This window comes from Symsagittifera roscoffensis, chromosome 7 (assembly GCF_963678635.1).
Source record: "Symsagittifera roscoffensis chromosome 7, txSymRosc1.1, whole genome shotgun sequence".
NCBI classification, from domain to species: domain Eukaryota; kingdom Metazoa; phylum Xenacoelomorpha; order Acoela; family Convolutidae; genus Symsagittifera; species Symsagittifera roscoffensis.
This window is the reverse complement of record NC_087068.1, coordinates 18,494,044-18,566,132: the sequence shown is the minus strand read 5'-3', so window position 1 is coordinate 18,566,132 and position 72,089 is coordinate 18,494,044. Positions and strand designations below refer to the sequence as shown.

The following is a 72,089-nucleotide window of genomic DNA, read 5'->3' as shown; positions in this document are numbered from 1 at the left end:
CAGACACTTGCAATCCGCAACAGATGCTCTGCAATCCGCTACAGATCCTCTGCAATCCGCTACAGACTCTCTGCAATCAGCAATAGATGCTCTGCAATCCGCTACAGACCCTCTGCGATCCGCTACAGACACTCTGCAACCCGCAACAGATGCTCTGCAATCCACTACAGACCCTATGAAATCCACTACAGACACTCTGCAATCCGCAACAGACGAACTGAAATCCGCAACAGACCCTCTGCGATCCGCAACAGACGCGGACTGTGGCACACAGACTGTACACTTGTTTCCCTCGCAGATTTCTAGCACCTCGAGAACTTCTTCTCGTTGTAGCACAGCTCTTCGTGTAGCACGGTCCCTTGTGAGGCACCAAAATATGCTCGCTCAATCTCCGTAAATTGGTAAAAAACTATGAAGTCGAATGCTTGAATTATAAAGAGTATTTATCGGCAAAACTCTCGGCAACTCAGTAATTCATCATGTTTTTGGTCAAGCACAATATCATATATTTTCAATACTCTGCTTGTTTCGGTACAAATCAGCGCAAGCTAGCCACAAAACCGGTCGGTAATGTCCTTGAGACAAATTGCTCTTTTTGGCGGTCAGCCTGAATCAAGGCTGAACCGAATTAGAACCAAAAAACAGTAAAATATGGTCAAATGGGGCTATAGCCCCTCGGTTCTACATGTTTTAAGGTCTGCGTATGGGGGGACTCGAACCCGGTTTACCGACGTGAAAGACTTGTCCTTTGGCCGCACGGCCATGTGTCCTCATTTTATATGCATTTATACTCTTGTTTTATAAGCATCTATACTCTACATTTGCGTTGCAACATAACGCAAGTTCGATCATTTTTAAAAAAATTCAAAACGATTTGTCGTCTCCATTTTCCCATTTCCCAGTTTTAAAAACTATTCAAATAAAGATTGATGAGCTGATGCCCCCCCCCCTACTCCCACTAGATACGGAAAAACTATCATTTTTTTTACCAAATGAAGTTTTCCTGTTTGTCACGTGTCTTGTATTCTTAAAAAACAAGACACGTGACAAAACTTGAAATTCTTCTTTTTTGGAAAAATTGAATTTATAAAAAAAAGTTTTTTTTTGTTTTTCAGAATAGAAATGGATTATCTCGAACAAATTAAAAGAAATATTTTTTCTGTAGAGAAAATACGTCATGTCTGACCAAGTATAGTCATGCCTGACCAGGTATAGTCATGTCTGACCAGGTACAGTCATGTATGACCAGGTATAGTCTGCAAACGGCAATGTTTGCAGATGTGATCAGATGTGAAACAGATATGTTCAGAACTGGAAAACAGCTAATGTCAGAAAATTGTATGATCAGACGTGAAATTGTGAGAAAAGTTCGGTACGGGAAATGTTTTAAACATCTAATTTTATGGTAATTATAATCAATTATACTTGTCCTATATTCCATATAAAAATCACTTACAAACAATAACTTAAGCCTAGAATTGTATGCGGGTTGGTTTTCCCCATTCTTGTACCAGTTGTTTTTTTTTGCGATTGGCTCTCTTTTTTGGCGATTTTGACGTTTTGACGCTGATATTCGATCTGAATTCGCTGAAATTGTTCCAGTTGGACTTGGTTGAAACCGACTTTTGTTTTTTAATAGCTCGTCGTTTGGTTCTATATGGCAGATTTGCGCTATTGGAGCGTCTGGATTGTCAATGTCTATATGGCTTGAACAGTTTTTTGACATTTGGCGGTATTTTTTTCTAAAATTCAACAAAGTCCATGTGTGTTGATGCTGGACATAACAACTGAAAGCATGATCGCTTTAAAGTCGAGGTTGCTTCGCTGTTATCTGAACTTGTTGAGGACAGCTCAAAAAATTTTTAGAAAATTGTGTTGCTCAATTTTACAATGAATGGAAAAATTTTTTTGGTTTTTTTCGTGTTTCAGAAAATTTCAATGTATTTTCTAAATTTATTTTTAAAGTTTTTGGCTAATTTTGAGAAACATTTTGAATTCCGTTCCTTTATATCTGATATTCAATCTTTTGGCAATAGATTTAGATGAAACTTTCACATTCCTTGAGGACTTCCCGTCATCTTGTTAGATAATTCGTCAACCGTTCGCCTTCTAGCCCTTGGTTTTTTGTACCAGGCCACGATCGGGTAAAAATTATCAGCTGCCAACTGCATTGAAACTATCTGTATACATTTTTTTCCATCCTGCATTGGGCCCGTCAGTTCCAATTCGACTTCAGTGTTTTGGTTCCACAATTGATTGTAGCTCAAATGTCTTGTTTTTCAGTGAATGGTTTGATTGGCAAAAGTTTTGAGCGTAATGTAGCTCTGGATGTATGAATATGAATTGCTCTATTTTTTCTGTGGGTTGGTCAAGTTCTCAAAATGTCTTTTGTTATATGGACTATATTGATGACATCAACGCTAGTTTGTCTCGCAATAAATATTCAAACGAGTGATTATTTTGCCTCATTATGACATTGTGACATTCTTTGAAACATCATTGTCAATTTTTTGACCACTCCAGAGTTTTAACATTTGTGGCTTCTGCATGAATCAATGAGTTGTTATTGGATCCGTTTTGAAATTGTGCGACTGCGCCATGTCATGTGACAAGGTTCCGCGCATCTTGAGAAATTAAAGTTTCCTACAAACACAGTGCCAATTTAAAACATCCGAACAAAGCGAATAAAACTTAAAAAGCGTTTTTCTGAAATTGGATGGTTTTTAGACGAAAAATGATGATGACCAACTTTGCGTAAATTATACATAAAATTCAGTCGCAAAAGTTTACCCCATCTACCTCTTAATCGAACCCTTTCGTGACATGCACCTACCTACAACCGGATTCTCTCATGAAAAGCACTAACCTTCAATCCGCCCGCGTCGAAACTGTCATATTACAATTTCATGAAAAGGGGCTGAATGAGCCCAATTCTTAGTGCAATTGGTCCCAGAACCCCTTTTGATGTGCACCTAGCTCAGGGCTGGACCCTCTTGTGAAAAGCGCCAACCTCTAACACGTACCCTCTCGTGACATGAACGCACCAAATTTTAACGCAGACCTTCTTGTGACATGCTCCTGCTTACAGTGCGGGCCCTCTCGTGACATGCGGCTTACTCTGATCCAGACCCTCTCGTGACCTGTATCCACCTCTAGCCTGGACCGTCTTGAGACTTGCACTTAACTCTAACCCAGACCCTCTCGTGACATATGTTCTGAATTGAAATCAGAAACATAATTCTTAAACTTTTACCATATGTTCTGACTTGAAATCAGAAACATAATTCTTAAACTTTTACCACATGTTCTGACTTGAAATTATGTGTTTGCTCGGTTGATAAAATATCACCAAAAGCAAACATTACAGCATGTGTTGTTTCTTTCTGATTGGTTTAACCAACAGATGGAATGCTGAAAATATCAAAATCTATGGTATATAAGCCAAGCGAAAATATACCAAATATCACTTCATCACTTTCTCAAATCCCACCACTACTCTCATACTGAGACCCCCAACCATCCTAATAACCAAAATCTCAAATCTCTATCTCGATAACTATCACGCCATAGCCCAATGTTTCTTGATATAAAATTGATGTGTGTCCTCTATATTTGAAATAATATACCTATTTACGAGTGAAAGAAACTTTGTCTGTTGAATAAGAATAGGAAAGTCTTAGCAACATTCAGAAAGACCCCTTGTTCTAACTAGCTGCGATTTGGTCGATCGCATAAGTTAAGTCAAGTTAGTTTGGAATAATTGGTGCGACCAGTGAGGCACACAAGTTTCAAAAATTCACTCAATTTTCAAAATCTCAAAAAACTGAGATTATCAAAATTTCAAAAAGTTGAAAATTTCAAAAGTTGAAATTATCAAAATTTCAAAAAGTTGAAAATTTTACAAGTTGAAATTATCAAAATTTCAAGTTGAAATTATCAAAATTTCAAGTTGAAATTATCAAAATTTCAAAAAGTTGAAATTATCAAAATTTCAAAAGGTTGAAAATTTCAAAAGTTGAAATTATCAAAAATTCAAAAATTGAAATTATCAAAATTTCAAAAAAGTTGAAAAGTTCAAAAATTGAAATTATCAAAATTTCAAAAAATTGAAAATTTCAAAAGTTGAAATTATCAAATTTCAAAAGTTGAAATTATCAAATTTCAAAATTTCAAATCTTTAAATTGGATATCTTAACTTGAAAAAAGTAAGATGGCCGATCACCCAATCACCCATCCTAACTTGTCTTTTGTATCATTCTCAGGAAATGATTCAGACTTAAACGCAAAAGCCTTTTGGACTTCAGTTGAGAATAAAATTGTATTCTCACTAGGGCAACGACCCACAGACGCTGGCGCTCAGCCTAACTATGATCACAGACAAAAAAGTTTGTTTGGATCTTTATTAACAGAAACAGCTCTTGAGTGGTATACTGATGAAGTAACTAATACTACTACTTGGGCTGAACTAAAAAATCTTTTTCTTAAAAGGTTCACTGATGGTAGAGATCGTTTCAAGCATCGAATTGATGCTGAAAATGCCACTCGACAAGAGGGCGAATTAATAAAAAATTACTTCCATAGGATTAAAACATCAGTCGACAAGGGTTGGCCCGAAAGCATTGATACTACTGTTCATGCTGATGCCGATGCACAGACATTGGAAAAAAATATACAAAAGAGACAAAGAACTCAAAAGTATATAGACTTCTCAATTAAAGGTCTAAAACCCTTAGCTCTAAAGCAGAAAGCTCATGAATATATGATAGAAAACCCCAACGCAGGATGGGAAACGTTTACCAATCATATAATTACAAAAGATTTAACTTTTATCGTCGCCACTGATCCTGCAAACAAAACCTCGACAGATAAAATGACATCATTAGAAACGCAAATAAAAGAGTTAACCAAATTGATTAAAAATCAAGAGGTTAGTGCCATAAACGAACAACTTTCCTTTCGTCGCCGAGATCCGGATGTAAAAGGCAGACCAAATAATACACGCTTCTGTGATTATTGTAGGATGAACGGTCATTCTATCTCTAGATGCTCTAAGAAACAAGTCCAGGACGAAGTAAACAAACTTCGCAAAGAACTAACAATAAAAATGATAGAAAAGTGTCATTTGAGACCGACTATAAACGTAACCGAAATTTCTCAAATCAAAAAAACTACAATCAAAACGACCAGTCAAGAAACAATAACTTTACAAATCAAAGCGGTCAATCAGGAAATTATGGAAATACTCCAAATTTCCAGAATCAAAGTAACTATGGTATTCGTTATCATAATAACTATAGCAAAAACGGTTATCCAAGAAATAATCAACAGCCATCGTACAATCCCAATCCCAGGCGAAACGAGTCGTATGACGAAAAATACCCAAAACAAAATACTTTCAGAGAAAATGAACAAGCTGCAAAACAGCATTATGACCAAGAGAATAGGCAATCCAGCAGTGATCCTAGAGGTCGACAATATAATCAAAACGGATATAACCGAACAAATAGTCGTGATTCTGATAGATCAAGATCACCAGGATTCAGAATGAATCAAAATCAAGTTGAAAATACCCATTGGGTAGAAGAAGAAACTAACTACTGTAACGCACTGACAGATATGTTTCCTTTAAACTATTAAAGTCTCCGAAGCCAAGTGAAGATAGCAATCCAAAAGCAAGGATCTATCTCAATCTATATCATTTCGCCACCGGAGACACAAATAAAAATAGTGGACTGGAAATTGAATTTATGGTCGATCCAGGATCAACTTGTAGTATCATAAATGAACCAACTTATCGAGAATTAAACAAAATTGGACAAAAACTTACTCTTTTCAAATCCCAAAGTAAAGCCAAAACTTACAACGGATCTGAAATCCGTATGCTTGGCCATACATCAATCGTTTCATGCTTTGATACCGACGGAAAGTATCCAACAAACCACAAAGTCTGGATAACAGAAGAACGCACTGTTAATCTATTAGGAATCGACTTCTGTCATTTGTTCCTTAAAGCCCTTTATTTTGATATCCCAGCTGTTGAACTAAAATCCGAAGATGGTGTCATCTCATATGGCTTACTAAACAATGATAAGGAATATCCGAATGTTTCTAAAATAGAAACAATCCGACTTGAAGATCCCCTATATATCTCACACCGCTCCTCGCATCTGTATAAACATACAGCTGAAACATATTTTAAAAAAGGAACTACATTTCTTCCTCACAAAGACACGTGTAAAACTGGTTTAATTTTCATGAATACCATTTGTGTTCAAACTGAATACAAACTCCCGATTTTGATTGAAAATCAACAAGACCACCCAGTAACCATAAATAAAGGCGTACTCGGATATGCAGTAACAGATATACAAGGAGAAGAAAAAGTATATGCAATCCAAGATTGCGATGAATTTACAGCAACTATTCTAAACGAAAGTTCAGAATTTGACAGTTGTTTCATGTTGAACACAATTGTAATCACCACACAAGAATGTACAAGCCGAGTTTATGATTCTTGTATAAAATACATCGATTTCCAACAACAATCCATATTCGAATCAAACATGCCAATTGCCCAATGCATTTCTGCTGATAGAGCCATGACCCAAGGCTTCGCCGAAATGGTCTGTCGACGATATACAAAAATGAGAGATTTTTGTAGCTATAATAATAGCAGCGTGAACGAAATCATCGTTTATCGAGATTCCAGTTCCGGACAGATAATTTACAATCTGATCACCAAGGAAAGATATTTCCAAAAACCTACCTATCAAAGCATTCACTATGCACTAGATGAAATGAAACATCATGCGATTGCTAATAATATTCGTTGTATTGCAATGCCAAAAATTGCTTGTGGTCTAGACAAAATGGATTGGAAAGAAGTTTCTAAAATCATCGTCGACGTGTTCAGATTCTCTGGAATCACAATTTATGTCTATGTACCTGGTTGGGAACTCAATAGCATGCCTGCGCTAGAAGTATTCGATACAGAAAGTGTATCAGAAATATTTGAACAAATCGGTTCTGATATAGTTCAGGCCTGTAACAGCGAAGGCAAACTAGCCACCGATTTCTCGGCTGATGCAAAGAATCTTTGCAGACCACTCGTTCGAGACCAGTTCCCAAAATGTAGGAACAAAGAACAAAATGATCAACTGATCAAATTTATTGTAAGCGAAACATTTAAATCAGACGAACATTATACATCCAACCAGCAAAAAATTGATAGCACTATTCAATTCCTTTCCGAGTTTGATTTCACACAAAGTGATCTATCGGACGATGAGTTTGTCGATCTACTCCAAATCATCATACAAGACATTGATGTATATTCTCATCATAAGTACGATATTGGAAAAACGAAACACAAGTTCCATATACCCCTTAAAAAAGATGCCACATTCAAAAAGCAACGACCAAGCAAAATACCCATCCATTTACGAGACAAACTCGACAAGTTAATGGACGAGCTAATACAAGCTGGTATAATACGCGAGTTAAACGAAAATGATGACATGAACTCCTGGTTCGTAAATCCTGTTATAATACTTCCTAAAAAGGACTACGTAAAACTAGTATTAGATGCTCGGTACCTGAACTCAATAACCGATACTAGTAATTGTAGCTGGCCACTTGAACCTTTACAGGTGTTGATGACTCGGATAAATGGCTCGTATTTTACAAGCAGTGATTTATCATGCGCTTATCACCAAGTACCTCTCACTGAAGAAGCTCAAAAACTTACTAGTTTTATTGTCGGAGGACGACAATATACTTACCAAGTCGGTTTTTATGGTTTAAAACCACTTCCAAACTTCTTTAGTAAACTAATGAGATACGCTTTCGGTCCGCTTATAAAAACAAAAAAGGCAATAACATATATTGACGATACCCTTCTACAGAGTAAAAATAAAAACGAAATGTTTGATACTATCAGAGAATACCACTCTTTGCTTCGTAAAGCAAACCTTAAAGCAGCTCCCGATAAAACATTTTTTTTCCTACGAAAAGTGAAGTTCCTTGGTCACGTAGTATCGGAAGAAGGTCTTTCTCCTATAGCTTCTCGCATAGATGATATAAAAAACCTAAAATCACCCGAATCTAAAACTGAAGTACTGGGTGTTCTCGGAGTAATGGGATTCTATAGTACTTACATAATTAACTTTCATGTAGATGCGAAATGTCTATACGAGCTTGCAAACACCGAAAACAAATTTCAATGGCTACCATGTCATGAAGCCGTTTTTCAGAAATTGAAAGACAGATTTTGCCATGATATTGCTAATGCAATCCCAAACACAGATTACCCATTTCACATTCACGCAGACTCTTCAAATGTAGGAACTGGATGTATTTTAATCCAAGCCTTTCCAGACGGAAAGAAAATTGTATCCGCAAACTCCAGGGTTTTTGATAAAGCCGAACAAAAAATGTCACCACAGCATCGTGAACTGTGTGGTATTATATCTGCTCTTCAAACATATGAATTCTATATTATAGGTTCACCATTCCCCATATATCTGTATTGTGACCATCGACCAATTTTATTGTTATGGTCCAGAAAAGGACAACTTTCACACCGATTTTTTAAATATCAGGTTGTGCTGACTAAGTTTCATAATCTAAAAATTATCTACACACCAGGCACAAACTTAGCTTTCCCTGACCTTTTAAGCCGAAATGTTCCAATCGCTGATATTAAAAAATATCAAATTGAACATAAAACAATTCCAAATGAAATAAAATTTGTTCTAGACACCGGAGAACAAATAAATTATTCAGTGCTTCACAAAGAAGACAAAAATACAACACACAACGATTGCTATCCAATCATTGCTCAATTGCATGGTGGGAAAAGGAAACTTATAGATATAAGTGAAAAAGGTGACTTCAGCATTGAAGAAGCACCAGATTACTATGAAGAATCTTGCAACGCAATCCAGAACATAACAGATTTCTTTAAATTTGGCAAACAAATCAACCAAATAAAAAAATTGTCAACTCAAAATATTTACGAAGAAATACCTGAAGAACTTTTCGCTCTGGATGACGATCTTGACAACCAAGAGTGGATAGAACTTTGCGAGGGCAATGTCGAACAAAGTCTAATTGACGAGTTTGAACAGGCAAAACAAGATTTTGAAAATAGAACTAAAATATCAAAGCTAATTGAACCAATTAGCTTGCACTCAGAAAAAGGAAAAAATGATTCACTAGATTTAATCATTAAATTGACAGATTTCGCAAAAACTGCTGCTCTTGACGTAGAAACAATTGTCCAAGAACAATTAAAAGATCAAGTAATTGAAACTGTCAAAAAATGGGTAAAAAGAGGTACAAAACCAGAAACCAAACCTCATCGACATCAAGATAAAGCTATAAGAGCTTATCTTCGACAGTTTGATCTCCTGTTCATTGAAAATCAAAATGAATTATTGTGTATTCATGAATATAACGATGATTGCTCACAAACCCTAAAAATATGTTTGCCCCTATCATTATTTCTCAACAGTTTCAAGCTAGCCCATAGTCATCCATTAAGTGGTCATCACGGAGAATCAAAAACATTAGAAAGTATTAAAAGATACTTTTATTGGCCCGGACTTTATAAATGGGTAAAAATGCTTCTTCACGATTGTCTTGATTGTCAAAAAAACAAGCCAAAAAGAAAAGATTTAAATGAAGCTCCTTTACAGCAATGGGGTCAACTAGAAACAACACCAATGAAAACAATTCACATTGACCACAAAGGTCCACTCAGACCAATGAGTAACGGCAAAAACTATTGTTTAGTTGTTGTAGACGCATTTTCTCGATATATACAAGTATATCCTTGCAAACACGCCGATTCAAAGGAAACAATCAATCTCCTTGAAAAATATATCACATCATTTGGCATTCCACAACAAATCATTCATGATAATGGAAGTGCTTTTATAAGCAATGATTTCGTTCATTGGTCATTTGAATTAGGTATTACACTTAGACCAAGAACTACATACGCACCATGGACAAACGGCAAAGTTGAGGTCCAAAATAAACATTTAACTCAATATTTCAGGCATTTTATAAATGATGCTGGTTCTGATTGGTCAGAACTGACAGACAAATTTGCTTTTGCTCACAACACCGTCGTCAATTCAAGTACTGGTTATACGCCATACGAAATCGTATTTGGCATTAAACCACAAATTCCAATAAGCCTAAAACTAGGATTATTTCGTGATAATGATAAACGATGCATATCAGAATATTGCACCGGCCTTTCACCTCATGTTCATAGTGAAGAAAGAGTAAAAAATGAGAAAATCGATAAATTACTCCAAAACCGAATATCCTCAGAAATTTTAAAAAGGGAGAATCTTTTTAAAACAATTTACAGCAATACTTATATACATTGCCGCCGCGTCACTAATCAAGCGCATTATTTTCGAAATCAACATAAGCTAGGTAAGCCAATCAAAATTGGCAGTAAAGTATTACTGGAAAATAGATCTAAACCGCTTTTAAGGTCCCAAAAGCTGCTACATTTAAGATCTGGCCCATATACTGTAGTTGAACAAGTAACAGATGTCAACTATAAAATAGAAAACGACACAACCTCAGAGAAAAAAATAGTACACCGTAATCATATTGTTGAATACTTCCCAAAAGAAAACATAATGCCAAAACTGGTTACTGAATATTCAACCGATCCAATGTCCGATGGTTTTTATAATCATCTAACAAATCGACAAATAGACAATTTTAATCAGCCAAAAAAGACTGAATTCGCGAATTATTCCTATTGGCCAGTGATATCTAATGGATATCAACATATGACAAACCACGATTCTACAATTAGGGAATCTGAACAAAATAAGTCGCCAAAACAAAGTTCTGATTCCGGACAGGAAACTATGAACTTAAGGACTTTATTCGAATCAACATCATTCAATCCAGATATACAGCCTATTACTAGTTCTACGCCATACCCAAAACGTATATTAAATGAACTAAGTGAACTCGAAGGCCCAAGTAGCTCGCAAAGCCACCGGAACATTAGAACACAGTTTAATGTTTCACCACCCCAAAATTTTTATCAGCTTTCTAATAATTCAGCAGGATTTTCAAATTATGCTCAATCCCCAAATAATTCAGAAAACTACTACGAAAATAGCCTCTATACGCCTATTCCTGCAGTCAGCTCAGAAAGGCCAAAAAGAACTAAACGTCCCACACAAAAATTCGGAAATCCAATTCCATCTAGTCTCATATCCAGATTTGGAAAAAAGTAAAGACAAATGGATATAAGAAAAATAAATTTATTTTTCTTTAAATTTCGCCCCAAGGCAACTTTGACTCAAAATTATTCGCTATTTCATGTATAATTTTATTAGCACACAATAATTCTAGAGTCCCTTTTTCGCTACTTTGTCTTGACTGCTTGCTTTTGGCTACTATCTGTAATACCGGCTCGGGTTGCCACCACGCCATTGTAATCCTTTTTAGCATATCGAGCTTTTCTCGTCCGTTCTCCATGAACATGCTTCTATAGAACTAAAACAACAATAAAAACATTAGTTTCTAAACGAAACAAAAACATTTATGTCAAAATATAACTGTATTATTGAAATTGTAATCAAATACTCAAAAGTATACTCACATCCTCACCAAGGAGCAGACCGATCAACTCTATTGAATCGCTGGACAATTGGTCAATTTCCTCCCAACAATTGGACATGATATCAGCATTCCTATCCAAATTGAACTTTATTATTTGGGCTGACCACCATTCGGCTTCCCGCAAAAGCGGAACGTCGAACAAATAATTGCCGTTAGTGAATAGTAGGTACTCTACTCTTGAAATAAGGAGATCTGAATTATACATAAATTCAAATATTTTTTTTCTCCCCTCCTTTCTCTCATTACTTATATCCCAAAGCGGAATACTTTTCAAAGGCTCTAATTTTTCTGGATACTTGAGCCAGTTATCAGCATCATCTTTTGTAGCCATATTTTCAATCAGTTAGTAGTCAATAAATTCAAGACGAAAGATTCTGCTAAAGTACTAATTTCTGACCAAATGGTGAGAACATATGGTTATTTGCAAACTCAAAACATATGGTTGAAGCAAACATGCTTATCACTACCGTCCTAACTTGCAAACCAACCCCCTCCCAACGGCCGTAGACACGTGCCAGTAAAAACAAATACGGCACAGTATAGTATGTCAATTATAACTGAACAGCCGGCTTTGCTAAAACCTGTCTTAAACAAACAAATTTTATCAGAATCTGATCTATATAAACCAGCAAAAATAAGCCCAGAATCATTCTTTCAAAAACTTCTCAACCTCCAAAACCTTCCTCTGATACTTCTCAGCAATTGCAAAAATCAATAAATTTCAAAAATAATGTCTAAAATCACCGATCTCGAAGAAGGCGAAATAATGGACCTTAATCAATCAACGGACCAAATAATCGATGATTTGCTGAGAGTAAGTATAATTTCTATTTTCCGCCGCCGCCAAAAATTGAAATTTTTATGGTTAGCTATATACGCTCTTTTAATATTTCCCCAACAAATCTGCGCTTTTAATCCAGAGGACAATCTCTACGCTAATACAGCAAAAGATCTAAAAATTGCGCATTTTGATTGTCAACTAATGACATCGAATAAAATGTTCTCACTTAATAAAGTAGCTCCCTGCAAAATACAACCTGAAAATATCGAAACTACAACAGCCGAGGTTACTCTTTACCAACGGCATTATAGTACAAAAATTAACGCGACAATGTGTCGTATAAAACACCAATCTATCGGATGGTTTTGTGATTCTTTCGATTCAAGCGGAATAGACGCTCGCCAAAATATAATCACAACTGATATACACATTTCCCCTGATACTTGTAAACACGCCGCCGAACGGGGATATGTTAACTTAGGATACTCAAAAAATATTCCTTTTCGCTTCGACGAAAAAATCGTCACAAATACAAATAGAGGCAAAGTTGATGGCGAATACCACAACGAATGCAGCGATCGTTCTTGGATCCATTTGGATACTTTCGAATCATACATGCAAAATATTTCCTTAACTGTCAATCTAAAAGATGGCACCGTTAATAACTGGCAAAACATTCCATTACCTTGTCCTGTATATGAAAACGGATGTGAAACAACATCACTCGACCCTTTTGCATATACTTGGAACGAGCCCGAAAACTGCATTTTTTCGGTTCTCAATAAATTCGAAGCAAAAATGATTCGAAATGAAGAAAATTATTATATTGTAAAAGACTCTTTTACTAAAATATCCAACCACCATACTCGAGGTAGAGACACTCAACAATTTATGCTAAAAATACTAAATAAACCACAATCTTTATGTGGACACCCAAAAATAGTCTACCCGACCCAATACGAATCATTGTTCATAGCATACCAAAACGGTTTTAATATGGATACTGGTTTACAAATAAACCCGAGTGCTAATACAGGAATTATTCATTCGGAACCAAATTTGACTTACGTAAAATACGCAAAAGATGAAAATTATCCCTTTGCACCGGGACAAATAGACTACGAAGCTCATCTAGGAACAAAACTAGATTACATTCTTTTTCGAAGCTTTTACATGCTTCGAACTGCCGAATTGGCACTTTTAACGAATCAATGTGAGTTAGAACGCTCCATGATTCTCAATACTTTAATGCTCTCTATCGAAAGCCCGCGTTTAGCCGGCTACATTTTGACCCGAAATAGGTCTATGTTTTTAGAGACCAATGGCAATGTTGCCTGGCTCTATCACTGCCCAAAATTTTATTCTCCATTACAATTAATGGATGCATGCTATAATCGGATACCAATTATGTATCGCGAAAAAATTCATTTCGTCGACCCGATCACTCGACAAACTTTTAAATCGGCAGATCAACAAGACTGCTCCGATAAACATTTAAATCTTTATCAACTAGATGTTGATAACGATAATTCTTGGATCGAACTCACACCCTCTATTACTAGAGTAAAAGGTCCAGATCTGTTTAAGCCGAAAGAAATTAAACGGCAAGTAAAACACTCTCTTGCATCTAGTCATGATGCTTCTATTTACACTTATGCACAAATGCAAAAATTTTGGAGCATGATTACTGATCACTCTGAAATGAAGGGAATTTTACAAAAAGTATCCCAAACTTTTCTTAATGCAAGAAAACACTTCTATCCGGACTCGAGTAGTCAATACGGATCTACACAAAACATATACTTAGATTATCTTATCTCACCTGATTTTTGGAAGAACGAGTACACTCGTGTTTTTAGTACAATACAGTACTATTTAGAAAGATGCGGAATAATATTCGCCTCTTTCCTTTTCGTCAAGTTTATACTCGACGCTCTTGTATTTGTAATAAAAGTATTACACATACACAAACTAACCGGCCGAACTCTTCATTTCGGAAAAATTATGTTAGCCGCCTCTTATAATATACTTTTCACTTCTATAGTGACTTCAATATTCGCTCAAAATGAGAACGATCAAAATATTGAGCTTGATCATAGGCCTCAGGCACCTCAACAAGAGGATTCTGAAAACGAAAATCAGGATAAAATTTATCCTAGACTCCAACTAGTTGATTACAATAATCGACCCGCTGTACCGGTCTAATTTATTCTATGTTTTAGGATATGCCCACTGATCTTCTTCAAACTCCACTCGAAGAAGACTTACTCGATTTCGAAAACCTTCTGTCTCTAAATGACCCTATGGAAATGCCATCCAAAATAATCAACCCGATTAATCAACCAAAATTGAATACCAATTTTAAAATTCCAAAAGTGAAAAATTCTAATTGCATTCAAAAGAGAAAAGCAATTGTCCGACCTTTCAAAATTCTCCCCTCTTCTTCAACTAGGAAAAAACTAGAATCTGAAACTGTAATAGTTCACCAATCCGCAAACTCTCTAGAACTTGAATCAAAAATTGCGATTCAAGTCAAAAAGGAACAAAACCTCAGCCCTAGGAAACCACCAAATTTTGACACCAGTCTAAATTATGCGCTCTCTCCCTTTATTAACCGATTTAAGATAGACACCTATCACCCTTACCAAACGGTAACGGTGCATACCGTCTGGTTAATGCACAACTCCCCCATCAACATATTTGTGTTCCTACAGCCTTTATAACTGCCCAAATGCAGACTCCGATCCTTGACTCCTACACGGATCAAGTGCAAAAGAATTACATAAACGACTTAAATCGCATCAATCAAATGCAGAAAACCATAACAGTGCTCCGGGAAAAAAATAAGGACCTCAGCAATAAGTATCTGAGCCTAAAAACCCAGGTGGAAGGAAACTATTAGTTTCAAAACTATCTATTAACCTCCGTTCTTTTTATTTTTTAACTCCAACTGTGAATTGGCCGCCGCCACTTTACAAAGTATGTATGCTTTTACAATTATAGTCCAGTATTGCTGATAAGTATATTCGCTAAACCAAATTTGAAAAATTGTATTTGATGTTATATTTCTCAAAAGTATCCAGCTGTGATTTGGCCGCCGCCACTGCTCTACTCAACATGCACATACACTACAAGCAGCCATTCTTCAACCGACTACAAGCAGCCATCCATCAACCGACTACACTACAAGCCGCCACTTTACGAACAAACTATCAAAATCAGAATAAAAACTTTACGTAAACTTTATTAAAACTTTTTTGATGTTTTGTAAATTATATTATGCTTTTAAATTTTTTGTCAACGGGTATCACCGTTTAACAATCACCCTATAAGATGGTTGGATGTTCTGAATTGAAATCAGAAACATAATTCTTAAACTTTTACCATATGTTCTGACTTGAAATCAGAAACATAATTCTTAAACTTTTACCACATGTTCTGACTTGAAATTATGTGTTTGCTCGGTTGATAAAATATCACCAAAAGCAAACATTACAGCATGTGTTGTTTCTTTCTGATTGGTTTAACCAACAGATGGAATGCTGAAAATATAAAAAAATCTATGGTATATAAGCCAAGCGAAAATATACCAAGTATCACTTCATCACTTTCTCAAATCCCACCACTACTCTCATACTGAGACCCCCAACCATCCTAATAACCAAAATCTCAAATCTCTATCTCGATAACTATCACGCCATAGCCCAATGTCTCTTGATATAAAATTGATGTGTGTCCTCTATATTTGAAATAATATACCTATTTACGAGTGAAACAAACTTTGTCTGTTGAATAAGAATAGGAAAGTCTTAGCAACATTCAGAAAGACCCCTTGTTCTAACTAGCTGCGATTTGGTCGATCGCATAAGTTAAGTCAAGTTAGTTTGGAATACATACGCCTAACTCTGACCCAGACCCTCTCGTGACCTGCATCTATCTCGAAACAGACTATTTCGTGAAATGCATTTACCATCAACCCGCCCGGGTCGAAACTCTCATTTTACAATTTCATTACATGCACCTACCTCTAATCCGGAACTTCTCGCGACAAGCGCCTATCTACAACTTGACCCTCTCGTGCAATGCTTTTTCCTTCAACCCGCCCGAGTCGAAGCCCTCATTTTACAATTTCTTGATAAGTGGCCGAATGAGCCCAATTTTTAGTACGATTGGTCCCAGAACATATTTTGTCTTGCACCTAGCTCTGAGTCGGTTCCTCTCGTGAATTGCGCCTACCTCTAACCCGGACCTCCTTGTGAAATGCCCTTGCCTACATCCCGGGCCCTCTCATTACCTGCTCCCAACTCTGAACCAGACCCTGTCGTGACCTGCATCTACCTTGAATCGGACAATTACGTGACAAGCACCTACCTCTTATCCGGACCCTCTAGGGACATGCGCCTACCTACAACGGAACCCTCATGAAATCCATTTACTTTCACTCCACCCGCGTCGAAACTCTCATATTACAATTTTATGAACAGGGGCTGAATGAGCCCAACTCTTAGAATGATTGGTCCCAGAACCTCTTCTGTCATGCACCTAGCTCTGAGTTGGTTCCTCTCGTGAATTGCACCTAACTCTGACCCAGGCCCTCTCGTGACATGTGTCTACCTCGAACCGGACTTTTTTTGACATGCACCTACCTCTAACCCCGAACCTCTCGTTACAAGCGCCTATCTACAACCTGTCCCCCTCGTGCATTGCTTTTACCTTCAACCCGCCCGCGTCGAAACTCTCATTTTACAATTTCTTGATCAGTGGCTGAATGAGCCCAATTATTAGTACGATTGGTCCAAGAACATCTTTTGTCTTGCACCTAGCTTTGAGTCGGTTCCTCTCGTGAATTGCACCTAACTCTGACCCAGGCCCTCTCGTGACATGTGTCTACCTCGAACCGGACTTTTTTTTGACATGCACCCACCTCTAATCCGGAACCTCTCGTGACAAGCGCCTATCTACAACCTGTCACCCTCGTGCATTGCTTTTACCTTCAACCCGCCCGCGTCGAAACTCTCATTTTACAATTTCTTGATAAGTGGCTGAATGAGCCCAATTCTTAGTACGATCGGTCCCAGAACATCTTTTGTCTTGCACCTAGCTCTGAGTCGGTTCCTCTCGTGAATTGCGCCTACCTCTAGCCCGGACCCTTTGGTGACATGAATGCACCAACCCTTACGCGCACCTCCTTGTGAAATGCGCCTGCCAACATCCTGAGCCCTCTCATTACCTGCACCCAACTCTGAACCAGACCCTCTCGTGACATGTATCCACCGCTGACCTGGACCGTCTCGGGAATGAACCTAACTCTGACCCAGTCCTGTGGTGACCTGTATGTACCTCGAATCGGACAATTACGTGAGAAGCGCCTACCTACCATTTACCTTCACTCCACTCGCGGCGAAACTCTCAAATTACAATTTCATGAAAAGGAGCTGAATGAGCCCAATTCTTAGTACGATTAAACCCAGAACCTCTTTTGTCATGCACCTAGCTCTGAGCCGGCCCATCTCGTGAAATGCACCTAATCTGACCCAGGCCCTCTCGTGACACGTGTCTACCAACCTGGACCGTATTAGGACATGTACCTACCTCTAAACCAAACCCTCTCATGACATGCTCCTAACTCTGATCCCGAACCTCTCGTGACCTGCATCTGCCTCGAAACTGACTTTTTCGTGACAAGCAGCTACCTCCAATCCGGACCCTCTCGTGACATGCACTAACTCTGACCTAGAGCCTCATGTGAATTGCATTCACCTCTGATTCGGACCCTTTTGTGACACGCACCCAATATTAATCCGGACTCTCTCGTGACATGCACCATCATACAACCGGACCCTCTCATTAAATATATTTACCTTCAACCAGCCCATGTCGAAACTCTCATATAAAAGTTTCATGAAAAGGGACTGAATGCGCACAATTACTAGTACGATTCGTCCCACAACCTCTAATGTCATGCATCTAGCTCTGAACCAGACCTTCTCATGACAAGCACCTAACTCTGACCCAGGGCCTCTCCAGATTTGCATCTACCTCTAACCTGGACCGTCTTGCGACATGCACTTACCTCTAACCCAGACCCTCTCGCGACATGCATTTAATTTTGACCCAGTTCCTCTCAAGACCTGGATCTACCTCGAATCGGAATTTTTCGTGACATACACATACCTCTAATCCGGACACTCTCGTGACATGCGCAAACCTACAACCGGACCCTCTCATGAAATGCATTCAACCCGCTCGCGAAAGTTTCATGAAAAGGCGCTGAATGCGCCCAATTGCTAGTACGATTCGTCCCACCACCTCTAATGTCATGCATCTAGCTCTGAACCGGTCCTTCTCGTGACAAACACTTACTTCTGACCCAGGGCCTCTCCAGATTTGCATCTACCTCTAACCTGGACCGTCTTGTGACATGCACTTACCTCTAACCCGGAGCCTCTTGTGTCATGCGCCTAACTCTGATCCAGAACCTCTCGTGATCTGCATCTGCCTCGAACATGAATTTTTCGTGACATGCACGTACTTCTTATCCGCACCCTCTTGTGACATGCGCCTAACTAAACCGGACCCTCTTATGAAATGCATTTACCTACAACCAGCCCGCGTCGAAATTCTCATATTATAGTTACATGAAAAGGGGCTGAATGCGCTCAATTGCTTATACGATTGGTCCCATAACCTCTTTTGTCATGCATCTAGCTCTGAACCGGACCGTGACATGCACCTACTTCTAATCCGGACCCTCTCGTGACATGCGCTTAATTAAACCGGACCTCTCGTGAATTGCATTTATTTTCAACCCTCGCGCGTAGAAACTCTCATATTACAGCTTCATGAAAAGAGGCTGAATACACCCAATTATTAGTACGATCGGTCCCAGCACCTCTTTTGTCATGCATCTAGCTCTGAACCGTACCTTCTCGTGACAAGCACATAACTCTGACCCAGGGCCTCTCCAGATTTGCATCTGCCTCGAATCGGACTTTTTCGTGACATGTACCTACCTCTAAGTCGGACCCTCTCGTGACATGCGCCTAACTCTGATCCAGTTGCTCTCGTGACCTGCATCTACCTTGAATATGACTTTTTCGTGACTTGCACCTACCTCTAACCCTGAACCTGTCGTGACATGCGCCTACCTATAACCGGACCTTCTCGTGAAATTCAATTATCTTCAACCCGCCCGCGTCAAAAATCTCATTATACAATTTCATGAAAAGGGGCTGAATGAGCCCAATTTTTAGTACGATTGGTCCCAGAACTTCTTTTGTCATATACCTAGCTCTAAGCAGGACACTCTCGGGACATGCGCATAACTCTGATATACATCTACCTCTAACCGTGACCGTCTTGAGACATGCACATACATCTAAATCGGACCCTCTCGTAACATGCGCCTACCTCTGAACCAAACCCTCTCCTGACTTGCATCTATCTCGAATCGGGTTTTCGTGACTTGCACTATTCTCAAACCCGCACCCTCTTGTGAAATGCGCCTAACTCTGACCCAGACCCTCACGTGACCTTCATCTACCTCGAATCGGAGTTTTTCGTGACAGGCACCTACCTCTAACCCGGAACTTCTCGTGACTTGCGCCTACCTCTAACCCGGACCCTCTCGTGACATGAACGTTCCTCTGACCCGTACCCTTTTCAGACCTGTGCCAACATGCAGCCGGACCCTATCGTAACATGCACTTACCTCTAACACGGACCTTCTTGTAGTATGCACTTACCTCCAACCCGGACCCTCTCTAGACATGTGGCAACCTGCAACCGGACCCTTTTCGTGAAATGCGCTTACTTCTAACCCGAACCAATTCGTGACATGCTTTTATCCTTGAGCTGAACCTCTCCTGACCTGTACCTGTCTCTATCAGATCCTCTCGTGACATGCGTCTACTCTGATCCAGACCATCTCGAGACCTGCATCTACTCGAATCGAACTTTTTCGTGATATGCACCTACCTCTAAGCCGTACCCTCTCGTGACATGCGCCTAACTCTGATCCAGACCCTCTTGTGACCTGCATCTACATCGAATCTGACTTTTTCATGACATGCACCTACTTCTGACCCGGACCCACCCTTGACGTGTGCCTACTTCTGATCCGGACCCTTAACAGCTACCTCGACATATGAAAGTTATTTTGGGCTAGCTCTCAGACTTAGCTCATGATCTTGAGTCTCAGTTTTCATCTCTTTCAGTTATCAACTGAATCAGCAAATAACTTGTTTAAAATATGCGGACATTTTTTGACGTTAAAATTTTTGCGTTTTAAATGATGCAATTGAAATAATGCGATCACTTCTCATATCATAGGTTGCCGTCAAGCTGCTTTATAGTTGCATTATCAGTTAGTAAGAAAGCGCATAAGATGACTGAAACTATATTAGATAACAGTGAGAAAAAAAGTTAAGCAATTTTTACTCTTTTGCGTGGTTGCGTGGTTTTCTTAATCATTTTGACATACCTAATTTTATCTGATTAAACTTGATTACCAGAATCATAATAGAATCGCTTTTTGACTAGTCAATCTAATCCTTGTTGTCAGTGCTTTGGACTGTCAGTACACCTTGATCCGTGTTACTTCCTTCTACTTTGCCTTGACCTTATAATAAAAAAAAATCACAAATTACTGGAAAAGGTGTTCAATTTATTTAAACTGGTCAGAGAATTTTTTGACGAATCTGTCGTTCATCTCTGAAGCAAACTTTTTTCTCAGTCAGCTTACGTCGTTTACCTATCTTGAGAGGCTTTTCTGGATATATCTTCCCGCCATGCGAAATTTCTACATCAGTCCATTGTTGGTTTTTTAATTATGAAAAACACAAAATGTAGATCAATGCATGCCACGACCCGGAAGGACCCTCTCGTGACATGCACCTACTTTTGTCCCAGACCCACTTGTGACATTCATGCATCTACCTCTAACCCGGACCCTCTTGTGACATGAACCTATGTCTGACTCGGACCCTCTCTAGACAACCTGCAACCGGATTCTCTCGTGCCATGCAACCAATCCTTCTAGTGACATGCAGTCTTAACATGCACCTACCTCTGGTCTGGACTCTCAACAACTACCTGAAAATATCCTTTTTAAGTTTGGATTTTCTTAAGTTTTTGTGCAAAAAGGCAAAATTAGAATCCATTGCAAAACATTTTAGATATTTGACTAATTTAAAATACATAATGATAATAACGTTTCTCATGAAGTTCTTAATTGACAATAAAATTTTTCTAATTAAAATTTTTTTTAAAACTGAACATGATAAATATCATTCTCTCAATTTTGGAATAAAAATATTTTCCCAAAATGAAAGAATATTTTTTATCATAATCGGTTTTAAGCAATTTTCTGACAGAAGTTATAATTAATTACAAAACTTAATAATCAATTTGAAGTTTTTAGACTATTAATATCTTTATGGATTCTTAACTGTTCAAATATCTAACTTGGCGCTTACAATTAATTGAAAATTTGATTTACTAGAATTATGATTGTATTTCAAACGACTCTTTTTTCTGAAGACAAGATTTTTCACCTGAGATAATTTTTCGTGAAGATAGATATAGGGGTTCGATAATTGCTTTTTCAGGACCTTTTCATGTTGTTAACGCATAAGAGGCGATTCTTCTCGTGAATGTCTCGACTTCTCATATAAGCAAATTGCCAGATATTTGCTTGTTAAAAGCTCTACAAAAATTGAGTTTCAAAATTTGGTTCAAATCAAGCTATTAGCTTGCCAAAAGGAAGAAGCAGAGCTACATAAATAACAGAAAATTGTAAATTCCAACTGATCCAGTCCTAATGAACATATTTCCTACTGCACATAAGAAACTTCAGAAAAAATTCGTATCAAGGCCACGCAAATTGTTTCGAAATTGAACAATCAATCGTAAAGGTTGATTTAACTTATATATTGATATTATTTGATTTTTATGTCTCAGGCTGTATTACCGCTTTGTGGAAAGAAGTTCCTTAAATTTGAGTTTCAATTTTCATTAGTTTCAGCTATCATAATTTATCAATTTGAACAGCAACTAATGGCTTAGTTTGTGCAAAATATGCGGTCACTTTTTGCGGTTTAAGTTTTTGCGGTATAAATGATGCAGTTAAAAAGATGCCATCACACCTAGAGTACACATGATTAAGCAACCGTTTTGTATATACCACTGATTAAATTGTGGGGTTTTAACTTCCTATTAATTTACATCAATTCTATCTGATTAAACCTGTTTACTTAAGTCGTCGACTAGAAGGATAGTGAAATCGCTTTTTGACTCGTCAACCTAATCTTTTCGGTCGGTAGTACGTCTCGATCCAAGGTTCTTCCTTCTACTTTGCTACGACCTTATAAAAAATCCCAATTACTGAAAAATGTGGTATTCAACTTATTTAAACTGATCTGAAAACTTTCTGAAAATTCTGGAAAATATCTCACGTCGTTTTCGTATCTTCAGAGGTTTTTTCTGATTTTTTCAGATCCCGCCAGTACAAAAATTAACAATACCTTTTTGTCATGTTTTTCAATAAAAAAATCAAATATTAAATAGCTATTTTATCAGTGCAGTTATTTGGATTTTTGATGTTCTATATTTTGGTTATTTTGGTAAGTTTCAAAAATACTGGCTGCTTATTGCGTTTATGGCAGAATTTTAGGGCAGGACAAAGACCAGTCCACATAACTAGCGACAATAAAACCGTTTTGTATCCGACAAATTCGAATGTAAACAGCTACATTTTTTATAAGGACAAAAAGGTACAAAAAACTAAATTATTTTTTTTTCCTTGTTTTAATGAAAACTGGACAGCTGAAATGGGACTCAATTTTTGAGGCACGTTTAGTTGAAAACAAGTTCCTATATTGACGTGTGAACTAGTTAAGACTAGAAAATAGTCATTTTTGTTCACTCATAATTTTAAATAAAAAAAAAACTTTTTCTGTTAGTTTAGTATTTGGTATTTGCGATACGACAACTAATCTCCTTTTTAGAAAAACAATGGGTCAACTAATTTTACTTTGGTATCAAATTGTGCATATAAAACCTCGAATAGTTCAGTGCTGTACATTGATTTGTAAATGGATACTTGAATTAGGAGGAAGATTTTGATTATATCAATGCAAACTTTTTTTTCGTTCTTTTTTCTCCTTAGAGTTCTTCATTCTTGCAAAAAGAACAAACTTAGGGTAAAAAAGGTTTTCAGACGCTATTAAATACTATGCCAGAAGCCGTTAGTTAAAAATTTAAAATTTTTTGGCAAAAAAAATACCACAGAACAAATTCAAAAATAGTGATGTTTAAAGGGCCAATTGCCTCAATTCATTAGACGTTGATAATTTGAACTTTTTGAAAAGAAGATTGTTATGCTACTTTTAAGTTTGACACTTGACTGATGAGCATTAAAGAAAAGAGCACATAAATTACCACAGCAATTGAAACATGTTGACAGTTTCACCATAAAAGAAATAACTTTTTAAACATAAGCTCAGAAAACCATTGATAGATCAGTTACATTGAAGAAAAACTCCAAACGTATTCCTAATTTTTTTCCAAAAAGTATCTTTTTTGACCTCAAGTTTTGCTGTTTCATCAAAATTGGGAACAAAGTGCTTTGATAAATTGAAAATGACATTTTGATCTGCTTTGAATTATGCAATAAAGATCAAACAAGACTGCTCTCATCAGGGCAAAGCTCTGATTGTTCGGATTGTGTGAATTACAAACAACGAGCAGTTTAGCCAGAATTGTGACATGTTACTCATGCGCTGTGTACAGACGTTTGCGCCTATGCAGAACAAGAGATCGATCTCCGGAGGAACCAGAGTTTTGTAAGACTGGTCTACTTAAAAATCCAGCCCGAAAACTGACACAACAAAGTTATTCAGCAAAAAACAGCTATTATAAATAATAGTGGACAGAGATCCCTTGCATTTTGTGCAAAATCAGAAAACCTACGGAACTTTATTTTAAAATATTTATGCTGTTTACCTTGCTCATTTTGTCACAATTAACACTATGAGGCATTTTCCCAGGATCTTTCGTCAAGACACATAATGAAATTACACATACAATTAAATTGGGGCATCAAAATATGTCTTGAAAATTACGAATATTTTAGTCGATAAAATTAAATCCGATGTTTTCTAAAATGTTTCGAACGCATTCAGCAACCAACAAAACAAAATCTTCAAAAATGGAACCGTTTTTTCATTTATTTGCGACAAATTTCATCAATACAAAAACAATCCAAATTTGAGAGAAATTTTACAATAATGGTATGAATTGATAACATCAAGTTTTTCTGCTAGTTCATTCCGGGATTATTTCGATTTATAATTTTTGAAATTACGGAGGGAGAAAACTTGTCTTCGACTGTAGTCTAGTTTTTTCTTTTTTTCTTTTTCACGCAAAATCAGTTACCAAAAGTATTTATTGGACATGTCGAGTAATATATCATCTATAAGCTTAAGCATTTCAATCGTGATTTGATCATTATTAAATGAATCCAGAAAAATCTCTCAGTGTTGAGAAAAACCAGTTTGAATATTTAGATTTTTGGCCTAATTTTGAGCAAATGAAAGGAGCTAGCAGGATCATTGTGTTTTTCAACCAAAATCAAAAGTATCACAGTTAATAATTGAAAAAGGTCAAGAGATTTATATTGACCTTTCAATGACTAAACAACTCCAAAAAGTTTTCTCTGTGTCGAGAAAAAACATTAAAATTTCTTGCTTTTAGTCTAACTTCGAGCAAGTAAAGCAAGCGAATAGGTCTTATTAGAGAAAGTGTTATACCTAAATAGTGAAACATTTAGCGCTTACTAGGCAACAATTTTTATTTTAAAAAAAATCTGCAAAAAAATTGGCAAACGATTTTTTTTATTGTTGTTTGTTGGTTACTTTTCAAAACAAATTTGGTCCATTATGCATTTTTCACTAAATGTCTACGCGCTGATTAGTTTTTCATCACAGCACGCAAAAAAACGCATTTTATTTAAAAAAGAAAAAGAAAACTTTTTTGTTATTTCTAAACATATTTATGAACAATCGGAATGGCTACTTGCACAGAAACCGGCGGCTAGCCTTGCTAAATTACTTGATACTGAAATTGTGTATATGATTATTTAGATGTTTACAGAAGAAGAAAAGACCTCCTTCAAAAAATAAAATATTAAAAAACCAATTAGTTAATTTTTTTGGATTATTAAAGTCAAATCTATTCATAATCATGCACAAAAACGATTTTCGTACAATGTTTGTTTTATTAGCAGGTATAAATGGGTCATAACTTCCATAGTTTGAAAATGTATAAATGTGTCGAAAAGGACTGATGCTTTTTATGGATTTTGCATATTATTAACTCAGTTTGAATATATTTACTTGGATTCTAACTTTTGTTATCTTCCTCATTATTATTTTACTATTTAATTTTACATGTAAAAAATGCTGTTTTTAAGAAAAATGTGAGGCATAGAATTTTGATACTTGAAAATTGTATGACTAGCATTTTTTTCTATGGTGGTCGACCCCAGTTATTTTGATTTTCCACCTAACTGTGCATTTTCGAGGGCAGCATTTTTTTGGGGGGTGGTCTTTTGGAAAATGTTCAGTTTTGTCGAACTTTTTAATGAAGTCGACAAAATAGATTTTCGGAGCTCTCCCAAATAACATGAAGGCATCATGAAAAATATGAATTTAATCATGTTGCTTAATCAGACTAAAAAAAAACAGAATCGTTGTTAAAAAGTGGCGTTGTATGTTTTCTTCAAAACATGATAAGCTAGCGTTGAATTCTGACGCGCTTCGCATTTATCTTCTGTTTTTAGTAACTTTTTGTCCTTTCCTGTTTTCCCTCAAAATTCCCATCTATTTTTTTGTTCCTGCTTTCCTGCATGCACAAAGCAAAAGCTTATTTCCATGCTAGGTGCTAGATAACACGCAGGGTAAAATGATGGTTGGAGTTATAAATTGTCACAGGGAAAATACTGAAAGAAAAAGGAAGCAGAAATGTTGACTATACGTGTGTTGCATACCCTCTCAATATTCTTCAGAACGACCCTTCTGTTTTATCTGATAAAAATGGTTCCATTTTGGGTCTACAAAGATGCCACATAAGAAGCCACTGGCTGGTTGCTGTCTCAGCTTGAACTTCAGGAAATATTTTAGAGCTCACTTGACTTATGGAAACATGAAGTTTTTATTATTATTTTTTGTAATACAATCTCATTTCTTAAGTCAAATTAAAACCAAGAAAACCCTTTAAAAAAGTAGCCACTTGTAAATCATCCAGAAAATAACTAATTTGACAACGTAAATATGATGGATTTAATCTTAATTATTAGGTGATTTTTGAAAAGGTTATAACTGATGATTTTGTGTTGCATCTACAAAACCTCTTCACCTCGTATCAGGGAAACCAAAATCTGTTTTATGTAATATTTAATCAACAAACAGTCCTCATTCCGGATTTGTTTATATTTATACCATTAATATATTTGTAGTTAACAAGCCATACTTAGTTATTTGTGATGCTAACCATTTATGTCCGGCCTTGAAAGCCATTAGTAGTCGTGACCTTAGTGGCACCAGTGAAGCTGTATAGGCTTCAATTCTTGAGCGATTTTGTTGACAACGAGTTGTTATAGCGAGAACGAGTAGACAATGGATTTTTCATCCTCATCTCTTGATACATTGCATGAGCTTGTACCAACTGGTTAGCTTATCCACATCGAGTACATCTAGAAATAAGGCACAGCATTGGGCCTGGAAAAAAATCACAATATGACTCAGTCAGGATAAGACCAAAACAAAGTTAAGTGTTCCAGCATTTTGGCACAAACATACAAAAGAACCAGCAGTGAAATGGTCGAAATGGGTAGCAAGGCTACAAATGGCGGTCATCGCCAACGAAAGTATTGACATCCGGGAAACACTACGTAAAACACCAACAACCACACACCGACCATCTTCACCTATTTTCGAGAAAGCAATCACGGAAAAGAGTTAGGGAACACATAAAACAGGAAAATAAAACAAAATACGACAACGAAAGACAACGAAAAGATGGTAAAGGAGTACTAATTGGAACGATTCCGTGGGCTGATGCAAACACAAAAGAGAAAAACTACTGGCTCAAACACGATTAGTTTAGGCAATGTAAACCTATCATCTACATTCAGACAGTGTCGACAAGGTTTCATGCGCGGAACTGGAGGATGTCTTCGTCTCAGAAAAGTTTATTGTATTCGAACGATACTTCTTCATCTGTAAAGTACAGAAGAGGAATGAATCCTTGGAACAAATCGATGCAAAACTGGTAGAATTGGCCTTAAAAGCAGACTGTGGTGACATAGAAGAGGAACGGGTGAAGGATATGCGGTACATAATGAGAGATATCCGAGGAGCTATTTGCAGAAACTAGAACTCCCAAAGAAAAATATAACTACACAATCAGAAAGGAAAAAAGATTACAGAACAACAAAATAAACAACAATACCAACCAGTATCATTTTGGCTCGTCCGGTAATAAATTTTGCGTCAAACAACAGCCATATAATTTCTAAAAACAATGAAGAAACAAACCAAGCTTGGCAGAGACAGTGGACGAGCAGGCAGTTTAGATTTCGAGAAGAGAAATCAAAATCAACAAGGTCTACAAACGTCATGTGGCAACAAAAACAAATAATCAGCGCTATATGTGTGTGACTACGTTCTCAGCAAGATAACTGCAAAATGCCCCACAAAAAACAAATTAGGTAGAAATGAGGAGGAAGGGGACGCTTTCAAAATATCTGTTAAACAAAAAACGTCAATTTCATCGAAGAATAAGGAGAAGACAAGGCTGATCTACAACAGGACAGGCAGGACGACAACGTAGATCCATTTGCATTCGCAAGCTCTTGACAGCAATTGGGTGGGAATCCCTACAAGAGAATCTTTATACGGCCATGACTATAAACAAGAAGTTTGAGTCCAAACAGGCAAATTTTTTCGAAGCCGAAGATTTTAACAAGATTTTAAGGTAAAGTTTAGGACCACAAGGGAGTCAATCATTGCAATAGCAGATTCGAGAAGCCCAATATCTTTTTATACGAACAAGTAGTAGCAAAAGTAAAGCAAACAGCGAAGAACGCAATTTGGAAACAATTTCCAAAAAGAGACGCTGCCGATTAACTTTCATGCTCGAACCATTAAGTAGAGATATATTACTGATTCATCGGGGGATAGAAAACACTATGAGCATCGTTTATAGTAGTAGTTAGCCAAAGACCAAGCGTAGTTTTACAATTATCTAAACAAAAAATGGCAGTAAATTATAGTAAGAAAATCCACCAATTGTAAGCACCAATTGATACTAAACGTCAAAAAGCAAGCGTAGTTTTACAATTATCTAAACAAAAAATGGCAGTAAATTATAGTAAGAAAAACCACCAATTGTAAGCACCAATTGATACTAAACGTCAAAAAGCAAGATGACTCAGAGCCACCAAGCTTGAGTTTCCAAAATGGGTAAAAGGGCCAATTTAGAGGACTTTGAGCAAGGTTCGGCAACTCAAAAAATATATTGATACAAAGCAAAATTGTGAAAAATTGATACACAGTGCAACAAAACTGCAGGTGAAAACCCATTCACCCACAGTAGAGAGTCGTACAAAATATCAACATACTAATTGACCAAGAACACATAAAATTTTTTTCAGAAATTGGATTAAAAAGAAATGTATAAGCCCAATTTTAGCCAAAGTAACAAAAAAACAGACCTGTTGACCAAAATTTTGTTACTAGCAGTGTGTTTGTTTCATCAACGTCAAGATTGGGAGCGGAATTGGAGCAATATTTCCATGATGGATGGGTGCCAATATCCTACGCATCAGGATTTGGATTTTTAAGGTCGACCAATTTGGTTTTCCGAGCGTTCCGAGAACAACCAAAAGATCCTCTTTTGACCTATTTTGACCGAAAATTTTGCGCCACAGGCAAATTTTTTAGAAACACACGTCAAAAATGGCTTTTTGGGGTTTGTTTGGAATGTCTTGACAATATTCATATATATATATATATATATATATATATATATATATATATATATATATATATATATATATATCTTTATATTTGAAGGAAAAAATTGAAAATCGAAAAACAACAAAATTATTTCAGAATCCCAAAACATCTTTTTTGATTAATTTTTTAAAATTTTGTTCGTCTTTTCAACTGTTTTTTTTGTGGTAATGACGATTTTTGGGATACAAGTACACTGGAGGGGATCTAGGACTTTCTCGAGGGGGGATGCAGTTTTTCAAAAAAATTTCAACAATTTTGTCGACCTTTTTTAGGTCGACCAAATTGTTTTCTGAGTTTTCCCAAGTCTTTGTAAAGACCCTTTTGTGACAAAAATTTCTGCGCCACAGGCAGAGTTTTGAAAAAACAGGCCAAATCATCGATTTCTTTCTTTCGAATACTTGAATTTTTAGTAGTTCGATTGATCAACATTTTAAAAGAGTGTACCGTAAGATACAAAAAATTTCACCTTCATACTGTAAAAAGGAATTGTTTTTAGGACCCTAAATTGACTACTGCTCGTATCAAACTAAAGATTTGATCTCTCTGACTGCTGTTTAAGGTGTCTGAAATAATTTTTGGTAAATGATAGAAAATCTATTTGGTCGTTTAAACAGACAATTTTAACAAAATTTTTCATCATCTAAAACTATCAATCTCCTGGGCTCAAATAAAAAAATACTCAACTCAATTTTTCGTAAAAGTTTGAGTTTTGACAACTTGGCCATTTTTCGATAATTGATTTCCAATACACCTTTTGAACATAACGCGTAAACGCCATCTTTTTTTCGCTCAGAACTCGTTCCAAATTGAGTTAAAGCATTCTAGTGTTTCTAAATAACACTTTAATACGCTAAAATTATCACGTGCTACTTTAAATAGCATACGGGGGATGATTTTCAATAAAAAACAATTTTTTTTATTTTCCAAACTTTGGAAGTTAATTTTTTTAAAATTGTTTGGTACTCCTTAATTGCCATGGGGGGGGGGGGCAGAGTTGGAAAAATCTAGGTTTGGTTTGATACGAGCACTGTTGCTTGAATTTGGAACACTTTACGAGCTGGAACGTTTTGCAGATTTGTTTCGCAGATTTTGTATAAAAATACCGTCAGAAATGTTAATTAAGGGGGATGGGAGGGGGGTTGTAAACAGAATAACATCAACAGAGGTAAAAAACATGATATGCATGAACAAAAATGGGTTACGAAACAAGCGCAAAAAAAGAACCCGCACTAAACATTATAACCTAAAATATACATAAACAATGTGAAATATTTGTTTCTTCTCTTTTATCCAAATATAGCTGAGCTATTTTCTGCTCGATTTAAACATAGTCTCTTTGACTAATTTTTTATTTAAACTAAATTTTTGTTGCTTGTGGCGTATTTGACTGCAGCTATCTTTACCTTCATCCTCACAGGAGCTGCATAATATACCTCGGCCGCCGGTTTTTGTTTTCTGATGTACACATTGCATGCGTTTTCCTATCTGGGTTTCTAATTTGCTTCTCTTAGCCACTATGGCGCTTAATATTATAACTTAAGAACGGAACAAGCAAACAGGAGTTGTTGCATGAAGCTAGCTCATGTCCGTGAAAGTGCATAACACCATGTACACTTTCACACGTACATATTCAAGTATACCTTCATGTTTATATATACATACGTATAACTAAGCATATATACATCAGCATACCAGGTATACTAGTCGCATAATAGAAGGGAGTTGAGAAAAAGAGAAAGTAAAAACTCCGAATGTTGCTCTAGAGCTATATAATAAACTGCTGAAGAAAAAAGAATTCGATCGAATTTCACTCGGAGTAGGTGCCTCGCAATTTCGTCTTTTTTCTAAACGTATATACCCGTACATACTCCTGTATTTAAGCCATCGTTTTCCATTTGTCCTGGCGCTTTTGAGGCATAAGCGGGGAAGGTAATGCTTACGTAATGACTCTTCTATACGTGGTATCAATATACGCTAAAATACAGGTATGTTTATATTATGTATGTATGGCTCTGTTATGTATGGTAGTATAGTATTATAAATTACAGTACGCATATGAGCTATATGTTATTTGTGCCGTGGAAGTATTGTCGGGAACCTGTGTGGCAGAAGCACTGAAAGTATAGTAGTTGTAGTATAATATATATTTGCATATGGGCTGTGCCGTGGTGCTATTATGGGTATAATGGTATGAGATCTGTGGAATAAAGAAGTAGATTTGTTGGGCTTATTTTCTTTCCCCCTAGACAACAGTATAGCACATAGAATAGCTTTTTCACCACCATACCACCGTATACTATATAACTATATAATACATTTATTCCTCTTCTGCTTTTTTATATATATTTTTCTGTTTTTCTTTTCTGATTATATCGCACTGCACAAACCTAACAGAAGTGAGTTGTTATCTTATTCAGCAGTTATAGAGAATTTTTTAAGAAAAAAATCAGAAGAATGAATTGGCGCATAAAGGCAGAATATAGACAAGTAAAACCACTACCTACCACAGCTACTTAAACAACACCATTCTAATGCACATATAGCGAGAGAACGAAAAAGAGGAGGAATTAAAAGAGATATAAAGGGGAAAAGAAAAGGGGAAAACTGAGGAAAGGAAAACGGCGTGAACAAGCTACACGAGTAGAAAAAAAAACAGAAAAATTGCGAGGAAGAGAGGAAAAAATAAGGACGGAAAATACGTGCGCTGTTTTTGCTGCCTATCCCAAATTACTGCTGAGGAAAAAAGCAGAAAAAATTGAGAACGCAAAAATTGCTACAAATTACACGCACAAGAAAAAGAGCTTTTCGCCTGAGATTTAAAAGAATTACTTTGGAAAAAACGCTTAGATCAAAACGGCAAAATACATGTAAGCTGTTTTACAAAGTACATTTTGCGATTTTTTAACAGCGCCTCATTGTTATTAGCGGCTCATCATTTTTAGTTACTTATTTACTTATCTTACCTGTAACAACGTCGAAACCGTTTCAACGGGAAAGGAAACGCTAAATTCTAAATAAACAGCTCCATCAGCAATTAGTCCTAATCAGCAAAACTCTAATACCATACCTCAAATACCACAGCGCAGGAAGCACGCAAAAACAGCTTACCAAATTCATATTTCTAGTCGCAAAACAGTGTGGTGAAATTTTTCTTATTTTTTCGTTACTTCCTCTATTTTTCAAAACCATACCGACTTCGAAAAAAACTGCAGAAACATATTCAGAAAAAAAATAAAAAACGAGACATAAAAGCAATAATCTACCAACAAAATAGAAACAAGCGCAATCAAAAAATCCATACCGTTCCCATTTTACTCATTAGTTTATTCTTCAAAATTATTAAAGGAAAAAACAACATCACCTAAATAAAATCACATGAAGTTGCTTTTTTGGTCTAGCTTATTGTCAGTGTTGTCGATTTGAGAAAACGACACTTTGAGTGAATATAATTGGAGATTGAGTTAAGTAACTTATTACATATTGATTTTTAGCTTCGCTTACTTTGCTAGTTAGTGAGCGATTAGTGCTGGCGTGAGCTGAAGAGAAGAGTGCAGTACTGAACCCTCTATAACCCCCATCTACTTAACTTAGCTCAATTCACTTCTTACCATTTCACATTCTAATTCACAGCAACATACCACAAAAGATTACAGTTCATCAATACATAAAAGTCTTATTCAAATTTATCTCCACTTTGAACCTAACTTCTAATCTCAGCGCATCAAAAAGGTTTGTTTGCCATTTCAATTTGTTGTTCATTGCCAATATTAGATTTACATCTGGAAAAAATTCAACAGAAAAAAAATGAAAGTTGATTACAACCATCGATGTTAATCGCCATTCTCAGCTCACTTTTATAGCAGTCGAATATTTTTGGTCAAAATCTTCCTTTTTGGGATATTTCTGCACAGCTCCATATGTGATAGTGGAATGACAGTCCAGAACGTCGTTCTTGAAAAAGTAAAAAAAAAGAGTATCTCACAGTCGCGGCACCGAAAGTTTTTACAACTTAGTTTTGAATTAATGAGCTGAGCCATTTTCCATTTTCTGGTGTTGCTCTGCCACTACTTAAAATACAAAATACAAGGCTGACATTTCGACATATGGTTGATGAAGCAATTTTCAAAGGATCTAGCCCGCTGAAAAAAAATACAGATAACTTTTTTCTTAGATCATTATTTAGCCGTTCAATCGATATTCCTTCAAGAGATACTGTACTTTTTAAGCAGAAAAAGTCCTTGTAAACAATTCTCTAAAATTTTATTTAAAAGCTAAAATCTTGACTACCGCCACCGCCCATATAATTTTTTCAACTTAACGAAGTTGGAACACACCACTAAGCAAACTGAAATTTAAGTTACACAGTGAATAGATTTTTTGAATTGTCAGACATATTTTGACTTTCGGTTGATTCGTTTTTCAAGTTTTTGTTCGCAAAACAAATTTAGATACCCTTGCTTGAGGTATGGCATCAGTAAACGTCTTTGTAAATCATAAAAAAAACCAGTCATACAAATCGCATACTAAAGAAATTGAATGACAAGTGTTTTTTTTATGAAAAATTTATTTAGTACAAAAGCTTTTGAAACCATTACTGGCCGTATTATATCTTTATAAATCTTCATAAACTTTTTTTTAGTTTTTCTGTTGAAATAAAAAAACTTTTTTTCCCAAGAATAATTTAGTCCATTCTATTCACGAATAAGAGAATTGTATGACCAGCATTTTTTCACAAACAAAATGTGTGGAAATTAAAGACTGGCTTTTTGGCGAGTGAAGTTCAATATGCGATGTCAAAAAGACTGTACGAGGTGGTGGCCGCTGTCTTCAGCTGTACAAGCAGCAGTTTTGAGTTCAATGGCTCAAACTCTTTGAAGTTTTTGTGAGAATTTTCTAGCCCCAAGAACAGCGCTAAACAAGTTTTGATTGAATGCTTTAATAGTATTATAGACCTTTTGAAAAGAAATCTTTTTGTTTGTAAACCGACTGGGTTTTTTGAAATGATCGCTTCAAATCATCTGTCGGATTGCTTCGATAGGTCACAAAATTTGCAATATACTTTGGATATATATGCGATAGGATTAAACGACAAGTTTTCAGTTGTAAGACTTTTTAAACGATTCCAGGATGAGGCACTACTTAAATTTTAGGAACTTGTTGTTCCGACTTTCGTAACAAAATTAACGGAATAATTGTGCTCAGGGTCGTTTTTTTCTTTAGGCAAATTTTGACTTTTGACTAGCCATTTGGATCGATTGCTAAAACTGATTAAATCTCCGTTAATAGCTCAAAATATATCACGCGTTAATTGTCCCAAATTAGCCAACATGCATATCTTTAAACTCGCATAATTTTACGAAAAAGAATCACAGATGAAAAATCGTTTCAAGTTTAAACTCAAGACCGCAATACCTTTTGATATTTTTCTATCATTCAAAAAGTATTGTTGTCTTGAGCTTATATTTGAAACGATATTTCAACTGCGATCACTTTTCGTCAAGCTATGGGGGTTTTAAGATTGGCATTTTGGATAATTTGGGACAATTAACGCGCGATATATTTCGCGCAATTAACGGAGATTTAATCAGTTTTGAAAATCGTTCTAGTTTGGTCGACGCTTATTTGCCATAATTGATTTGTTTAGAGGAGCGAAATCTATCACTTTGTACTTTATAAGACGTGTAGGAAGATGATGTTTACAAAATGTCTCGTATTTTTATTTTGAAAATTTCGTTTTATTTTATTACTTTTAATTCTTTAAAAAGCAGCCGGAATATTCAGGGTTTCGCCCTGATACGAGCATTTTTGTACTACTTACTGCTTACTAAACGCTATATATGGTTTTTCAAATTAAAATAAGTCAATTTATTCAATCCGTAGACTCCCAGGCCAATTTTATGAAGATTTTTATGTGATTAAAGTATGACAAAAAAACTAGTAAAAATACTCCAAGCACAGCTGTCTTTTGCTTGACTTAATTCAGAAAAAAACCCTCATTAGCTTTTTCTGTGTCAATATACTGGTTGGAACTAAAAGTAAGGTTAGCCTGATTTTAATGAAACAAATAAGTTTGAGTAAGCTTAAATAAGCGTGAATAAGCAAGAAAAAGTGAAACATAATTAATTTAAATATTACAACCAAATGTCAATTAACAGCTTATTTGCATCCTTGTTTTTAACTGAAAAATTTTCTAAATTTTGTTTTCCGCGGTTTTTCAATGAGCCTTTTTTCAACAAAACTAATAACTCTGGTTTCGGTCTGCAATCGTTCGCATGTAATGTTTAATTTTTTTTTTACAAAAGTTAACATCGTTTTTCTAATAAATAAAACAAAAAACATTTTTAAATTGTTTATTTTTTTGCCTCTAAGTTGTCCTCGGAGAAATATTAATCAAGTGTGATTTTTTATTTCTTATTTTTAATGATTTTGATTCCTCTCTTGTTTTTATTTCTGTGAGAAAGTTGGAATCTCATGAACAAGTAGCTTGTATATAAGCTTTAAAAAAGTAAAAATCAAAATGAATCAATTTAAATGCCAAAATTTTTGTTAGATAGCAATTAAGTAAATAATTGTTGATTGTAGTCTAGAAAAAAAAATTCCCTCTGATTAAGTTTTTTTTTTGCATTATGTGTTAGGATTGTTATTGTTATCATGAGATACATCACTCAATAATTTGTTATCATGTAGTCATTGGCCTTCGTCAAAATGATACTTGCAAAAAGATAGCGACGCATGCAAAACTCAATCAATCTGTAGTTGGAAAATTATGACTTTTTCAAAATCGTTATTTTCCAAAAACAGATTGATTGAGCTTTGCATGAGTCGTTGTATTTTTGCAAAAATAGTTTTAACCACGACTACAAGATAAAAACTTTTCAGGCAAAAATAGTTTTAACCACGACTACAAGATAAAAAACTTTTCAGGCGTAGGATTAATGTAAAAAGTGTGATGATTTAAAAAATTTTGGCTTCTAGTCTTCAGAAAACTGCAGGATTTTTTGGAAATTTTAATAACTCTGTTTTTGAAAGTGTTGTTCGAAAAAAAATGAAGCGTTAAAAAATGACTAAGTTGTATCTTTTGAAGTTCCAATACCGTGCTATGTTTTATGTGAAGCTTGAAAATGAAATATATTTCACGCCAACAAAAAAAATTTCGGTTTGATGACTTTTTTTTTATTTTATTCTATATCGGCCTGTTTGCTTAATACTAAGCAATTGAGATAAAAAATTCGGAATTTCGTTTATATAGGCAGTTTCATTCGAGTTATTTTGAAGCCCACAACTTCTTGTTTTTACCGAAAACATAGATATCAAACATTTTGAAAAACGATTATTTGTTTTTTTTTGCTCGCGGTTTATTTAAATTATTTTCCTCTGCGTAGCTAGCTTCTAACGGTGTTTTAGCAGACGGTGCATTGCTTCAGTAACTCTAATTGACACTAGGCTAACGTGAGAAGTAACTAAATTCACGTTTTTTCTCAAAAAACGAACATGACCGAGAGCAAAACTTAATAATTCGAATCGGATGATTCGAAAACAAATGCATTTCTAAAAAATTAACCTAAAAAAATTGCTCGGTTTTCAAACTGCTAAAAGTTGATTCAGAACGTCTATAGAAACGGTGTGCGAAGGATATGATTTTCAAATGGAATGTGTATATTCAAAGTATACGAGTGTTGAAAAAATGTGTGGGTTCCACTTATCTCTAAAAACCAAAGCTTGCATCGAATGTGATATATTTTCTATAAAACTATCATTCTATTATCGTCGCAGTTTACGGCTGTTATTTTCACTTATAATTTTTTGTTAAACTTTCTTTTAAATTAGCAGCTGCTTATTGGTTTATTTTTCCAAAAAATTTGTGAATTTTTTTTTTCCCGAAAATTGTAGAGGGGCCGGTCTATCATTGGAGCTCACAATATATTCTCCAGTATCTTTTTTATTCCAAACTTCATAGAAATGCGTTCATCGAAAAAATTATTTCGAGCTTTGTTATTTAGGTTTATTGTCGACTAGCTAGTTCACGAGATGAAGTTTTGTTTTTGAGAATATGTGCGATGACATTTGATTTTGTTTTAAATAAAATTGTGGATTTGGTTGTATGTTTCGGGTCTTGCAAAATGAAAGTTTTGCTTTTTTCCGAATAATCTAAAAACTTGCTTTGCTTCATTTATGCTTTATAGATCAATTTTGCTTTTTTCGAAATTGGATAATACTTTTTAAAAGTTTCTGATAAACTTCAACTTCTTAAACTGGAGCAAATCTGGTTGAATTTAATGGGCCAAGATTAATAAGAAAACCATTAAAGATGGTAAGGCACTCTGAAATATAGTTCAAGAAGGTGAAATTATTGACTTTTTTTGTTTCAAAAAGCACTTTCAAAAATACAGCAAGCAATTTGGTTCACTGTTTTTGCTGTTCACTTTGAATTTCACTTCTGCAAATCAAAATTGGGTGATCAATGTTAATGATGGCAAACCAAACATTTCTCCTTTATTCGATTTTTCTTGGGCCGTATTGTTCATAGAACCTAAAAACTACAATTGATTTTTAGCTCTAAATTCAAATCAAATTTAATTTTCACTTTATTTTAGTTTTTATTACTCCTGATTGAAAAGATACCTCGTTAGAATTAATGCAAAGCAGGTCTAATATTTAGACAACAAAATCTTTCAGACGATATAAAAGTTTTTTTTATCAAAAATGCTTAATTAAAGAGTTGAAAACTGACTGAATAAAAAACCAGCCGAAGCAAGCATAAATATTCCGCACTTTTTTGATGAAAGTCGGAACTATAACAATCATTTACGGATCATTTACAAAAAAAGTAGAACTTGACTACCTTGAAGTTACTTCTACATTATTCATTATTGGACAGCTATCTACGGTAAAATTCAATAACTCAATTGACAAAACTGAAAAAAAAACATAAACTTTGAAATTTTTAAGAGTTACTTTTTTGATTTGCCATATTTTTCTACTTTTTGCCTGGCTGATAATCTGACTGAAGCCCGTTCTATGCTGATGATTGACTAATTTTTTTAAGGGTCTACCTATTCCCTGCCAATTTTTTGGGTTGTCAGTACATCTAGATCCGTGTTACGCCCTGATCTTTTAAAAAAATTAACAAATTGTTTTACAAAATAAGATAAAAAATAAATGGAAAAAGTTACAAGAAACAAAAATTTAAAATGTTTTAATTTTGAATCATTTTTAGTCTGTTTCACCAAAGTTTGTACTTAGTTTTTCTTTTCATTGTTATCTATAGTGAATTTCTGCTCGAGTCTTTTTATGACTTTCATATTTACAAAACCAGTTGTAATGGTGTAGGTGAATTGCAAATTTGGATACTCGTACCTAGTAAACATTCTGGTTCAGATCTGAAAAAATCTGTTTCAGATTTAATTTTCAGATCTGAAATGGGCTGAGAATTTAAAAAAAAAAACGCTTGGATACTGTCATTTTGTTTTTTTTGGTTGCTTCACAAATGAAAAAGCTAATTCCGGTCTAATTTTAGATCTAAATTTTTTTTTTTTTGGTTATTTGATATCTGAATCACTCTGACTCAATTTTTGCCTTTCTTCTATATTTTATAATTTCTGCTAGCTGCTTGCAGGTACTCTGCAAAGTATCCATTTGTAAACTGCTGAAATATGTTTCCCAAAGCATGAAACAAACATCAGAAAACGCATAAGAAGCGCATGAGCATCAACACTTTGACATGTCGTCTAATAACTTTTTTAAGTTTTTTAAAACAGTTGAGCAAGAAATTTAGCTTGGAAAAAAAACTGTTCGTTAAATAATTCGGAAGTTTGTTTTTACCGCTAATTAATCGAAGTATAATTGCCTATTGCACAAACAGCAAAATCTGAAACTCAATAGTTTACTCTAAAAGCATATACTAAATTCTGTCTCAAAAATTTTTCAGAAGATACTTCGAAAATCGAACTAACCTCAGATTTTTTTATTCCACTCTTGCAACTCAGCCTCAGGATTCCCTCGCCTGATAACAAGAAAATTGAAAAAATAATATATATTTAACCGAGAAAAGTACGAAAACAAAACGAGCATTGAAAAAAAACCATAACTCCCAGATCGAGCTTAAAATAAACTTTACGATAATATGTACTCATTTGAAGACTTTTGGGGGTAATTTTTGTAACATGATTTTGTATTGCATAATTTATGGATAACACATTTGCATATGAACATTTGATCTGTAAAAAAATTTAATTAGTGTGTGTTACTAAACCAATGCGTTGTTAATGAGAAAAAGAGCCGGGGTGCATAAACGTTTCCAATTTGTCGACATCATCTTGACTTCTGATAATTTTATAATTTTTGTTTTTGTTAATTATTGACACGGTTGGCTTGTTAATTAACAGCATGTTATTTAACAGTTTTTCAACGTTTCCAAACGTTAAAAAATATTGAAATTTCAACACTTTTAACCGACCATCAAATTATATAAAGGTATTGGCTGTTTTTTTTTCAGGAAACATTCGCCACATTTGCAATTTGTCGGAAAGGTTGTTTGGTTTAGCGTTGAAGAGCGCCGTTCTCGTTGCCATAATTTTTGTTGTGTATGCCATCAGGGGCGGATCCAGGATTTTTTCGAGGGGGGGGGGGCGGATTTTCAAAAATTTTTCGAAAATTTTGACGCCTTTTGTTTTTTTTTAGTTCGACCAAATTGATTTTCCGAGCTCTTCTAAAGCACTAAAAGGTCCCTGTTTTTGCCAAATTTTCTGCGCCGCAGGCAAATTTAAAAAAAACAGGTCAAAAAAGCCGTTTTTAGGCCCTTTTTGAAAAATTTTGACAAAAAAAATCGCGTTTTTTTGGCGCGCGCTCCCCCTCAAAGTTAGTATATATTGGCGCCACAGGCGCCTTTAGAAAAATTTTAGGGTCGGTCGGCAAAAAATGGATTTCTTAAAAAGTACCAAAGGGGGGACCCTTTGGGTCGGCAGAGGGTCGAATCCCTGATGGGGGAGGGGGCGATAGCAACACCCCGCCCCCCTTCCCCCCCCTAAATCCGCCCCTGTATGCCATGCCGATTAGGATAACTCTAATGCTCGTTAAACGATTAGGATAACTCGAATATTCAACTATTTTGACTTTAACCTAACTTCAAATTTTTTACATTTTTGACTTCTAGGACTGTTAAGTTTTCACGAATGTTGTAAGAAGCATACTCATAAACTTCAAATCCGGAAAGTTTTGCATGTTGAGCCAATCGTTGGTCCAAAGATCCCCGATTGTGATAACATAAAAAACATTCAAAAATTATTCTAAATAATGTGAAGTCGTGATCCCTGAGCTATCTACCTTCATTTAATCTAAATTTGTTTAGGAAAACCATTGATTTCAAAAAAGTTTGACTTACAAGTTTAAAATGAAGGCGCCCGAAAACGGTCTGCAAAGTTCCACGGCATTCTTGCAGTGAGATTTCATTATGTGGCAAAACTTTTGAATTTTACAATAATGGAAACTAATTTTTTAGTATTATGTTCGTTTAAATGCAAAACGCAGTTACGAAGCAAAAAAAAACTGCTCCTACCAGGGCGAAGCCCTGAATGTTCTGACTGCCTTTGAGGGTATACGGAGTAAAGTTCATATGAAAAAAATTGATGGTTTTTTCAAAAAAGAACACAAGTTTTTATAAAATTTTATAAATTTTTTTTACTTATCCCCACACGCCATATAAACTATAACGTGCTAGATTTTGCTTCTAATAACCTAAGAAATATGACAAATAGCTTGCTCTTACCTATTTGTAACAATTGCTTAGTCGGATTCAACCTTTGCTTACGCATTGATAGCGCAGAATAGATCGCGATTTAATTGTCCCAATTTGGCCATATTGGCAATGTTGAAACCCCCGAAACTTTTTTAAAAAGTGATCACTGGTGAAACATTTCAATTAATTTGAGCTCAAGATAACAATATCTTTCGGATGATATAAAATCAATTCGATTGAAACTGGCTAGTTAAAAGATCAATTTTTATCTGGAAAAAATAACCCACCCCGAGCACAAATTAATCTCTTTGAAGGTCGGATCAAAAACAACGACAACAATGCATGTTTTAGTAGTACTTTAAAAATTGAAAGGCCACTTTGAAAAAAGCAGGGATTTGATTTAAAATCATCGAACCGTGTCAAAAACATTTTTGAATCTGGTGTACTGGATAAATTATCAAAATGGTACGCCGTTGGGCAGAATTGTCGTGATTTGTAGTTTAAGTTTGATTTAGAAATAACTTGTTTAATAGGTGAGTGTTAAATGTTTCCTTTTCTTACTTTTTGGATGTTTACCCTTGCGGGGGATTTTACCATTCCCGAAAAAACCCAACTTTCTGGGAAAAAGGTGTTATGCGCTGTAGTGGATAGGGGTGGTTTTTGACTTGAGCTCTCTCTCCTGCGGCGCAGAGTATTTGCTAGAAATATCCTCTTTATACTAATTTGGGAGACCTCTGAAAACCAATTTAGACGACCTTAAACAAGATCGACAAAATTTTGGAACAATTTTTGAAAATCCAACTCTCCCTCTTGAGAAAACCCTTGATCCGCCCCTGGTTATGTGAGCTAGCAAGGTTGAATACACAGCTTGAACTGACTATAAACGGTCTTTGAAAAACTAGAAAGTGTTTTTGCCGCCCATCTGCTGTCTCCCAGACTATGGTAGCTCCCATTGCTCTGGCGCTACTTCTTTTACGTTGGACTCTCTAAAAAACGAATTTGAAAACATCGTTTAAAAGTGGCCAAACTACTCTCTAATTTGAAAAATTTCTCGTGTTTGTATTGTAGTTTTGAAAACTGACTTGGGTTTGGATGTTCATCAATCATAATAAATGCATTAGTATTTTTTTAGCAATTTAAATTTTGATTTAATTTGAGATTATTTTGAGTTCAATTGCAAGACGAAATTACGCTCTCTAATCACTAAACTGCAAATGGCGGCGCAAAAAAAAACGTTTTAAAGTTTTAATTTCGGAAAATTTGTTTTTTGATTTTTACGTTTCCCAGCGGAGTAAAAAATGTATCTTTTTGTCATATTATACTTTTGGGTAACCTGCGTAAATTGCATATAATTTTTCTATGAAAAAAACTTTCAATCATCAAAGATTATCTAAATTGAGAGCGTTTTAACATAATGTATTATTTCTTCAAAATTTGAAAGCCTAAAAAGTTTATCATTTTTTTAAAAGTTACATTGTGTACCTTAAGACATTTTTCCGGCTTTCCGTTGACTTCATTTAAATTAAAATTAACTATTTTTGGTGATACATTATTCTTGATTTTGCTGAACTTATTTTGAATTTCGAGTATGATTTGTTTAGGGACTTCGGCGTGAGTTTTATCAGCTTGATTATCAATCTCTCCTTTGATGCTCTCAGCCAACAACCTGTCCCGGCTATTGTGTGGGTCCAGAGAGAAGGAAAAGAACTTCGACTAGAGAAGCGACACAAATCCGAAAGCTCTCATACGACTCAAACTCATTTTACAAAGTTTAAGAAACTGTATTTTCTGTGCAGCACACCTAGTCAAGTTAAGTCTAATTTGATTGGCTGTTGCCTCGTGTGCACCATCTATCATTCTCTTGCTTTGATCTAATAAGAAAAAGAAACGGAGAAGAGTGTCTTGAATCATAACCAGTAGTGCTACTAGTGAAAGAGTGATCTGACATCATCGATACAGATGGCTTCGATCGACCAGCTTCGTCAGGAGGTGGATGCTTTAAAAAACAAAATCAGAGTAAGTCGCTTATAAGTTCCTTCGCACAATACAAATGGAGGAGGCAGAACGTTTTTGAAGAAGCTGCTTTATGACAAGAAAAAATGCACTTTTAGAGGGTTAAAAGATTTTAGTAGATTCTAAAGCAACTTTAGAAAATACTTTGATTGTCCTGACCTTTGACGAAAGTGACATAATATTTGTGCCAGATTTGACTTTTTTTATCGCCGGGCATTTTTTGAGTGTTTAACCTGCCACTTTTAATCTAAAATCTATTGCTCGAAGTTAAAGAGGCAATTTACTTGTTATCTTTTTTGTAAACTTATGGGGATTTGAGATTAACTATTTAGTATTATTAACGAGCTACTCTATGCGAAATTTATCGCTTTGTATTTTGTTTTGCCTGTATATTTTAAAAATTGATCCAAAAAAAATCAAAAATTTCTTTACTTTAATTTTAATTAGCAATCAAAATCAACTGCAATGACGTTACAAGATTGTCAAAGTATTCACGGCTTTGCCCTGATACGACACATTTTTTCATGGTGCGATAGTTCGTCAAAGTTATTACATACTATCGCCCCGTAATTTACTTTTTATCACTTCTTATGAAATTGAGTGCCTAAAGTATAAAATGCGGAAAGAAACTTTTATTATTGGGGAAATGCATGTTGTAAAACAGTACAAGTTGAGGTGAAAATAAAATTTGAGTTTTAAAAATGACAATTGTACAAAAAAGTTGAAATTGGGCAAACGAAAAATAAAAACGTTAGACGACTTAAGACAGACAATAATAGCCTAGTGTTAAAAAAGCAAAAATGAGCGGTGAAATTTTGGCTAAGTTTTGGAAAGGTTTTCTATGAATACTGACCTTATTACTATCATGATTAGAAATATGTTATTAAATCTTTTTTTATTATGAGTATCAAGATTATGATATGATCATGAAAGTGATTATTGTTCCGACCATTTGAAAAATGTAGAGAAATTTTGTATTCGGGTTTGTTTTATCTTTTTTTTTATTTCTATGCCTAATCAGCTAGTACAAAAAGGTACTGCAAATAATCATCGGAGAGAATTCAGTGAAATAGCATAATAAAAACCTAACAGTCATGACTTGAACGGCATAAGAAAAAATTTCAAAAAAGTTCTGTTGAGAAACAAACCATTTAGAGAAGTTTTTGGTTTTTCGTCTTATTTCGAGCAAAAAAAGAGCGCGAGCAGGCTTACAATAGCTTTTTTAATTGCCTAAAAGCTTACAATGGCTTAATTTAAAACTAAAACTCAAGTAATCTTAGTGTTTTTCAGTATTTTAGCGCCTTTTTGGAATCAAAAACAGTAATCGCTCAGACCCTTTTATCACACCACGCCGAAAAAACGACACTAATTTTTATAAAAAACGTTGTGGCTTTTGAAGACTTTAGTCGGAATATTATGTGCTACTTGCACAGTAAACGGCTATCCTTGTGGTTATTTTGACGATGCTGATTAAAATCAAGATTTTTGTTGTTAGTATTCTGCTATTGTTATAATTACTAATATTATGATTTTTTTAATGATGATTGTGATAATTTTTTAAAATTTAGATTATTTGTTTTAGAATATATTAAATTATGATGATTTTTATGTCTTGGTATTTATGATTGTTAATTTTTTTGGTCTAATTTTCTTCTTATTCATAAAATTTTCTGATGAGCAGAAATTTTTTTGTTACAGTTAGTGGACCGGAAACACGCATGAGGACACATTTTTATTATTTGCTAACCGTTATTTAATTACAGCAAAACTGAAAAAAAAATGAAATCATAATACCAAGGAGGGGAAAAACAAGATAAGGCCTGTTCATTTTTGAGAGGAAATCGCTGGTGTTTCCCTGCTCAACAAGGGCAAACAATTTTTTGATTATTATTTCGGATAAAAACTGTAACCTCACCCGCAGCAGTGATGATTAGCCTAGTCTAAATTAATATTCAGCAGCAATGCTGAAACAAAAGGAACAGACAAAGCTCCCTTTTGGTGATGTTTTTGGTTTTTGGTTTTTGGGAACTAGGCGAGATATCAGAAAGTAAATAATTAAAGCTGAAGTAGAAATAGGAGTGCGAGTAGTGCAATATTCAATCAGATCTACTATTCTTGCGATAACATAACGACCGACTGACACTGGAAAAACTGCAATTTAGATCCTGGCTTTTCGTTATTCTGACCGTTGAAAAAGGCGAGGAAGTTTTATTCGTGTGTGTTTTTGTTTGTATTTCTTTTTTTTAATCAAAAAGGTCAAAAAGGTTGTACCAGAAAGAAACATCGGAATTGTTCGAGTAATATATCACTTCTAATTCCTTTTAGTTCTGATTTGAACAAGTTTTGACAATTTTCAAAAGTATTCCAAGAGTCGACAAAAACCATTTCAAAGGTTTTGAGCTTTAATTGAATATTGGGCGAGTAAAGCGATTAAATAATGTTCGCTATATGAAGTTTGGTGATTTGGGGTGAGATAACCTAATTTTACTGGACAAAAACTTTTTTGGAAGCTTTGCTTAGCGCTTCTTTGGCAATAAAATGTTTCTAAAAATATGGAAACGTTGAGTGGAAATAGTTCCAAAAGTTTTTAAAAATTTTTCTTCATTTTTTTGTCATTTATTTTTTGAAAAAAAGGTCAATTATGCCCTAATAGATTAATTTTTACGCTTTTTTGCAGATGTTTTAATTACATTTTACATTTTTTGCGGTTTCTATTGATTGTGCATGGAACATTCTGTGCTACTTGCACAGCAACCGGCTATCCTTGTTAGACTGTGGAAAAATTCTGGGATATATATATATATATATATATATATATATATATATATATATATATATATATATATATTTGATCTTAAGGAACTTGAAAAATATGTCCAGAGTTTGCCTCATAACTCGATAAAAAGTAAGTTTTGAAGGTGCACTTCTGTATCATTAAATATTGAACGAGGAAATAGGTTTACTTTTTCATTCGAAAGCAAAAAAAGTCATTAGTAAAGAATTTGTTATAACTGAAACATATAACCGGAACGATTTATCTTATTGATAAAACTTGAAAAGACAACACACGAAACACTCAGCGAACAAATTTAATTATATTAGACCGATTTCGTTTTTTACGGGATAAAAAATAAAAACAGTAAATTTATTAGCGTTAAATGACTAAAAAAATACAAATAGAACAAAACTTTGATTCATACAAAATACAAAAAAAAAATTTTTCATTAAATCATGCTCATAAAAAAATCATCATCACTGATTAGAAAAAAAACTTTTTGAGGAAGGGTATTGACCGCATAATTAATTGCCTGTGTCTTTCAATATAATTTTCCTGTTTGTTTTTTAAAAAACATTTAATGTTTTAGGCGAATTGCGTAGCTTAAAATATCTACGATACAACACCGATCAATTTTGTTTGATAAGAGTTTTGCTACTTAACCCTTGAAATTTTTCATAATTTTTTTCTGGCAAAAAAAAACTTTATTCTATTTTTCGTAGAGTAACTTGGTATGTTTCTGTTTTGCTGGACTCAATTTCAGGCCTAAAATTGCGAACAGTTTAGTAAGAAAATTAAAAATTTAGGCACAAATTTTTTTAAATTATGTGTGAGCATAATTTTATTTAAATTGAACTTTTTGAAAGTAAAAGTTTAGTTGAAGGTAAGCCACAACACAACGTTTAAGATAGCGGTTTGTTTGATTTGATTTTAGTTTTCACTTTTCAATTCGTGCCCACAAAACGGTTTATTTTTTCTTCTGAGGTTTTTTCAAAATAAAAATGCTAGTTAGGCGTATTTTCACTGGAATTTTTTAATAGGCGCATTTTTTTTCCTTAGTTTTCTTCTGTTTTCTTACAAACTGAAAAAACAAATCGTGCATCGAAAGCCCCCATTTCAAACGGTAGAAAATTTTGTGGTCTTTGTCGTTATCGTTGGGTTTGAAAAAAAGTTTCAGTATAGTTATTGTATAGAAGTTTTCCTTTTACCGTTTTTAGCGGCAAACTTTTATAGCATCTGAGTAATCTCATTGACTTGAGCTCAAAAATGTTCATTAAGAAATCATTTCGGAACTTCAAGGTGCAACAAAAGTGACAAAATCATTTGTCTCTGAAATCTCTGCAGTTTGAATTGAAGCTTGATATTTGATCAAAACAAAATAATATTGAATGAAAAACAGATGACACTGTTTTTTGTACATCATTTTGGTTGTATTTTTCTCTTGTTTGTAACCTTGCTCATAAATAAATTTTGCTCTAAATAATGGATGATATTAATTCAGTTTCTTATCTTTGCAGAAACTAAAAACAAAAAGTTTTTGATTTAAAAAGACTGTTCGTAAATCAGAGCAAAGTTGTGATTGTTCCAACTGTAATGTCACTGAAAATTTTCTTGGTGAAAAAATCCTATAAATTAATCAAAAAATGAAAAAAAAAATGTTAACTTTTTCTTCAAACTTTAGTTCCTGATTTTATCCCCCCTACAAGTTATGTAAAGAGATAGTAGATAAGGATATATTTTGAGTCTATTAACAATCCATTAAGAGCAATTTGTTTGTCTTACCGCTTGTTTGTCTTACAATTTGGTTTAATTTATCGCTTACATTTCAGTAGAGGGAATTACGTTGCGCTTTAATGATCCAAATCTGAATTATAATAATCAAATTATAAATTGAAACCATGATTACTTTGTGAAAATTATCACAAGTAAAATCAATTTTTAAAACTTGAGCTCCAAATTGCATAATATTTGAAAAGGTAATACCGTTGATAAAGCTTATAGTTAAAAAGTTAAAAATTGACTCAATGAAAAAACCATCCCAATCATAAATATTCCACATTCTCCTCGAACTTCGGGTTGAAAAACGTTTTAAAGCTTAAGCTTTGTCAATGAAACATTTCAGAGGTTTCAAATTTTTCAAAAGATCCATTGTTTGATATGCGATCAAGTTTAATTAATCATCAGGAGGGATTATGGTCTTTCAGTTCTGAAATGGTACAGAATTTGAAACTGAAATTTGGTTACATAGAAATTCACAGAATCCACCGACAGTTTGAGTTTAAAAAAATATGCTTAGTCATAATTAATTTAGTTTGCATGGGCAGTTGTGTTTTTTTTTGCGGTAGGATAAATTACTGAAACCACATAAAACTGCGGAATGCAATGACAAATTTCAGAGTCCATTGAAAATATACTATTATTAGTATTAGAAATAGCAAATTTATGGATAATTTTTTTTCGCAATCCAAATGTATTTTGTGAAAATTCCTTCAATAGTCAAAACTCATTTGTCTTCGTTTTTCAAAAACAAAAAATTTTGTTGAAGTTTTGTGCTGGTTAAACTTACTATTTTTCGGACTTTTTTTGAAGAAATTGACGAAATAATTGTGCTCGGTAATTTTATTTATGCTGACAATCTTTGACTTTTCAACTAAATCTTTTTCCCGGAATTTTTTACACCATCAAAAAAGCGTTGTTGGTCCAAGCTCAATTACAGAAAAGATATTTCATTTTGATCATTTTCCGTAAAACTATTGGAAATTAAAAAATGTCAATGCGGGACAATAAAGACGCGATATATTTCTCACTATTTTTTCTTTGAGATTTTTTCAAAATCATTTGGATACGAAATCCAAATGATTTTACAAAACCTCAATGAAAGAATTTTGGAAACGCTTTCTTTTTTTTGAAAATTTCTTCAATTATTTTGATTTAAGCTACTCCATAGAATTTAAAATACAGTCGCAACATTCAGGGTTTTGTCCTAATACGAGCAGTATTGTTTGATTCTATAGTCAAATGTTCTTAAAACTTTTTGTACTGGAACTTAAGGTCATGATTGTGTAATAATCAGATAACTTTGAGCTGAGTTTAAAAAAAAATGAGTTTGATGCGGGATTTTTCGTGCAGAAGCAATAGTTTAAGTTGATAGAGGCAAAAAAAAGATATTTCTGTAAATGTCATTTTTCTTATCTGTAAAAATCTCAGCTTCTAACTCATGTATTACCGGTTTTCATTGCCGAGCGTTCAAAAGTTTTTATTTTTGAGTGGAGAAGGAATACAAATTGCATGAAAGTTTGTTATTACCTTTTTCTGAGCTGGAAGAGCTTAGCAGAGCTTAGCTTAAGGACTGTTTCAATGAGCAATTTGTTTATATTCTTCGTTGGAGTCATTTCATGTATATAACTTCTTTTAAATACCTTCTCTTTGATAAAATTTGTTAAAAATCTATACAAAGATAAACAAAAATTCTTAAGACAGGGTTTTAAATTCTCTTAAAGAGAATTTTTCACGACGTTAACTTGGAAAACCTCAAATTAAAACAAAAGTTGATTGGCTGAGCTCGAATTGAGGCGAAACGTCACTCATGCATATATTAAAAGCAGAAGCAAAACAACAGTGCTCCTATAAGGGCAGAGCTCTGAATGTTCCGACTGGGTTTTGAGCTCTAAAGAAAAGTGTTAGCCTAAAAAAAAGACAAATATTTCAAAAAAATTTCTGAAGAACAAATATCTCAAATTTTTTTTTTAATTTCTGAAGATTTTTTCATAAGCCATCCCCAACACGCCATATAAAGTACAAAGTGATATATTTTTGGTTTCTGTAGTTTTTTTTTGCTGCACGGCGAGATATTGCAGCAAAATGTTTAAGAAACTAAATTACATACCTCAGTTTAACTTGGATCAGTTACTAATGCTGATTGTCTAATTTGGCAATTTTAAACTTCCATAATTTTACGGAAAATAATCAAAACTGAAATATCTTTTTTTATATTTGAGCTTAGAACAACAATACTTAATTCATGGTAAAAAAGATTCTGTCAACAAGTTCTAATTCATCCCGAGCATAAATAATCCGTCGCTTTCTTCGAAAGTCGGAACGAAAAGCATCAATTTGATTTTGACTTTTATAGTTTTTTCTAAAGCTTCTCATTTCTGTGCTACTGTTCTAATGGCACTGCTATGGTAGTTATGAGAAAAAAATATTCGCAGACAGGAATAGTATCAGCATCGACCGAATTATATAACCCAAGTATAAATAAACAAGTCAAGTAGTGTATATATGTGTGTGTGACTAGGATGCGCGGAAGGCGGCGGCGGACAGTACTTTGAACGAGATGGTGGCGGGGATAGAGACGATTGCCAGGATCCAGATGCGCACCCGGCGCACCCTCCGCGGACATCTAGCCAAAATATATGCCATGCACTGGGCTGGCGACTCCAAGTTAGTCCAAACAACTATATAGCAAAATGTCGTTATTTCTACCAGGGGTCATTTTAGGGGGAGTGCGGAAAGGGCGCAATTTTTTTTCAGGGATTTCAGCACTATTTAATCTAAATTTTTAATAGGGAAAACGCAGAAAAAAATTCGTGTTGTGGTCAAAACCCTCAAAAAAGTGCCCAAAAACGTTTTTCAAAAATCTACCTGCGGCTCAGAGGGTTTTGGCAAATTTTGTTCTTCGTATTGTTTTGAGAGAGCTCGGAAAACCAAAAATAAACTATTGTTAAATAAAAATTCAGCCTACTCCTACACTTTTTCTAAAACGATTTTTTTTATTTTACTCTATTGCTGCAAGGGGGGTTCGTTGTAAGGTACAAATTTGGCGAATGCCTTGGCATATCTTTAGGGGTGGATATTTTTCACTGGTTCCATGGGGGGGAGGGGGAGGGGGAGAAGTAGATCCATGCCCAAAACACTAAAAACACTACATGAAATCATAGTTTCTAAGAATGATTCGCTGCATTGGCGAGCGCAGGAATTAAGATGGGGGGGGGGGGGGGTTATTGAAAATCTTTCTGAAATTTTGCCGTCCTGATTTTTGAAGTTAACCAAAAAAGTAATTTTCTGAGCTCTCTCAAAGCACTCTAAAAAATCTTTACCACAAATAATGGGCATCTTTGGAAAGTTGTGATCTAAAAAATATACATGCGCTTCTTTCTCACCTTAGTGAACTTTTGCTGATTTCAGACACCTGGTGAGTGCGAGTCAGGATGGTAAGTTGATAGTGTGGGACTCCTACAGTACTAACAAAGTCCACGCCATCCCCCTTCGCTCCTCGTGGGTGATGACGTGTGCTTATGCCCCCAGTGGTGCATTTGTGGCCAGCGGGGGTCTGGACAACATCTGCTCCATCTATGGACTCAAAACCAGAGAGGGCAATGTCAAGGTCACCCGCGAACTCAACGGACACACAGGTACGTCAATACCACACCTCGCAACATCACATCTGCGCCTTCTACAGTCCTCCCTTATCTTTCACTTTATATTTCTATTTGAAATTCGCGCAACATCCTCTTTAAAAGTCGCGAAAACTATTTTCCATTACTACGATAACCATGATAACCATGGCGTTAAAAGATTTGCATACGTCTAAAACAATCTGATTAAAAAATAGATTGATGTGGTTCATTTTTAGAAGCCGTTTCAGGTTGACCTTGAAATTTATGCACCCTCGATTATTCGACCCCTTGACGACCCAAAGGGTGCCGCCCCCTTTGGTACTATCTTAGGACATCCAATATTGGTCAATCAACCCTTCAATTTTCGAAAGGCCCCGTCGGATCTCGATATATACTAACCCTGAGGGGAGTGTTTAAAAAATTTAACCCTCCAAAAATTGGCAAAAGAACGGACTATAGTGTAGCGAGAGAGCTTAGAAGATCAGCTTGATTGACTTAGAAAAAAAATCGATTCATTTTTCATTTTTTTTGTGAAAATATCTTCCTCGAGATAATCGTTGACCCGCGTCTGTAGTTACCTTTGTTTTAATTTGACATAAATTATTCTTTGCCTATCAATTGATAAACGCTTGTTGGCAAAGGCTTAATATTGTTTGGTTTCCCGAATTCTCGAGCGTTCTTGCAATTCTGGAGCGTTCTCATGGTTTGCCGTGTGTTGTAGGCTATCTCTCTTGTTGCCGCTTCATGGACGATCATCAAATTATCTCCAGTTCTGGCGACACCACATGGTAAGTAAAGCACCTTCAGATAGCCAGTCATCTATCTATTTCGTGGACAGTTATAGAAAAAACCTCGATATCCACGAGGGAAAACACCTACATTTGGGCTGTTCATTCCTTTTTGCTTTACTGCTGTTAGAACCTTTCTTGGCTAATTGCCTTGACTGGGAAATGTTCCCAAACCCTGGGAAGCAAAATACAGGGATTATGGTGGATCTCAAGCCACCAAATTTTCGGCTAAGGAAATTTTAAACTAAGTTTTTTAAAACTGAGACGATTTATCCATTTAAGGTGAAGGACCACCCTATGACCTGTTCAGCTCTTAACGGAGATTTGCTTTTGCGCCTCGAAAAATAGCCAAAAAATTACAGATCGTTTTTAACCATGGTTTAAGAAAATCTGTCATATTTTTGGCTATTTTTCTGGGCTCTGTAATTTTGCCTCACACTTAAGCAAAGACCTCAGGCAACGAGCTCGGATCATGGTGGGCCTGAAACAGAATATCTATCTTTTTGATTGAAACCTAACCACTTTCTAATTTGTGAAAAGGCAAAAAGCAACAAGACTGCTTGTATCAGGGCAAAACCTTGAATTTTCCGACTGCCTTTTAAGGTTTATGAAGCAGCAAAAACATAAAAAACTAAATGTAATAAAATAAAATGAAATTTTTATTCTAAATTTGAAAATTTTCATGAAAATCATCCCCCAACACGCCATATGAAGTACAAAAAGATAAATTTTGCTCCTTGTAACACATCAATTATTGCAAATAAGCTTCTTTCAACCAATTCGGAACGGTTTCTAAGACGGATTAAATCTCCGCTTACACGTTAAAAGCGCGAAATATATCGCGCGTTAACTGTTCCAAATTGGTCAAAATGGCCAAAGTGGCAATCTTAAACCCTCATAATTTTACGGAAAATGATCACAGGTGAAATATCTTTTCACATTTGAGCTCAGAACAACAATACCTTTCGAATGATATAAAAAAACTTCGTCAAAAATGGCTAGTTAAAAAGTCGAAATTTGTCTGAAGAAAAAAAACCCACCCCGAGCACAAATATTCCGTTACTTTCGTATCGAACGTCGGAACAATAATAATAGTATTTTGTGTAATTGTTCGCACTTTAGATCAATTCTCAAAAACCTTTCCGCAGAAATTTGAAACTTGAAATGGGACAAAAGCAGATCAAACAAATAATGCTTAAAGCTTCATCAAAGAGATAATGATGCAATTTATTTTGTTCTTAATTGTTCACACCCTAAACTTTACCATAAAAATGGGGCAATTTTGGCTTTTCTTAGTCACTTACAAATGATTTTCAACAATCAAAAATCAATCGAAATTTTTTTCTTACTACCGAGTCAAATTTTGAGCCATACCAAAGTAAGTTTCTTTTGTAGCCCAACACAATTCAAAAGATATTCTCTTGTTAAACTTGTGGAAATAAGTATATTTTTTGCTGAGAGCTGAAAAGTGTCAATTTTATTAACCAATTGTGTTTTTTATAAAAAATTTTGAGTTTTATGCTCAAACTTTCGCAGGTTAAATCTTTTTTGTAAATTTTATTGGGCCCCATAAGAGACCCATTTTGATACAAACTGTTCAAAAATTGACACGGCAGCGGTAGCATTATTTTCACTGACAGCTGAATATTCAAAAACGACGAATATTTTTTGTTAAACCAAACAAGTAGATGCACCATTTTAATTCTGGAATTTTTTTATTCCCATCTTTTTTTAATACAAATTTATTTCATTTTTGGTTAAAAAAACGTTCCAATATTTCAATTTTGCTTGTACCCGAATTTTTTAATAAAACTTCAAGTAATTGTCAAAAAAATAGAACGCAAAAGTGACCTCATGAGCACAAAAAATGTTAGCACAGTTATTTTTGGGGATCGAGAATTTAAGAATCACTTCTTTTAGTTTAAATGACCTAAAATTAAATTTGGATGAAAAACAGTATGAAAACTTTTCAATTGAATTTCAAATATTTGCTTGGTTTAGCAGTAAAAGCACCTGAATCTGAACTTATTAGTTAGTGGAATTGAAACGAATTAATTCAAAAATTAGTAAAATTGTGAGCCTTAAGCTTGTGATATTGACGCCAAGATGTCAAATTAAAAAAAAATTAAGTATCTTTAAAACGTTTTTGTTAATTACTTCGCTTTTTGTTCCGATCATTGAAAAAAGGGAAAACTTTGTCTCCAGGTGTGTTCTAGTTTTCTCTTTTTTTGTTTTACACAAAAAATCGAATACCACAAAAATACTGACAAAGTTGAGTAATACATCATATTAAAACCCTTTCTTTAGATATTTGAAGCATTTTACAGAAATTGTCCCAGTGTTGAAAAAAATTGTTGAAATATTTTTGAAATATTGAAATATTTCTTACAGAAATTGTCCCGGTGTTGAAAAAAATGGGTCTGATTTCTTATAAAATTCAGTCAATTTTTTAATTATTTAAAATTAGACTAAACATTTACTTTTCAGTAAAAATAAATTGAGTTTCACTCCATAAAAACTAGTTTTTAAGCTTCATTCAGCGCTTCTTTAGAAAAAAAAGCAAAAAAATCTCAGAAAAATATTAAACAAAATAGGAAGAAAAATTTTTAGAAATTTTTTGAAATTTTTTTTATTTGCTGTTGATTTTTGGAAGACAGCCGTTGTCGAATATGTAGGGTCTAATGTTTTGTATTTTTTTTGCCATTGCGCGCAAAAAAAACTACACTAATTTGAAAAAATATATTTTTGAAGTTTTTAACTAGTGTAATCAGAATATCGTATGCTACTTGTACAGCAATTGGCTATCCTTGTTTCTTTTGAGAATCATTTGGTTTTAAAGTTTTGGGCTTTTTATAATTGCTGTGTTTTTTTTTGCTTTTCTTGGTTTGATGCGTGTTACTTAATGCGATAATATTTTTGTCGGATTGAGGGCGGCAGAAAAATTGTATCGAACTAATAAAAAACTAGCTTGCCTCAGTGGCAATTCAATGTGGAACGAATTGTAGTACGGGATAGTTCGCCACGTTTAAATAATGCGCGTTACACTGCACGTTCAGCATCAAAGTATGAAACGAGCAGTTTCCCCTGGCTGCAATCAGATCTGTGTAATGGTGTGCGGACTCTGAGGGGTCCACGAAGATCCAAGGATCGATCCCTCGATAGATAACATCTTTGAAAATTGGTCTGAATTAAAGAAAAACACCTCGAGCATATATATTTTTCATTTTCCTCAAAAATCAGAACAATAAGTATTTTCCAATATAGCGAAGCAAATTCATCAAGTCCTGCAGAAATTCGTGGTAGAATCAATGTTCTTTATTTGCTTTTTTGCTCCTAGAAACGAACCAGACACGTTCAATATGCAGTCAAATAACACAGATTTTTGCTCACATACGTGCTGCTTTTAGATAAACTGTTAGTTTAACAAATTCCTTACAGTTCGACGTAGACTAAAACTCAAAATTTATTGCCTGCTTGGAAAAAGTTTTTTGGCTTTAGTCTTGGCTTCGACTAATTTTTCCAGCTCGGCTCAAAAATTGAATATGGTTTCTGGTTTTATGAACAAATTTTGTGGTCCTTGCAATCTTGAATAAGTCTGACTGAGCTTGAAACTCTTCTAAAGGCGCCTGCGGCGCCAATCTGTACTAATTTTGAGGGGAAGCGTGCGCCGAAAAAACGCAATTTTTTGGTCGAAATTTTCCAAAAAGTGCTTAAAAACGCCTTTTCTTAGCTTTTTATAAAACTTTGCCTGCGGCGCAGAAACTTTTGTCAAATTAGAGTCTTTATAATGATCTTGGAGAGCTCAAAAATCAAATTGGTCGACCTAAAAAAAGGTCGACAAAATTTTGAGTTTTTTCTGAACATCCGCCCTCCCTCGAGAAATTTCTAAATCCGCGCCTGCTTGAATTATTTATGTTTCTATTTATAAAAACTGGATCTTCTAGATGCATCAAGGCTTTAAAAGGGTCATAAAACTTGCTTTTAATTTTCCGCTCCTGAATATTATTACCCTTCAAGAGACCATTGGTTTTCACAGCCACTTTTTCAGTATTTCCGAGCTCACTGAATAAATTAGTCAACTTTTGCTGTAGAATAAATAAATGGAATCTAGGCTATTTTATACAGTTACGGATTTTTTCAAAGCGCCACAAGTGGTTATTGATGATGTTGGAAATCGACCCAATTTTTTCAGTAACACTCAAGACACGTTTGGAGTTATCTTTTTGCCCAAATTTTAATCAGTTGGTTAAAAGCCGAAGAAGAAGATAATCAGAAGCAAATTTTTAAATGCGAAGGTGAATTGTGACCGGATCCGGTTGAATGAAGAAACAGAATAGGTCATCTAGATATTTTTTATAGTTCTAGATTGAGCTGTCTAGAGCCGAAATCCACTAATAAAAGACTACCTTTGCTTGACCCAGACGCAATTATTTTTTGACCTATAATTTTTCTTAAAGTACGGGCAAGTTGTAATTAGCAGCAGAAATTAAATATAAGTACTGAACTTCTTTTTTGAAACTCCTTTTTCACATCGTAAAAATTGCGAAACTTTAATTTCTGCTGATACCGGTTTTCAAAGTTTTATAGAATTTTCACTACTATAGAACCTACGTGAATTAAATCATTTTCAAAAAAACGCGAAACTTTTGTTTAAACAAGAATAGCCGTTTACGCTGCCTGAAGCACAGAAAATTCCTATCTCAGTTGTTTTTGCGTAACACATTTCTAAGAAAAAACGAGTTTTTTTATTTGGATTTTTTAGAAGACGAAAATGTACCGATATTTAGTTCTGAAAATAACGCATAAAATTACTCTACCAATTATCTTAATATGAGATTATTGTTCCGACTATTTGAAAATGTGGAGGAATTTTATAGTCAGGTGTTTCAGTTTTTCCATTTTTTTTTCTTTTTTTTTCACGCAAAATCAGGTAACTCCAACAATTATTGAATGAGTCTAACAATATACCAAATTGGAGCCTTTTCAGTGGTGATTCAAACGACATCAATAAATTATGCACACTTGTTTTTTTCAGTAACAGCTTGTCTATGCTTAATTTAAGCCCTGAAAATTAGTTTAAGGCAGTTAAAATTTGTTTTTGGAGTTTTTAGCGCCTTCTTGGGAGCCAAGAGCTTCAATAAATTCAAAATATTTTCTGCGAAAAAACTTGAAAAAAATTTGCATTTTTTTTATTTTTTCATTTTTTTTGTCAACTGGTGAAATATTTTTTCAAGTTTGAGCTCAAGATAATAATAGTTTTCGTATGATATAAAAAACATGTCAAAAATGGCTAGCTTAAAAGTCGAAATGTGTCTGAAGAAAGAAAAACCCATCCCGAGCACAAATTTTCCGTTACTTTTGTTAAGAAATTTGAAACAATAATCAAAATTGAGAAAAAATTATCTATCTACGTTGCACGATCTACATCTAAGGCTGGATGTTCAATAATATAAAACCTAGCGTGAAAATATTTTGATCTTACGAGGCAAAACGTGATTACCTGTACGTCTCGGGAGTCCGTATGTTTCTGGATTCTGTATAAAACCTTTTCAGACCTATAACAATTTGTAAGTGGAAATCACAAACAAGTGTTTTAAGCAAAAATTTTGTTGGATAATTTACTACCCGCACTGGAGCTCCATGGATAATAATCGATTATATTGTCATCTTATAGTCATTATCCATAAAGTTACAAAAATAATTGGACATAATCCATCAAAAATGGACAAAAATTCTACTATTTTTCATATTATTATATTTCATTGTAATCGCTTATAATCGATTATAATTCATTAAAATTGGATTAAAATCATTATATTTTGTGATCAGTATAATCGATTATAATGTATTTTTTAGGAAAAAAGTTATGAATTTTGCAATTTTTTTGTTCAAGTTTATCTCATTTCTTGTTTCGTGTATTTGCTACGTTTTAAGTTTCATGAAAAAATATTTCACGTAAGATTTTATTTTATTTTATTTTTCTTTTCTTTTTCTATTCTATGTAAACTCGGTTCTTTTAACAACGTAAACTCGCCTCTTTTAACATAGCTTTTTTTAATAACCCCCTTCACCAGTTTACCCCCCCTCTTCCCTCCACTGTTTACCCGTCGCCAGGAGAAATGGATTAATTAGTTTTTATTCGCACTGAGTAATCCCTCCCCCGTCGCTGTCCGATGGTAAACAAACTGGGGGGGGGGGGGGGGGGTAAACTGTAACTTGTGGGGTTTGGGTTTGGGGTTAAACTTTAATAAACCTGGGCCTGGGGCTAGGCGTAGAGATAAACTTAGGGAAGTGGGGGGATGTAGGTTTATCTTGCGAGTAGGCCGCGAGTAACGCAGCAATGTTGCAAATTTTGCAATTGATTTCGCAAAACACGTAAGGATTATAATCCGTTATATTCAATTACAATGGATTTTAATTGGATTATAATCCTTTATAAAGCATTTTAATGGGTTGTGTTTTTACGAAAAAAATTGATTATTATGACAGTATAATCTATTTCGTGGTCTAAATTTGCAACATTAATGGATTATTTTGAGAATATTTTAGACAACCATTTTCCATTATAATCAATTATTATCCATGGAACTCCGGTGCCATTACTTCGCGGAATCTTCAACGAGCCGATTTCGCAATTGTTAGAGGTTTGCGACTTTGCAAAGAGCTCCTTAAGTGTACCAAATGCCAAATGTTTGTGTACATATGAGCCAAAATTAGTTGAACAATTCGGCGCCTACGCCAGAAAAAGTGCAAAAAAAAAATTAAGTATAGCTTAAATCAAATCTTGTTTACCATATTTGAAATTCTAATATACGCACTGAGTGTTTTTTGAGTTTTTGAGATTAAAAATTTCTTTTTTATTCTTTCTATGCTTCAAATTTTTTTTATACAAAAACTTTGGTAGTCCTTTTTTTTTCAGCATATTGACAATATTTTACTTCGCAGTCAAATTAGTTTTTCAATATTTCTGTTAAATTGAGTGTTCCAGTTTTTGTTCCATTTTCCGAACCAAACTGAATATGTATGAGGTGTGTTTTTTATATTCAGTAAATTCGCGGCGATCGAAATAGTAGTTTTTAGCAAAAATTTTTACGTCCCATTCCGAAATTCAAATTTAAAAATATATTTCAACTGCGATCATTTTTGCAAAGTTTTAGGAGTTTGAAAAATGCCAATTGGACTAAAATATGCGCACTTTGAAGATTTTATCCAAAACCTTGAAAGCGTAACGCAAATTAGTTTTGCTTGGCAATTTATCTCAAAAAGAAGTCGTACTCATTTCAAACGACTCGAACTGTGACACTTGATTTTTGATGTTGTCTAAAATTTACAGTTTTTCAACATTTTTGTTTCCCATAAGTTTTTCGATTTTGATAAAGGGGCAGTTGGAACCTTCAATGCTTTGCCCTTATATACGAGTAGTCTTGTTGAGATAAATTGCTAAATCAGTAATTAAGATGAAAGATGAAAGGTAATATTTCGGGGTTTGAAACAAATTGTCAATTCAGTGTTTCAGATAAAGAGATAAACTGTAATTTCAAATTTTGAGGTGGACGGCTATTTCAATGTTTGCGTTGCATGACCGGTTTAATATTCGAGTTTATTGGTTTTTCGGAATATGAGTTGAATGAGTTATACAGATCAGTAGCATAGTTCTAAATTTTTACCATATCTTACTGAATTCTACAAACAAATTGTGCATTCGCTCACAAATGCGACAACAGAACCCACTACATACAAGAGTGTTAATTTTTCCTGAATTTTGCTTGAGCAAGCTTTAAGCGGCTTGAGCAAAGGTTTTGAGCGCTACAGTGTTTTAGCTGTTTGTCGCCGAATTCAAAACAAAACAAAATGTTCCGACTGCCTTTTCCGAAGGTCTATCAAGCAGTGATAAAATGAACAAGTTAAATGTAAAAAAAAATTAAAAAAAAAAACAAATTGAAAAAACATTCTTAAGTTTGAGATTTACGGACTGATAAATTACAAAAACACAAAGTGATAAATTTTACTCCTACTAACAAATCAATTATGGCAAATAAGTTTCCTCCAACCAATTTGGAACAATTTTAAGATGGATTAAATATTACGCGTTAATTGTCGCAAATTGACCAATGAAAGTCTTTAAACCCCCATAGTTTTACGAAAAACGATCACAGGTGAATTATCTTTTTATATTTAAGCCGAGAACAACAAAATCTTTTGAATGATATTAAAAAAATCTGTCAAAAATGTCTAGTTGAAAAGCCCAAGTTTGTCTGAAAAAAAAAGCACCGAGCACAAATATTCCGTTACTTTCGTTACGAAGGTCGGAAAAAAAAGAAGAACGAAAAAAGGCTTTTTGCGGATTTCACGACAGAGTGTTGTCCAGCTGTATTGCACAAACTATCATCAACATTTTTTCACAGGGAGTCGAAGTGACTGAATGCCTGAAAAAAATATAAGTATAAGTTCGTTACACAGTTATTGAGAAAGTTTCAACCTTGTTATCACTTCAAAAATATGAAAAGAGACAATAGTTATTGTACGAAACTCAAATGGAGCTTGAATAACTAAAAATATCAGTCAGTAATCAGCAGATGAGCAAAGGAAAAAGCGAAAAATCAAAAAAAAAATCTCATGGCAATGTGACAATTCGTTTTGAAACATTTTCATTGGCAGCTGATTAAACGAAATAAAAACAAACTATAAGGAATTTTCTCTTGAGTTGTCGAGATTTTGTTAGGAAACGCCATCAAACCAAAAGTGTTTCCTTAGTTTTTGGTTATAGATTGTCGGGTTAATAAACACGCATCATTTTGAACCTCTACCAGCTTATGGTTCAAAAAGAAAATTAATGGCTGCTTTTATTGATCAATGAAAGCGCAATACCGCGGGCTGATCAAATAAACTGTGAAAACGAAATAAGGCTTGATTTTCAAGTTATTTATTGCTGAAAAAATCAATTTGAAGATGGTTATAAAATGGTGCTGGACAATTTCTTTCGAGGTCGTATAAAATGGCCGTACTCATTTTTATATATCCTTTTCGCTCACACAATTTCGAATAGTCCAATGAATAATTTTTTTGATTTTGAACTATCTAAGCACGCATACAAGTTTCAGAACACTTTAATTTTAGATGTATGCAATTGAAGCTCTTTTACAGATTAAAACTGTCCGTAAGTCAGGACAAGGAGTAAAGTTATCTGTGCAGCACGCTAAAACTAAATTATTTCTGTGCAGCACCTTGAAATACATGTGTTTGTTCTGTTGACTAGCACTTTGTGGGACATAGAGACTGGCAATGCGAAGACGACATTTGAGGGCCACTCTGGTGACGTCATGAGTCTGTCTCTCTCCCCGGAGCAGAGGACGTTCCTGAGTGGGGCTTGTGATGCCTCGTGCAAACTGTGGGACATCAGGGATGGCATGTGCAAGAATACATTCGTTGGACACGAGTCAGATATCAATGCTGTCAATGTTAGCTGCCGCCATTGTAGCATTTTTATAGTACCCGAATCGAATTTGCGCTCAATTTCATGCAACGTTTGAATTCTTTGAACGTTTTTTTTCTTAAAGTAATTGCACTCAAAATCTTGCTTCAGAATGAGCAACTTGACCAATTTCTAAGCGATTTTTGAGCATTTTGGTCTTAAGAAAAACGCTCGAAACCGCCCAAGATTTGAACCAATGTTGCTAACAGGGGCGGATTTAGGGGGGGGGGGGGGTTTGCGGACGCTTTTTACTCAGGGGTTCGACCCCCTGACGACCCAAATGGTCGCCCTTTTGTACGATTTTGAGATATCCATATTTGGCGACGCACCCTAAAACTTTTCTAATGTCGCCTTCGGCGCCAATATATACTTACTTTGAGGGGGAGCGCGCGCCAAAAAAACCCGATTTTTTATTCAAAATTTTCCAAAAAGTGCCCTAAAACGGCTTTTTGACCTGTTTTTTTTTTATTTGCCTGCGGCGCACAAAATTTGGTCAAAACAACGTCTTTTAATGCTTTAGGAGAGCTCGGAAAATCAATTCGGTCGACCTTATAAAATCCAAACCCCCCCCCCCCCCCAACTGCTAGATCCGCCCCTGGTTGCCAATATGAAGAAAAATAATTTGGGAAAAAAAAACTTCCGCCTTTTTTGAGGAAGACTGAAACCAAATAATATTAAACTCATCGCCATTACACACAGGCTATTTTTTATATTCAAGCTAAATTTTTTCTTTAAATTGAAGTCCTGCGAGGAATGTAAAATTTTTTTACTGTGTCAAAAAAGACATTTTATATTACGTAACTGGCACTATCTACCGGAATTAGTGGTTAAATATATAAATATAAAATAAATTTAGCTGTTATGAAATTGCATTTATCAGATTTATACTTTGATGTGCCGATTATTGTTCCGACCATATGAAAAATCTGGAGTAACTTTGTATTCGGGTATGATTTGTACCACGTAAAAACATGTACCGCAAACAATCATCGTGATGGGCCGAGTGATATATCATATGAAAGGGCTTTCAGTCATTTTTTTAAAAAAAATTTCTCAGTTTTGAGAAAAACCGGTATAAATTTTTTTGTTTTGGTCCAATTTCGAGCGAGTAAAGCGATTGAGTTAAGTTCGTTATATATGAATAATGTCGACTTAGGCTAAAAAAACATGATTGTACTAAGAAGAAAACCAGTTTTGGAAGCTTCATTAGGCGCTTTCTTAGCCACAAAAAAATCATAAAAATTTCAAGTTTTTAGTGCAAGTTTTGGCTTTTTTTTAAGACAACTGTAGTATTTTATGCCTAATTCACTCACTTTCTACGCGTTCTTTAAGTTCTATAAAATTTTTCTATAGTTCTATAATCACACCACGCAGAAGATGCGACGCTAATTTAAAGATATTTTTTTTGTACTTTTCTACGATTGTGGTCGGAACATTCTCTGCTACTTGCACAGCAATTTTTTTTTTAAATTCAAAGATTTTACGATTTTTTCTTGTTTTTCTAGTCATTTTTCTTCACAAACTGGCCTTTTTTCTTTGGGTGTTGAATATGCCTAAGTTCCAATTTTTCGTTTAGATCTTTTTGTCACAGCACACAAAAAAAAACACTAATTTGAAAAACTTTCTCTGTTTTCTTAAGACTATGGTCGGAACATTCTGGGCTACTTGTAGTCGCCCAGAATATAATCGCCCAGAAGTAACCGGCAATCCTTGTTTTGATTTTTTTTGTTTTTCGATCAAACTTTTTGATAAAAACAGTTATAAAATATGCGTTTAGTGCTACTTACACAGCAACCGGCTATCATTGTTGTTATTTAGTTTTTTCCGAATGGGAATGCGTTCGCGACTGGGTCTGACGACGCCACTTGTCGCCTGTTTGACATCCGAGCAGACCAGGAGCTGGCGCTCTACTCCCACGACAACATCATTTGCGGAATCACCTCCGTCGACTTCAGCAAGAGCGGACGCCTCATGTGTGCTGGCTATGACGACTTCACCTGCAATGTCTGGGACGTCCTCAAGGCCGAACGAGCCGGTTAGTTCTCCTTAGCAACAGTCTGCATAAGTACTTTGTTATGTAAATAACAAATTGTTTACGAAGAAAAAAGTTTTTTCTACTAAAATTTTTTCTGGTGGAGATCTCTCATAAATTACACAAGTTCTGAAACTTCTTGAAAAGTTTTAATTGACTGACTGTCTAGCAGTCAGACTTGGGGCATTTCTATGGCATCAAAAATTAAAAAAAACTCGAGTACTTTACCAAAGATCTCCATCAGAAAACTTTTTTACTATGCATCGTCAAAATACCATTTATCTTAAAAATCTGGATAATCAGCCAAATTGATGCACTTTTGAGTATTGATATGATAAATATATGGTTTTACAAGTAATTAAGTCTTCGTGTAGGAGTGCTAGCGGGTCACGACAACCGAGTGAGTTGTTTGGGGGTCACTACAGACGGACTGGCAGTCACCACCGGCAGTTGGGACTCATTCCTCAAAGTATGGAATTAACAGCACCCCCCCCCCCCTTGTTGCTCCAATCCCGCTTACACGCGACATAAAACGCAAACGCCTGCAAACGACATCTACTCGAATCAACTCAAACAGAATCGAAAAAACAGAGCCCATCCACCAATCAGGGGGTCCCTGGTTTGAATCCCTAGCTAGCCAAACTGTTTCAACTATAGAAACTGCAACTGCGTAGATTGCTGTATGGTGTTGAGGCAGTGTGGAGTTTAGACGAAGCAGAACGGGCTTTTTATTCCTTCAAGCTTATTCCTCTCTCTCTCTCTCTCTCTCATCCTAAAGGTCTGATCAGTAAACGATGGAAATGAATGCTACTCAAATGAAAAATAGCCAGTAAATTTGTTTTTAACCTGAAAATTGAAGTATTCAACTTTCTTAAATTGATCATGCAATTTTATTTTATCTTTTGAAAATTCTCAATTTTTATATTTGCCTCAACCTGAACTTGCTGCAGAATAATTGCACCACATAGAAGAGTTATTGAAAGAGCGCATTCGGGAAAAGCTACACGCTATGATGCAGGAATATAATTTTCAATTTATCATTTTGTTTTCTAAAATTTAAATACATTTTAAATTTATATTTTCCCTCAATATTTGACCCTTGTTTTAAACTTCAGTAAATCTAACCCCTTCAATTGTATAGATTTGGCGATATTTGTAATAAAACTGGAAACATGGTTTAGCATCAACAGCCCGCGGACAAATTGTCTATTTGTGACGCATTTTCCTTTTTTCCTGAATTGTAGTGCAATATAATAATTATTTTGCTAACTTAGTTTTCATCTTAAACTGACGAAGGCTCTAGCTAATTGGCAATGTATTTCACATCACGATATACCAACTAATAATACAACATCAAAGGGAGCTTTACTACCACGTTTGACAAGTGCTGAACCTCGCTGACATTGATTTGCTTTCATGACTGTTTTCATGTTGGTGCTCTGCTGTTAGTTACTTCTTCATTCATTTTGAACCTTTTAAACACTGTGAAGATCAATTTTGAGTAGTTCTCTACAAACAAGTGCGAACAAAACTGACATCCGCCCAACGTCAACAAAAAACGTGAAAAATAACACCTCGTTTCTTATTCTGACTGTATTTGTTCACACTTAGGAAAAACTTATTGAAATGTTAATTCTATGCTGCTTCTTCAACCGTAGTCAAAAACCTTCTTAAGAGCATTATTGTTTCAAATTTAAAAGACCGTTTTATCTGAAGCGAAAAATAATAGTCACTAAAATAAACAAAAAGTAAATTGATTGAAATTGCGTCTCCCGAGAAATTGTCAATGTAGTGAAAATGCCTTCTCTAGCGAGCATATCCTGAAATAAACGTGTTTCCTGTTCCTTTTCTTATTTCTACCTATAGCTTTATAAAATATGGGTATGGATAAAAATAGATTCATCATAATAGGCACCATCGGTCGCTTAGATATATAAGGGGAAGACTAAAAGCACAAGGAAAAATTCCTCCGGGCAGATTGCATATGCGGGGAAATTGAATTAGACCACGGTAGAACTATGCATATGAATCAGTCCAAGGAGATAACCATTTAAAAAAAAAAGAAAACATGCGTCGTCACATTCTGTTCATGATTGAACTATCTTATAGAAAATTCCCGCATTTGTGCGTAATTATCGTGCCGGCGTTCAGGCATGGCACAAATCTGTGTCCCGCATAATTACCGCATAACAGGTCTCAAATTTGAAATCGCACAATCCCACAATCCCACAGTAATTCGGCATAAGTCAAGCAAACTGACCAAATAAAGAAATTTCCGAAAATTTAGTTATAATTTAAGCGTATTCTGCTTTAAGCGCGCTGTCTCCGCAATTTTTGATGTCGCATGGAAAAACCGACGCTTAAAAAGCTAAAACACCCAGAGAAAACTTCAAATTAAAATTAAATAAAAATCGGCGGGCTAGATTGTGGTGCTAGATTTGTCAAAGCACCAATATTTGCTGATTTTTGGCAAAATTTTCAGCAGAATTTTGATTTTTCTGCATAAAAGCCCGCATAATGTAATAACTACTGCAATCGGTACCGCACTATTTAACTGTTTTTGCCCGCAGATTTTTGCCGAACCTGCCAGGGTTGACCAAAAATTGCTATTTAAGAACACTTTTATAAGAATTTTTCAACTACTTTTTCTAATAAATTTAGGCCCTAAGAATTTTACGAGCTACGGATTTTTATTTACAAGTAAGTTGTAAGTTAAATATTTTTCTATGGGAAAATTGTAAGAGAGGAACATTTTCGTCAAATTTTTCAAATGTGTTTTTCACAAAATTTTTTTTCAAGTTTTCTCATAACGAGTACAAACTTCTTCGCTGTCGCATCATCAGCTGTTTGTTTAAACACCAACTAGCCAGTCCGTCTTCAATAGTCTATCGAATCGCAAAAAGTTAGTTTTTGTGCTGATCCAGCTAGTCAAGCTATGAAACATATGAGAATTTTGAGTAAAATCTTGTTGCATATCGGTTTGAAAATTTTTTTTAGACCGAATAGGTTCGCGAAAAGATGAAATTTTTCAAGGCAAGCCATTCAAGCTATGGCCCTTGGAAAAATTGAGTTTATGTCAAGAAGCAAATCGGATGGCAAAAAAATAACTGTTTTGCATTGAAGCCATTCAAGCGGTGAAAGTTTGAATTATCTAAGGCTAATTCATAGATCCAATCGGTTCTCAAAAATTGAAAATTTTTCAAAGCAAAGTATTCAAGCTATGAAAATTTGAAATACTTCAGGTTGCTTTAAAGAGCAAATCAGTTCCCGAAAACTTAGTTTCTCTCTCGCAAGCTATTCAAGTAATGAAAATATGAAAATATGAAAAACTTTAAGTTATTTTCCGAGTAAATAAACCAGCTGAAGTACAAATCAATCAGTAATGCGCGGATTAGTTAAGGCAGCCGAAAAGTTATGTCACATCTATGAAATTTGCATTACATAAATTTTATAAAACACTCATGCTATTCGGCTGGTTGATACTCTTAGCTAGCAAACTTTGAAACCAAGCAAATCAGATGCCAAAAACAAAATTTTTTCGAGAAAATAAATTAAAGAGCGAACAGAAATGTAAGAAAAAAAATTCTGCAGTAAACTGTAAAAACTATAGAACAATTTAGGTTGTTTCCTAATCCAACTTGGTTCGCAAAAAAATTTCGAGTGAAGCTATGAAACTTCGATATATTTCAAGTTACTTCAAGAAGGGAAGCGAATGACAAAAAAACTTCTCTTGTACCCATTCATTTCAAGCGATGAAAATTTGATATAGTTTTAAACATTTCATAGACCCAATGGGTTCACACTTTTCAAAGCAAGCTATTCAAATGATTTTAAGTTATTTTAAAGCGCTCACTTTGCAAAAAATTAGTAAATAAAATATGAAACTTCAAATTTTTTCAAGTTATCGGAAGAAAAGATTCGAACGACAAAAAAAAGTCAAAAATTTTTGTAAGGAAGCCGTTCAAGAAATGAACATACGTAACCATTCAAATTATTTCATAGACCAAATCGGCTCGCAAACAATTCATGTTTTCTCACGTGAGTTATTCAAGTTTTAGAACAAGAGAAATTGAAAGTTGCTTAGAACGAATTGGTTTGCGAAAACTTGAAACAATTCGCAAAAGTAGGAGTTTTTTCAAGCAAGCATTTCAAGCTATGATAACTCAAGTTATTTCAAAAAGCAAACGGATGGCAAAATGTAAAATTTTCCATTGAAGCCGTCCAAGTGGTAAGAATTTGAATCGGTCCATGAAACGTTTAAGGGTTTGTCCAGGGAGCTATTCAAGCTATAAAACAATTCAGTTGTTTTATAGTTGAATCGGTTCGCAAAAAATTTAAATATTCTCAGCAAGCTACTCAACCTATGAAGTTTGAAATATTTCAAGTTACTTCATTGAACAAAACGTTTCGGAAAAAATCTAAGTTTTTGTAAGCAAGCTATCCAAGATATTAAACTTTGAAATTTTTCAGGTTATTTCATAGACCGAATCAAATCAAGAAAAAATTAAAATTTACTTATGCGAGCTATTCAATCTGTGAAACAAAACAAAATTTTTCATAGACCGAATTGGTGCGTGAAAAGTTCAAATTTTTTTAGGCAAGCTATTCAAGCTATGAAACTTGGAAAGATTTTAAAATACTTCATAGACCGAATCTGTTCTTCAAAAAATTAGTTTCTCTAAGCATGGAGGTTGCTGCTTAGTTTATTCGTTTCAGACTAAAATGAATATGTGAACGCAAAAATTTTTGAGAAAAAGTGGGCAGATATTTTCTAGCCTCAAAGTTGAATCAAGTTCATTTTGTTTACAGAGTTTCGCACATTTTTTCGAAAACAATTCTTGAATATTCCAGATTTAAGAATATCCTGCGAATGAATCTTAGACATTCTAATCAACGCAGTCTTAAACGTTGCGCTCGAAATCCCCTTAAACATAAGGCCTAATGCGGAAAACATGTCATCTATTTAATATATAAGATTCTGGTATTCGTTGGTGTTCGGCAGCATCTTTCGTTTGTGGCATTGATTTTGCTGGGTCATGCCTCGATAAGCTGCATAGCTTTTTGCATGATCCTTGGTGGGTTTGATTTGTACATGCGGTTTATTGTTTACCTGTCTGTATAATTTTACTCTCCTAAATAAACTATATATATGCTGTAAATCAAATTGATTAGAAGCCTAAAGCGGCTTTCTTTTTTGGCTTTCAATGCCATTCTGTTTTGACAAAATCAATTTCAGTTTTCAGATAGCAAGGCCTAAAGCGGTTTTTTTATCGTGTATTGCATACTTCTTTCCTATTTTGTTAATTACAAGGCTTTTTTCCCACCACTGCGTCATCGGGGGTGTTTTAGATTTTTTTCTTTTATTTGTTTTGCAAAATTAAACATCACAAATAATTATAGACATGGCTGAGTTATATATCAGACTAAAAACTTTTTTAAAGGTTCGTGGAGTCTTAAGTTTATCAGAAAAATTGTCCCTAAAAAGTTGTCCCAGTTTGATTTTTTTGAGTTTCAGTCTAACTTTGAGCAATTTAGTAAACAAAATTAAACGAACCGATTAAGATATACCTTTTGTCACACAAAAAAAGGATCAAAAGAGTTTGAAGTGTTTCAAAAGAGTTTGAAATGTTTTTAAGATGAAATCGCAAGTAAAATAAGTAAGCAAAGTAGAGCCCTCGTTGTTACACTTGAATCAACTCGGAAAGTCGAGCACCTCTCGTGGTCTTTTTTTTTCACAAGAGTTTGTTAAGTAAAACGCGCAACTGAACGTTTTCAAGAGTGCAATAGCCTCTGTTTTCAGATTATTAAAATCTATCCAATTTGCTTTAACGACTGCAACTGGACTGAAAAAGATCTCTTGGCTAAAAAAGCGCGTCTGCAGATCTATTCAGAATAATTAAATTAAAAGTAGAACTAAACAAGACTCCTCGTATCAGTATATCGATCTAAATGTTGCGACTACCTTTTGATTGGTCCCGAATAGTTTTTGATAAATTAAGTTTTGGCAGAAATATGAGTTGATAATTTTAAAACTTAAGTGTTACAATTTGAGTCGTGTGTGGAATTAATAAAAACAATTAGCCTCAATTTTGTTTGAGACGATTTTGTAGTGCGGAAAAAATTGCCATGCGTGTATATTTTAAAACGAGCAGTTAAGACAGAACCTTGGCACGTTGTTATAGTGGCGTTCACACCCGGCTGGGCCTATGCATATTATGAGGTTGATCATCGAGGGACTAGAGTTATCTAAAATTCATCTCAATAAAAAAACCACCCCGATCATGCATGTTTCTTGTTTTTGTTGAGAGTCGGATTTAAAAAAAAACAAGGCTGATTGTATCGGGGCGAAACCTTGAATGTTTTGACCGTCAAAAAATGAAGAAAAAAAAATAAATTTTTCTTGAGATTTTTTTCAAAATCATTAGCCTACACGCTAAGTATAGTACAAAATGATATATTCCGCCTAAAGCGAAAAAATTAAATACACTTAATAGCATGACTCAATTCAATTTGGCGCAATTTCTAAAACGGATGAAATCTCCGCTTACGCGTTAAGAGCAAGAAACATGTAGTTAATTGTCCCATTTGGTCAATTATTTAAACCTCCATAAATCTTTAAACCTGCGTAACTTTACGAAAATGATTCACATGTGCAATACTTTGTTTAATTTGAACTCAAAACAATTGTATGATTGATATTTATAGAGTTCCGTCAAAAACTCCAAGGTAAAAAGCCGTTAAAATTATCCGGTAAAAAATAACCACCCCAAACACAAATATTCTTCGAAAATAGTCGGAACAATCGCTTTGTACTAAGGCGTTGAACAAACTAATCAAGTCCAAAAGTTATTAGAGTGGAAACAGATGGTGTTAAGACACAAAACTTGCTTTTTTCTATCAGTGAAGCTCAAAAACTGAAAAATTAAATTAGAATCGAAGACTCAAACTTATGTTTATCTAGAATCTCAATATATTTGAGACAGGTGAAACATAAAGGCAATTAAACGTAAAGTTTCTCAGTTTTATTTTTTTGTGATTGAAATTAAACAATTTTTTAGAAAAACTATCTCAGAATATCAGAAAAAATTAGAAAGATTACTTTAAGAGGGAAAACTGTGATCTTTGTGAATTGTAGGCGTTACTTCAAAACAGGCCAGAAACAATTAAAATGCGAAATCTGTGGCATTGCAGTTTTCCTCTGATCTTTTCTGCTGTTTTTGATTCCACCAAAAATAGTTAAAGCACTGTATTGCTCAAATTTGCAGAAAAAATGGCAGATTTTGCTGAATCCGCAACAAAATTTACGCCGTATCGGAATCTCCAACTCTAAGCAGAGTCCGCAGATTGTAAGCGGAATCCGCATTTTGTTAGCGCAATCCAATAGTGAAGATAACTTTCTAAAATAATATCTGTTGTTTTGTGAGTCACCAGCAGCGTGACCTTCCAACATTTCAATCTCTTTTACTGCTAGCAGATTAATCTTGATTACTACCAACAATTCAATCTCATTTACTGGCAACAATTAAACCCAAGTCGTTTCAAAATCAGTCCCTGCCAATAATCTCACTTTTTGACAACAGCAAACTCAACTAAAATGCACCAGCTAAATCTCAAAAACTTAAAATATGAACACGGAAAGAATAAACAGATCTCCATTCTCAAAAACTGAAAAATAGATCAAAAATAGAGTTTTATTCACATAACTTTTCCCATGTCACAACCAAAACTTGCTATTGCTGAAAAACTTTTTGTTTATTTGGTATTTGACTTGTGTTTCCCAAATAATGATCCCAGAACAGCTTGCTAGGATTTTTATCCTAAATGTTTAAGGGGTACATCTACGAATGTAGTTGAACAATGAATTAAGATTTTTTCGCGGATTTTACTGACAATGATTAAATCTTTCCCTCATAAATTTTGCATTTGCTAGATTAAAATTCTAGCTCTAAATTTTAATTGCTCATGTGCAAAAATGAACTGGCTTAGTTCAGTTTAGTAAACAAAGTTGCGGAGTTTGCTTAAAAATTGCGAAACCCGCTCACATTTGCAGATTCCACTCACAAAATTGCAGATTCCACTTAGAATTTGCGGAACCCGCTTGCAGTTACGCAGCTGCAGAAACCAGAGCAACTAGCTATATCTGTGCTGAAAACAATACCCATTTAAGCACATAAGCAAAAACGTGTTTTAATTTAAGTAGTTTGTCAAATTTTCCTTCAAAAAATTAATTTGAAACATTTTTTTTGTTGCAGCAAACCGGCTGCTTTTGCAAAACATATTGTTATTGAATCTTTTCGAAAATGCTTGATCAGAAATATTGTTGAAATAGACTTTAAATTTTTGGAAACA

The 72,089-nt window shown here is 34.7% G+C and overlaps 1 protein-coding gene across 3 annotated transcripts; it reads left to right on the top strand.

The window, feature by feature from the left end:
• The first annotated feature begins 31,779 nt into the window (after window positions 1–31,779).
• LOC134850938 (guanine nucleotide-binding protein G(I)/G(S)/G(T) subunit beta-1-like) lies at window positions 31,780–65,584 on the top strand. Of its 3 annotated transcripts, none has more exons than XM_063866759.1 (9): window positions 31,780–31,922; window positions 33,018–33,255; window positions 42,862–43,276; window positions 50,347–50,492; window positions 51,237–51,463; window positions 52,170–52,236; window positions 61,493–61,694; window positions 63,527–63,743; window positions 64,115–65,584. In XM_063866759.1, exons 3-9 carry the CDS (start codon window positions 43,220–43,222, stop codon window positions 64,219–64,221), a joined length of 1,023 nt encoding a protein of 340 aa, XP_063722829.1. In that variant the 5' UTR covers window positions 31,780–31,922; window positions 33,018–33,255; window positions 42,862–43,219; the 3' UTR covers window positions 64,222–65,584. The 3 variants fall into 3 exon arrangements, with proteins under 3 accessions (XP_063722829.1, XP_063722831.1, XP_063722830.1); XM_063866761.1 differs by lacking the exon at window positions 31,780–31,922 and adding an exon at window positions 31,958–32,013; XM_063866760.1 differs by lacking the exon at window positions 31,780–31,922 and adding an exon at window positions 32,080–32,393.
• The last annotated feature ends 6,505 nt before the right edge of the window (window positions 65,585–72,089 follow it).

Excerpts from the sequence above, each read along its gene's own strand:
- LOC134850938 (XM_063866759.1), top strand. The coding sequence starts at position 43,220 with ATGGCTTCGATCGACCAGCTTCGTCAGGAGGTGGATGCTTTAAAAAAC. Across the intron at positions 52,237-61,492 it reads AGTTCTGGCGACACCACATG|CACTTTGTGGGACATAGAGA; the intron begins GTAAGTAAAGCA and ends TCTGTTGACTAG. Across the intron at positions 61,695-63,526 it reads CAGATATCAATGCTGTCAAT|TTTTTTCCGAATGGGAATGC; the intron begins GTTAGCTGCCGC and ends GTTGTTATTTAG.